We start from the raw sequence: 72089 nt of genomic DNA on the forward strand, positions 1-72089 counted from the left end.
AAGTTACAGTTCTTTTTCAACCTGTGGGTCCCCAGGTGTTTTTACCTACAACTCCCAAAAATCCCAGCCAGATTACCAGCTGTTAGAATTTCTGGGAGTTGAAGGCCAAAACATCTGGGGACCCATAGGTTGAGAAGCACTTTTTCATGTCAGAAGTAACTTGCAAGTCACTTCTGGTGTGAGAGAATTGGCTGTCTGCAAGGATGTTGGGCAAAGGACAACCAGATGTTTGATGTTTTATCATCCTTGTGGGAGGCTTCTCTCATGCCCCTGCATGGGAAACTGGCGCTGACAGAGGAAGCTCAACCTATTCTCCCCAGATTTGAACCGCTGACCTGTCAGTCATAAGTTTTGTCGGCACAAGTGGTTAACTCTTTGTACCACCAGGGGCTCCTGTTGAGAACCACCGGTTTAGCGGGCTCAGGCTCTACTGGTTTGTTTTTTGACATATTATCATGCTGCAGACAAGTTATTTTTCATTTATTGGGATGGCCAGAAATATACTGTAAGATATGCTACTTTTAAAATCCCTGAATGCTTCTTCCTGAGATGAAAGAAGTGCACTAACCTGTTAATTGGAAACCTGTATAAGGATTTTTTTAAAGGATTCAGGTGTGCAGCGTAATATTTCACTACAGCACAATCTTGTACATATGTACTTGGAACAAAGCCCCACTGAGAAAAATTGAACTTACATGTTTAGGATGGCAGCCATGGTCATGATGTGAAGCTTTTGCCAAATGTGGCTTACTCCTACTGACTTCTATCGACCAACATGAATTCCTTTTAAATTCTATTTATTTTAATCAGATGCACACCTACTTCCTTTACTCTCTTCTTTTGAATCGATATAATGTGAAAACTCTCACCTCTAATGACTTGTGCTCACAGTACTTTCCCCAACTAACTCAAAACTATCTAGTCCAGCAGTTCTCAACCTGGGGGTTGTGACCCCTGGAGGAGTCAAATGACCATCTCACAGGGGTCGCCTAAGACCATTGGAAAACACATATTTACAATGTCTTAGGATCCTCCTTTGGCAGAGAAGGCTGAAGATCTCAAATTTACAGGAATTCTTACTCAAAATTACAATTATGAAGCAGCAACATGAGGAACTATATTGAAGGGTCGTGGCATTCAGAAGGTCGAGAATCACTGATCTAGTCATTTAAAATGCATAGTCTGAGTTCTGCTCATAATTGCCACAAAATCAAATACCCCCCCCCCCCCACACACACACACACAATGGAACAATTTCTTTTCTGTCTTTCAAACTCGACAATGTCGTATGTTGAGACACATGTGCTTTAGTTCTTTGTTTTTGGAGTTTCGGCATTAATTTCAGAAGACAGAACCAAACATTTCTTTAAAAAACATGTAGATTTAAAATATGTATTCATGGTTTGGAAACATTGTATAGAAGAATCTCAAGACTGACACTTCCACACAGATCCAGAGTCAAAGGATGGCAAGGGACGGGGGAAGAAAAAGGGAGAAAAAAACCAGAATGCTAATTAATGAATCATGAATGCTTAAATCTATAAGAGGAGTTACTTCCATATTGCCCAGTCCAGAACCATTAGAACTGGCAAATTATTACAAGTAGAAACTGTCTTGTTCAAATAGGAGAATTGTAAACCTGCTTCTTTTTAATACACATGTTTGACGCAAGTGATTCTTGTTAACTTTCATGCTAGGGAAATGATTGGTGGCAGGTAGGAAAGGTTAACATTAAAATATAGACTCATCACACTAGAGGATGGAGCCACTTTAAATCCAGTTTCTGCCTCCTGCAGAATTCTGGGATTTATAGTTTAGTGAGGCCCAGGACTTGTCTGGCTGAGCAGTTTAAAGGCGCCTCCCTAAATTACAAGTTCCAGAATTCTGCAGGAGGCAGAAACTGGATTTAAAGTGGATCCATGCTCTAGTGTGATGAGGTCCTAAACCTCTGCTTCCTATGTATATTTATCCCCCTCCCTTCTTCTTCTCCCTCTCTCCCCCCCTTTAGAGAACTAAATGTGAACCTAAGATAGTAAATATAACAGTGGTGAGGGAAAGAGAGAAATGACAGATGTTAAAAACTAAACATTTTTGTGGGGAGTATGGCCTTATGAACAGCATGTTCTCACTTGCTGCTGGCACATGGAGAAGTCTCTTCCCCCCTTGCATGATCTGGCTGTATTGGTCCCTTGGTCAATGGGCTGCACCACAGCCACTCCTGACCTACTAGAAAACATTGATAAGTAATCCTTCCCATCATCACCACTATCACCACTACAAGCCACAGATTGCAAGAACTACAAACGTAAAAGTTTGGAATCGTGGCCTCCCCAATTCTCCCTGTCCTGGGGTTGAGCCTAATCTAAGCCTCCCTATCACCATCCCCAACCCTACCCCACCCTATCCTAGTGTGGATTCCCCTTTACATTTTGCTGCCTCGGTCATCCCTCCCTCCAAGTGCAAGGTATCAAGCTTAGATGGTCAAGTCATCTGACCTGGCCCTGCTGCTGCTCGACTTACTAGCTCTGCTCAAGCGACGTGAGTCTATGAGCAGAGGGGGGTCATGCATCTCCACCAGGGTGCACGTGGCTGACATGGGCCGCTCGTCTTCTTCACCTTCTCCCTCCCACTTGCTGCCGCTTCCCCCACTCAAGCTGGTGCTCACACTGCTGCTGTTGGCGGCAGCAACCGGTGACAAAGAAGGCGGAGGTGGAGGATGTTCACAGCTTTCCTCTTGTTCTGGATGGGATCGTTGAAGGCTGCTGGGGGTGGAAGAAGCAAGCGAGCTGGAAACCAGCATTTTCCTCTGGTGCTCGACTGCCATGTTGGCCCAATTCTGCTTATGAGCCAGGGTGTGGCTGTTGAAGTAGGAGCTGATGACAGGGGAAGGGGTAGGGATGGAAGATGTGGTTGCTATAGGTGTTGAGACTGTGGTGTGCACAGTGGCCTTGCACATCCCTTCACCAGCTGGGGGCTCACTTGGATATCCAACCAGAGAGGTTGTAATAGAGGGTAGCTGAGGTCTAGAGGTAGCCTCAGTGTAATGCGGCAGCTCGACTTGAGGAAAAGCCAGTGGGGTGATGGTACGGGTTTCAGGCAGAATGACTGGGGCAACAGGAGGCTCTGCAGCTGGAGACAAGGCTGACAACGAAAGAGGTTTGGAGTCCTCCACTTTGGAAATAGATGCAACCGTGGTCAGATTAGGCGCTGCACGGCTGTATCTTCTTGTCATGCCCTGCTTGAACTTCTTCCATCCCAAGTGGTACATCTCAAACATATTGAGGAGCAGAGAGAGACAAGCCACAGCCAACATGAAGAGGATGAAGACAGTCTTCTCTGTGGGCCTTGAAATAAAGCAATCCACAATATTTGGGCAGGGCCAGCGGCCACAACGGTAGAGTGGCCTCAGCTGAAAGCCATACAGGAAATACTGGCCCACGATGAAGGCAACTTCAAAGAGAGTTTTGAAAATGATGTTAAAGACATAAGTGCGCAGCAGAGCCCCTGCCATCCGGATCCTGCCACGCTCATCCCGGAGTGGTGATTTCTCTTCTTTCCGTGGAGGCGGATCCCTGTTGTTGTTGTGGCTGCTAACATCACTGCCCCCTTCTCCTTTCGATTCCTTGAGGTGGCTGGTATTGGTATCCTTGCCATTTCCCCTTTGCCTAATTTCTTCTTCCTTCTCTTTTTTCTTTTCCTCCATGCGCACAATGTGAAGCACATGGCCCAGGTAGATGAGGGTTGGTGTGGAGACAAAAATGATCTGCAGCACCCAGAAACGGATATGAGAGATTGGGAAGGCTTCATCATAGCAGACATTTTCACAACCAGGTTGCTGTGTGTTGCATGTAAAGTCTGATTGTTCATCTCCCCAGACTTCCTCAGCAGCGGCCCCCAAGACCAAAATCCTGAAGATAAATAGTACTGTCAGCCAAACCTTGCCAATAACTGTGGAGTGTTCTTGCGCATTCTCTAATAGTCTCCCCAGAAAGTTCCAGTCACCCATTGTTTCAGATCTCTAACCTATAATAAGAACATTACAACAGCATTATTACAAAATATTCTGAGAAAAACCAGGTAAATAATTACTCCTTAAAATAGATCTATTTAAGTTAGCATTTATAAATAACATGTTCAGTTATTTTCTGTACTATACATTATTCACTCTGTTGTAGAACAAACTATTTGCAATAATAATACAAAACACAGGTGGAATTGTGGCACTTGTTGGTAGTCATTTGAAGACAAGAAATAATGTCTTCACATTATGAAGACAAATAATGTCTTCAGACCTCACAGCCTCTGAGGATGCTTACCATAGATACAGGTGAAACGTCAGGAGAGAATGCTTCTGGAACATGGCCATATAGCCCGCAAAACTTACAAGAACCCATGAAATAATGGCACACTTTGAAATACATTCAATCAGAGTCACCACTATCGGACAAAGCATTTTTGTGTTAAGTGTAACATCACCCTCTTGTCCATCTGCAATCTATAGAATGCAAACCAAGAAACATTTCACTGTGCTATAGTTCTACGTCTTGAAAGAGTGTCTTTTGGTAGTTTTACTGGTAGTTTTGGCTTAAAGGGGAGCCCCCGGTGGTGCAGCGGGTTAAACTACTGAGCTGCTGAGCTGCTGAACCAAAAGGTCGACGGTCCAAATCTGGGAAGTGGGGTGAGCTCCTGCTGTTAGACCTAGCTTCTATCAACCTATCAGTTTAAAAACATGCAAATGTGGGTATAGTGTTCCCTCGCTATTTTGTGGTTCGCTTTTAGCAGATTCAATGTTTTGTGGGTTTTTGAAAATATTAATTAAAAATATTAAATACGTACAGTGGAGGCCAGGGAGGCCAGTGATCCTGGAAGTGTGGCGGCCTGAGGCATGGCAGGGAAGGCCTGCCTCCCTGGGGTCCACAGACCCTGGAAGTGCGGCAGCCTGAGTTGCAGTGGGGAAGGCCTGCCTCCCTGGCCTGCTGCTGCCTGCATGGCTCTGGAGGCTCTGCAGAGGCTAGGGAGGCAGGCAGATGCCCTTGGGATGACCAGGAGGTGGGTAAGGAAGCGCGGGTAAGAAAATAATATATAAAATATATAAAATAATGTATAAATATTAAAATAAATATGGCGTCCCTACTTCGTGGATTTTCACTTATCGCTGGTGGTCCTGGAATGGAGGGAACACTGTAGATCAATAGGTACCACTCCAGTGGGAAGGCAATAGTGCTCCATGCAGTCATGCTGGCCATATGACCATTGGAGGCATCTGTGGACAACGCTGGCTCTTTGTCATCTACACTGTAGAATTAATGCAGCTTGACACATTTTAACTGTCATGGCTCAATGCTATGGGATCATGGCAGCTATCATTTTATAAGGTCTTTAGCTTTGTCTGCCAAAGAAGACTGGTGTATTACCAAACTACAGTTCCTAGGATTCCATAGTAATAATAACAACGTCAACAATAATAATACAACAATAATAATACAACTTTCAAGGCTTCCGAATCCTTGTATTAATGTTTTGAAAGTGTTATTTCCTGTTTCATTGGGTGGTCTTTATTTATATTCCTCTCTATCTCCCTGAGCAGATTACAATATACACATATATAGGCAAACATTCAACTTATTTTATACAGTAGACAACAATGGCATACAATACACAAAAAAGGCAAAGGTTTCCCTTTCCATCTCCAGCCTGTGGAAGTAGTGCTCAACTCTAATATATATATGGCTTGGTTGATCCAAAAAATGGTTCAAAACTCATTTCAGATGTATGGGGCGCTGGTGGTTCAATTCTAAAGTCAATTCCAATTTTCACAGAAAAAAATGTTCAAAACTTTTCGAAACTTTCAAGGCTTCCGAATCCTTGTGTTAATGTTTTGAAAGTGTTATTTCCTGTTTCATTGGGTGGTCTTTACTTTGAAAGTAGTTGTTTTACTCCAGAAGTGGGGGAAAGCAAGTGGTGGAAATTCCTTCCTTCTCTGGTTTAAAACTGGCTTCTCTGGCTTGAACCTAGGCCAAGGACCAGAAGCGGGGAAAAGCTGAATAATTTCCGACTCACTTCATGAGTCGTAGCAAAAATGGCGGAAAAAGCTTCGGAAGGGCAAAGAGACTTCCGGTTTTCTTAAAAACTTCAAAATTGCTTCAAAAAGGTAATTTTTCCGACTTTATTCCAAATTACAAAGATTCCGACGGTACCTAACCATGCCATATATATATATATATATAAACTATGATATAATATTGACCCATGACATTATATATATATAAGGCTTGGTTGATCCAAAAGAGTGGTGTCAAACTGCATTAATTCTACAGTGGCAGTGTACCTTTACACCAGTATCCATCAGGAAATCCATTTTACCTTGATCACAACTCCCAGTGTATGGGATAGGTTAGTCTGGGAAACAACACTGTGCCGAAGGCTACCAAACTAAGTTTGTAACTAAATCGCATGTGAAGTTGGGTCTAATCATTCTAAATCTAGTATGCTGTCCATTTTGCTTGAATAATATTTCCTTGTAAGAATGTTGTAATTCGCAACGCTTATGTTGCTGCTGTTCTGTATGTGATGAGGGTAACTACAGGGAGAATAAATGCAAATATTGCTCAATCTGATTTGAGTGATTGGTAATAAAACTGGTGATAAATTTATTTATTTATTTACTTACTTACTTTATTTATATACCGCTTTTCTCAGCCCTCAGGCAACTCAAAGCGGTAAATTATTTCAATTGATGTAAATGTGTACATTGCCTGTCTTCAGTTATGATAATGCAAAGCTAAAGGTTTCCCCTGACATTAAGTTTAGTTGTGTCCAACTCTTGTGGTGGGGTGTTCACTTTCATTTCTAAGCCAAAGAGTCATAGAATCATAGAATCATAGAATCAAGAGTTGGAAGAGACCTCATGGGCCATCCAGTCCAACCCCCTGCCAAGAAGCAGGAATATTGCATTCAAATCACCCCTGACAGATGGCTATCCAGCCTCTGTTTAAAAGCTTCCAAAAAAGGAGCCTCCACCACGCTCCGGGGAAGAGAGTTCCACTGCTGAACGGCTCTCACAGTCAGCATGGTCCATAGATACCTCCAAGGTCATGTGGCCAGCATGACTACATGAAGTGCCGTGACCTTCCTGCAGAAGCGGTATCTACTGATCTACTCACATTGGCATGTTTTTGAACTGCTAGCTTGGCAGAAGCTGGGGCTAACAGCAAGAGCTCTCCCCGCTCCCTGGATTTGAACTGCTCACCTTTTGGTCAGCAAGTTCAGCACCTCAGTGGTTTAACCCGCTGCACCACCGGGGGCAGAAAACAAATCATGGAATAAATCTACCTGCTGTGGTCAAGATCTGGCTTTAGAGTAGATGAATATTATCAATGCATTATATTAGACAAAAGCTAATAGGCAAAACACTCTTACTAAATGTAAAGCCTTTTATTTTGGCTTCTCTGTGCTCCTCCCTCCAAAAATGTCTACAAGGCAAGCCAGAGCAGAAATTGGGGTGATCCAAGTAGGCACTTTTCAACTTTAACAATTTCTAATAGAGACTGGCTTTGGTTGATAATGAATAACTACTTAATCAGGGGAAGAAGACCTGAGTGGGTGGGAGTGGCATCCAAGGGGTCTTTTGCCTGTCAAGGAAGCCCCAGGGATTGAACAAAGACGTCCAAGCATTTTCCTGTCTATTGTAGAATTGATGCAGTCTGATACCACTTTCACTGCCATGACTCAATGCTATGGGATTCTGGGAGTTGTACTTTTCGGCAGAGAAGGTGAAATACCTTGTACAACTACAATTCCCATGATTTTATAGCATCGAGTCATGGTAATTAAAGTGGAGCCGACTGAACTGCATTCATGTCACCTAAGCATTCTTTCCCAAATCCCATCTATGAAGAGGCTTGAACTGATGGATCATCCATCACTCCTTCCTTTTATCTATTATGCTTGAGAGAACATATCGAGGAACATCCTCTTTGTATTATCCAAGGCTTTCATGGCTAGAATCACTGGGTTGTTGTAGGTTTTTTGGGCTATATGGCCATTTTCTAGAAGCATTCTCTTCTGATGTTTCGCCTCCATCTATGGCAAGCACCCTCAGAGGTTGTGACCTCACAACCTCTGAGGATGCTTGCCATGGATGCAGGTGAAAAGAAAGGGAAAAGGGAGAGGCCTGAGCCTGTTAGGAATTGTGGAAGGGGAAGTCCAAAAAACCTGGAGGGCCCATTTCTGTCCTTCTCTATTCTACAGTGTAGAATTAATGTAGTTTGTCACCCCTTTAACTGCCCTAGTTCAATGCTGTGGAATTTTTTGGTAAGACCCCAACGCTCTTTGGCAGAGAAGGCTCAGAACCTTGTAAAACCCCAGATTCCATCAGTTTTAGCCTCCATGGCTCAATATTATGTTTATTTATATATTATGTTTATTTATATATTGAACCACGGAGGCTAAAACTGATGTTATCCTGCATTATTTTTATCCTTTACAATTTTAGCTTGTAAGTCACCTAGAGCATCATGGATGGAGGGCGATGAATAAGTAATTAAATGATGTTGTTGATGATGATGATTATTATTATTATTTTGCAGTGGAGCTGCACCCTAACAGGCATGTATTATTATTATTATTATTATTATTATTATTATTATTATTATGTTTTATCTCTCCCAAAGGAGACTCAAAGCGGCTTAAAATAAAAATATTAGCATACCATTGAAAATATATTATTATTATTATTATTATTATTATTATTATTATTAAGGAGACTCAAAGTAGCTGACATTGAAAGCATTTCAATTCCAATTTAAAATCTCTCTCTCTATATATGGCATACATAGACTACCATAGACTTAGAAGGGGCCCCCAAAGGACATCCAGTCCAGCCCTGCTCTTAACTAGGAGTCGTTTGTAAGTTGAGTGTTCGTAATTCAGGGATGGCCTCTATCTCTGTGTGTGCGCACGCACACGTATGTGTATATATCTATATATCTATATCTATATATATCTCTCTCTATCTCTATCCCCCCCCTCTCTCTATGTATACACACACACACACACACACAAATGAGATAGATATAGTATCATAGATTTGAAAGGGTCCCCCAAAGGCCATCCAGTCCAACCCTGTGCTTAACTAGGAGTCGTTTGTAAGTTGAGTGTTTGTAACTCATGGATGGCCTCTATCTGTGTGTGTGTGCATGCAGGTATGTGTATATATCTATATCTATATCTATATATGTCTATCTATCTATCCCTATTTCCTCTCTCTCTCTCTCTCTCTCTATATATATATATATATGAATGAGATAGATATGGTATTATAGATTTGGAAGGGACCCCCAAAGGCCATCCAGTCCAACCCTGTTCTTAACTAGGAGTCGTTTGTAAATTGAGTGTTTGCAACTCAGGGATGTCCTCTGTATGTGTGTGTGTGCACATATGTGTATGTATCTATATCTATCTATATTTATATATCTATATTCCCCCTCTCTATATATATCTATATGAATGAGATAGATATAGTGTCATAGATTTGGAAGGGACTCCCAAAGGCCATCCAGTCCAGCTCCGTTCTTAACTAGGAGTCGCTTGTAAGTTGAGTGTTTGTAACTCAGGGATTTCTCTCTCTCTCTCTCTCTCTCTCTATATATATATATATATATATGAATGAGACAGATGTAGTGTCATAGATTTGGAAGGGACCCCCAAAGGCCACCCAGTCCAGCCCGGTTCTTCACTAGCAGTATTAATCTGAAGGGGTCATTAAAACTTTCCATTTCCCTCGTTCCCTTTCAAATCCCAAACTCAGATGTGATATGCTTTGGGTCCCCTGGAGACCGCGGTTGGTGTGCCTATCAGCTTGGGCACCCTCAGGATAGTCACACTCTCTCAGCCTCAGAGGAAGGCAACGGCAAACCTCTTCGGGGAGAGAAATCCTTGCAAGAAAGCTCTTGCCGAAATCGGGAATGCCTTGAAGGCACGCCGCGGCATCCAAGAAAGAGCACAAAAGACGTACAAGTTGCCCAAATATAGAGCAAAGTTCCGGAGGGAATGGCTTGGAAGTGATCCTAGGGTTGTAGAATCAATTCGCTTCAATTGCCACGACCGGGAATTGTCGTTGGAGAGGAGTTCTCTCTCTGCCAAGTGATCCTGGTGCCTCAACACATTTCAACTCCCCCCCAGGATTCCCCAGCACTGAGGTCAAAATGGATTTCCTAAACGGTGACGGGAAAATCTAACCTGGTTTTGTGCTTTCATCAATTCGGGTTATTTTCGACTTTTTTGCTCCCTTCTCATGGAGTTTTCTTGGCTATGGAAGCCAGAGGAGGCTGATGGTTGGGTGACTCGCCCACCAGTGGGGAGGGACTGGGATTAGGCTGGTTTCCAGAATCAGAGGGTGCATCTACAAGCTGAAATATGTCTAGAGGAGAGCGACTCAAATGATCTGGAGAACAATCCCTATGAGGAGCGGCTTAAAGAGCTGGACATGTTTGGCCTTCAGAAGAGAAGGCTGATATAATGAGGGCCATGTATAAATATGTGAGGGGAAGTCATAGGGAGGAGGGAGCAAGCTTGTTTTCTGCTGCCCTGGAGACTAGGACGCAATGAAGCAATGGCTTCTAACTACAGGAAAGGACCTCACTACCTCAGAGGATGCTTGCCATAGATGAAGACGAAACGTCAGGAGAGAATGCCTCTAAAAGATAGCCATATAGCCCGAAAAAACTTACAACAATACAGAAAAGGAGATTCCATCTGAACATTAGGAAGAACTTCCTGACTGTGAGAGCTGTTCAGAAGTGGAACTCTCTGCCCCGGAGTGTGGTGGAGGCTCCTTCTTGGGAGGCTTTTAAACAGAGGCTAGATGGCCATCTGTCGGGGGTGCTTTGAACGCGATTTACCTGCTTCTTGGCAGGGGGTTGGACTGGGTGGCCCATGAGGTCCCTTCAAACTTTACGATTCTATGTCGAATTAACGAAGCTTGACACCGCTTTCCCCGCTACCGACTCCTGGGATTTGTAGTGTGGTGAGGCACCAGTGCTCTTGAGGGCATCAGTGCTCTTGAGCAGAGAAGTATAAAGACGTTATGAAATTCCCATTGAACTGCAAACACACGTTTGCAATTCAAAGCGGCTTTATGTTTCTTTTATGATGATTTTTTTCCGTCAGGAGCGACTTGAGAAACTACAAGTCGCTTCTGGTGTGAGAGAATTGGCCGCCTGCAAGGACGTCACCCTGGGCACATTGCCCGGATGTTTTGATGTTTTACCATCCTTGTGGGAGGCTTCTCTCATGGGGGAGCTGGTGCTGACAGAGGGAGCTCATCCGAGCTCTTTCTGGATTCGAAACTGCGACTTGTCAGTCTTCAGTCCTGCTGGCACACGGGTTTATTAACCCATTGCGCCATAACACAGATTCAACTGGTTTTACATTAGGTATGGGCCAGCTTGGGCCTTCAAGGTGTTTTGGACTTCAACTCCCACCATTCCTAACAGCCTCAGACCCTTTCCTTTCCCCTCTCAGCCACTGAAGTGGGTGATGATGATGATGATAACGATACTGGCAATTCATACACTTTTCTAGTTTAAGAGAAACAATAAATAGAGGCCACTGAAGACCTTGAAAAAGTCTTCTCTCTCTCATATATTGCCCTGCGCTTTCCTCCCTGGAGAGTCACACTCTCTCGGCCTCAAAGGAGGGCAAAGGAGTCCCCCACTCCCCGCATAACATGATGAGGAAACTACGAGTTAGAAAGAAACCCAAGGCAAACAACAACTTCTGAAAAGACATAGCCCGCTACAGTCTCATCACACTAGAGGAAAAACATCCACTTAAAATCCGGTTTGTGCCTCCTGCAGAATTAGAATAATAGAGTTGGAAGAGACCTCATGGCCCATCCAGTCCAACCCCTTTCTGCCAAGAAGCAGGAAAATTGCATTTAAAGCATCCCCGACAGATGGCCATCCAGCCTCTGTTTAAAAGCAGGAAAAGAGACTTAAAGATGGGCTCAAAGCCAATCTTAAAAACTCTGGCATAGACACTGAGAACTGGGAAGCCCTGGCCCTTGAGCACTCCAGCTGGAAGTCAAATGTGACCAACAGTGGTGCAGAATTTGAAGAGACAGAAATGGAGGGCGAAAGAGAGAAACGTGCCAAGAGGAAGGCACGTCAAGCCAACCCAGACAATCCTACTCGGACAAGGAGGGATCGCCTAAGGAGAAAAGCCTCTAATGAAGGAGCCTCCACCACACTCCAGGGCAGAGAGTTCCACTGCTGAACAGCTCTCACAGTTAGGAAGTTCTTCCTAATGTTCAGGTAGAATTTCCTTTCTTGTAGTTTGAAGCCATTGTTCTGCATCCTAGTCCCCAGGGCAACAGAAAACAAGCTTGCTTCCTCCTCCCTATGACTTCTTCTCACATACTTATCCATGGGTATCATGTCTCCTCTTAGCATTCTCTCTTTTAGATTAAACATTTAAGCCGCTCCTCATAGGACTTGTTCTCCAGACCCTCGATCATTTTAGTCACCCTCCTCTGGACATATTCCAGATTGTCAACATCGCCCTTCAATTGTGATGCCCAGAACTGGACACAGCGTTTTTCCAGGAGTGGTCTAACCAGGGCAGGATAGAGCATGGGGAGCATGACTTCCCTGGATCTAGACACTAGACTCCTATTGATACATATACATATACATATACATATAACACACACACATATATATGTATCAATAGGAGTCTTGTGTATATATAAAGTAAAGGTTGTCCCCTGACATTAAGTCCAGTCATGTCTGACTCTGGGGTGTGGTGCTCATCTCCATTTCTAAGCCGAAGAGCCAGCGTTGTCCATAGACACCTCCAAGGTCATGTGGCCGGTATGACTGCATGGAGCGCCGTTACCTTCCCGCCGGAGCGGTGCCTATTGATCTACTCACATTTGCATGTTTTCGAACTACTAGGTTGGCAGAAGCTGGGGCTGACAGCGGAAGCTCACGCCGCTCCCCGGAGTTGAACCTGCGACCTTTGGGTCAACAAGCTCAGCAGCTCAGCGCTTTAACCCATTGCCCCACCGGAGGCTCCTATATATATATAGGACCTCCCCATGCCTATATATATATATATATATATATATATATATATATATATTGGAGCTCCCTCTGTCAGCTCCAGCTCCCCATGTGTGTGTGAATTTATATATATCCTCCCACAAGAATGGGAATATATATTCACACACACACATATATTCCCATGGGGAGCTGGAGCTGACAGAGGGAGCTCATCCGCGCTCTCCTCCGGATTTGAACCTCCGACCTGTTCAGTGCACCACCGGGGGCTCCACATAACACAGACTGTATGGTTTTACAGTAGGCATGGGCCAGCTTGGGCTTTCCAGGTGTTTTTGGACTCCAACTCCCACCATTCCCAACAGCCTCAGGCCCTTTCCTTTCCTCCCTCAGCCGCTTAAGCGGGAAAGGAAGGGGCCCGAGGCTGTTAGGAATGGTAGGGCTTGGAGTCCAAAACCCCAATTTGGCAAATTAGACAAAAAAGAGATGACAGTTACCAGCAAGTTCCCCAAAGTGTCAGGAAGAAGACTCCACTTGGCAGGTCTTCCCTCCCAGTTCCCTGAGGTCAGGAAAGGGATGGAGACTGGCATATACTGGGCAGAGACCTGGCATCTCGCAAAGGACAGAAACCAAAGCCAAGGCGGGCTGCTCCAAGGCGCCGGTAGGCGCCTTGGAGCAGCCCGCCTTGGCTTTGGTTTCGACGGCTCGACGTCGGGCGAAGCAAAAGTTCCCTCTGCGACTAGCTTTCCTCTTGATTTGAGCTTTCCCGCGACTAGCTTTCCCCCTGCAAGGCTCAAGGAGGTCTCCCTTTCCCCTCCCGCCCCCTCCTCCCTTGCCCAAAGGGCCGCTTACCCCGAAGCTCCGTCCGCCTCCTCCAGCCAAGCTCAGCCGCTCAGCACCGTCCTTCGTGGCGCATGGGAAGAAGGAGAAGAAGGGCCACGCGAGGGCAAGGCAAGGGTGTCCCCTCACACCAGAAAATACTACTACTACTACTACTACTACTACTCCTACTACTACTAAACGATGGTGTCAATACAAATAAAAACAAACAAACACATACAAAAAAAAGAATAACCCCCAAAACCACCCCCAATCTAATGCCTAGTGGGGAAGTTTCCCAGGACTTAGCGCCCGACTCCTGGCCAGAGGGCGAGAGACAGAGCGCGGGGTCTCCCCCACGGCCATGGCTGCTGTCAGCTCGGATGAGCATGCATGGCTGCACCCGACGGGCCAGCGCCGGGGGACGGGCCGGGGGAGGAGGCAGCCAGGCAGGGAGGGAGGGAGGGAGCAGGCCCTGCCCAAAGGCTCCTCCTGGACCAGGGGGTTCTCAGCCCTCCCAATGCCGCCACCCCTTAACACAGTCCCTCATGTTGTGGTGATCCCCAACCATAACATTATTTTTGTTGCTATTTCATAACTGGCCACATCACCTTGGAGGTGTCTACGGACAATGCCGGCTCTTTGGCTTAGAAATGGAGATGAGCCCCAACCCCCAGAGTCGGACACGACTGGACTTAATGTCAGGGAAAAACCTTTACCTTTACTATTTCATAACTGTGATTTTGCTACTATTATGAATCCTAATGTAAATATCTGATATGCAGGGTGTATTTTCATTCACTGGACCAAATTTGACACAAATACCCATTATGCCCAAATTTGAACACTGGTGGGGTTGAGGGGAGGATGTTGATTTTGTCATTTGGAAGTTGTAGTTGCTGGGATTTATAGTTTACCTACAATCAAAGAGCATTCTGAACTCCACCAACAGTGAAGTTGAACCAAACTTGGCACACAGAACTCCCATGACCAAGAGAAAACACTGGAAGGGTTTGGTGGGCACTGACCTTGAGTTTTGGAGTTGTTTGATGTTGTTCATTCGTTCAGTTGCTTCCAACTCGACTCTTTGTGACTTCATGGACCAGTCCATGCCAGAGCTCCCTGTTGGCCGTCACCACCCCCAGCTCCTTCAAGATCAGTCCAGTCACTTCAAGGATGCTATCCATCCATCTTGCCCTTGGTCGGCCCCTCTTCTTTTTTCCTTCCATTTTCCCCAGCATCATTGTCATTCTCTAAGCTTTCCTGTCTCTTCATGATGTGGCCAAAGTACTTCAACTTTGTCTCTAGTATCCTTCCCTCCAGTGAGCAGTCACGTTTTATTTCCTGAAGTATGGACTGGCTGGATCTTCTAGCAGTCCAAGGCACTCTCAGCACTTTCCTCCAGGACCACAGTTCAAAAGCATCTATCTTCCTTCGCTCAGCCTTCCCTAAGGTCCAGCTCTCACATCCACAGGTGACTATGGGGAATACCATTGGACTGAAGGTCACAGGTTCGAATCCTGGGAGAGGATGGATGAGCTCCCTCTATCAGCTCCAGCTCCTCATGCGGGGACATGAGAGAAGCCTCCCACAAAGATGGCAAAACATCCGGGCGTCCCCTGGGCAACGTCCTTGCAGATGGCCAATTCTCTCACACCAGAAGCGACTTGCAGTTTCTCAAGTCGCTCCTGACACAACCCCCCCCCCCAAAAAAAACCCTATGTGGATCTTTGTTGCCAGTGTGATGTCTCTACTCTTCACTATTTTATCAAGATTGGTCATTGACTATGGAGCACTGTGGACTCAAACAATGATGGATCTGGACCATCTTGAGGTCCTTGTGGACAACAAGTTAAATATAAGCCAACAATGTGATTCAGTGGCAAAAAATGCCAATGGGATTTTGGCCTGAATCAATAGGAGTCTAGTGTCTAGATCCAGGGAAGTCATGCTAGCCCTTTATTCTGCCTTGCTCGGACCACACCTGGAATATTGTGTCCAATTCTGGGCACCACAATTGAAAAGAGATATTGACAAGCTGGAAAGTGTCCAGAGGAGGGCGACTAGATCAGGGGTCTGGAGAACAATCCCTATGAGGAGCATCTTAAAGAGCTGGGCATATTTAGCCTGAAGAAGAAAAGGCCAAGAGGAGACATGATTGTCATGTATAAATATGTGAGAGGAAGTCATAGGGAGGAGGGAGCAAGCTTGTTTTTTGCTTCCTTGGAGACTAGGACACGGAATAATGGCTTCAAACTACAAGAAAGGAGATTCCATCTGAACATTGGGAAGAACTTTCTAACTGTGAGAGCTGTTCAGCAGTGGAACTCTCTGGCCCGGAGTGTGGTAGAGGCTCCTTCTTTGGAAGCTTTTAAGTAGAGGATGGATGGCCATCTGTCAGGAGTGCTTTGAATGCAATTTTCCTGCTTTTTGGCAGGGGGTTGGACTGGATGGCCCATGAGGTCTCTTCCAACTCTATGATTCTATTCTATGAAAGGGTGACTTTTATTTCCTTTTATTTCCGCAAGCAGGACATGAGTCCAATGCTTCACAGAAGGAAAACATTAAGACCTAAAGGTAAAAGATGCTCTGGGAAACATACTTTCTGAACACTTGCTGCAATACAATAAAAAGAGGTCAGCACTTAACTAATTTCGTCTTTGAGAAGTGATACAGAGGATGCTTGCCATAGATGCAGGCGAAACGTCAGGAGAAAATCCCTCTAGAACATGGCCATATAGCCTGGAAAAACCTACAACAACCCAGTGATTCCTGCCATGAAAGCCTTCGACAATACATTGATACAGATTTTAACTTACAACTGTGCCCTATGGGATCTAGGGTGAATATTTTTAATGCTTTGGAACAAAAGTGCCTACATCTTATTTTACAACTCTCTTTTCAGTCCCCTTCCTTGTAGATTAAGTACAAGAGAATATGAATGTACTGAGTTCTGCGTTAACATGGCAGCAGCCTATCTCACTTATCACTCACTGCTTTTACACGTAGAAAGTAATGGCTCAAGGACAGAATTGGTTTCTTGCACTGCAACTAAAGACTGTGTGACTGAGCTATTGTCCTTTGTTTTTTTTTCTTTGATGATACTGTAAGTTTTACTGTGAGAACTAAGCTAATCTTGATCTGTAGTTGCCGTTAGCACATCATCATGTGAACTTATAAACTTGTGGCAACCAATCAATAGACTGTTCCTCGTGATTCATGAAAAAGATGGTCAGTCTGCAGTCTTGGTATGATGAGGGGTAACTTCTTCATCAAAGACCAGGCTGGACTATAATTTTTCTGTGCTAACTTGTGATATCGAGCATAATATAATATATTATAATAATATATAATAATATAAATAATAGAATATGTATATTATAATTATATTTATGATATAAATATAAATATATTATATTTAATATAATATATTAAATTATATTTTAAATATATATTTATATATTAAATATATAATTTAAAATACTATAATAAATTTACTATAATATACTATATAATATATTATAGTATACTATAATATATATTATAATATACTATATAATATATAGTAAATAATATATTTACTATAATATAATATACTATACTATAATATACTATATTAAATTATCACCCATTTTATGAATGTCCGGAGGTATGGAGGGGTCCAACAGCAGCTACCAGTGCCCAGGAGAGTCCAAGCAACAATCTTTCCCTCACTACCTCTGAGGATGCTTGCCATAGATGCAGGCGAAACGTCAGGAGAGAATGCCTCTAGAACATGGCCATATAACCCGAAAAAACCGTCAACAACCCAGTGATTCCGGCCATGAAAACCTTCGACTATCTATCCCTTTTTATTAATTACAAAGTTATCCTTTCAATAAATGTACACTCTGTTGCATTACCCTCTATATTTGATTATTTGCAATTGCTTTGGCTTCTGTGTCTTTCTCTTCCTCTTTCGCCTCTTGCAGCCGGCCCTGGTAACCACCTGGCCCTCCACAGCTCTCATGGCCCTCGGACCGAGGCTCCCTCCTTTTTTTCCACCCCCAAATGTGTCCCCCTTCTCCCCAACTAACCCTGAGTTACCTTCACCCCTGTGGATACCCTGGCCTCCATATGCTGCCCCCCCCCCCTCAGAATCCATGGACTCCTCTTGTGTGTGTAATGTAATAACTGTCAGTAAGTTTCTGGTCCCAATTCAAGGTGAAGGTTATTACCTACAAAGCCCTAAATGGTTCGGGTCCAGGCTATCCTCGCAATCGCATCTTCCTCTATGAACCGGTATGAGCGCTAAGATCTGCTAGGGAGACCCTTCTCTCGCTCCCACCTCCATCTCAAGCATGGGGATGAGAGCTCTGGAACTCTCTCCCTAGGGAGATTAGATTAGCACCTACCTTGACCATTTTCTGTAAAAACCCAAAGACTTGGATGTTCCAATGTGCTTTTGATTAATCCAGTCAACTAGATGATAGCCCCCCCCCCCCCCCGCCCCCACCCCAGCTATAATTTAATACTGGGTCCTTGCACTTTACTATTATCTCTCCCCATGCAGTGTATTCTACTAATTGATGTGACCCCTCTAGCCCTTATCAGGCCTCTGGTCCTTGCATCTTACTATCAGCCCCATTCTAGTAGTATCACACAAGCCCTTGCCTTGCCCTTTAGTTTTGAACATGCTTGCTGTGCTTGGTCACTGATTCTTGATTATGATGGTTATATTTTTATGATGTTTTACATGTATTTTATTGTTTTATTGATCCATGTTTTAATTGTGTTTGACTGGACTTGGTTTCCGCCCCGAGTCTCTTCGGGGAGATGGTGGCAGGATACAAAAAGAAAGTTGTTGTTGTTGCTGTTATTATTATTATTATTATTATTATTATTATTATTATTATTATTAGAAACACAACAAAATGAGTCCACAGCAGATAAGATCACCATGCTGGTTGTTGTATTGGATCACATGTTGGACACTTCCAAGTGTCTAGGACTATGTGATGTATCGGCGAATAATGTGTGCAAATCCCAGTAGGGTGGCCTTTTGCAGCTGGCAGATGGTAATTTTTGTCAGCACCAATTATGTTTACGTGCAGGCCAAGGTCTTTAGGCACTGCACTCAGTGTGCCGATCACCACTGGGACCACCTTTACTGGCTTGTGCCAGAGTCTTTGCAGTTCGATCTTGAAATCCTCATATTGGTTCAGCTTTTCCAGTTGTTTCTCTTCAATCCTGCAGTCACCTGGGATTGCAACACTGGCCATCCATACTTGGTTTTTTAACACGATTGCGAGGGAAAATCTTTTGTTGAGAGGTGTTGAGAGATTTTCCCAGGCTCAGGCAGGCCTTCAAATGCTAATGAAACATTCACACCTAGCTCCAGCAGAGAAGAGCTCTTTGCCCCACCCCAGCCATTCCACAGATATATAAACCCATTGTCCTATTTCCAACAGACCTCACTACCCCTGAGGATGCTTGCCATAGATGCAGGCGAAACGTCAGGAGAAATGCCTCTAGAACATGGCCCTATAGCCCGAAAAAACCCACAAGAACCTAGTGATTCCAGCCATGAAAGCCTTCGACAATACATTGTGAGTACGATTGAGATTGAGATTGAGGGTTGAGGTTAAGGTTAAAATCATCCTCTCGTCTTAGAAACTGGAGCTGAGCTAAGATAGAGGAAGACCTGCTCTTTCTAAAGGACAGTAGCTCAGTGCTGGGGCAGGGAATATCTCCGGATTTCTCTGCCATTGAGAGAGGCTCCATTACTTCATCTCCAAAGCGAATCTTGAGCTTAGATAGGGGAAGACCTGCTCTTTATTGAAAGATAACAGCTCAGGGTTAGGGTAAAAGATTTTTCTACTGTTGGGGAAAAGTTTACTTGGTAACTGAAGGAAAAAGGAAAGAAAGAACATCTATATGCTCAGTTCTTGTGGGTTTTTTTGGGCTATATGGCCATGTTCTAGAGGCATTTCTCCTGACGTTTCGCCTGCATCTATGGCAAGCTTCCTCAGAGGTGAGGACCTCACCTCTGAGGAAGCTTGCCATAGATGCAGGCGAAACATCAGGAGAAATGCCTCTAGAACATGGCCATATAGCCCGAAAAAACCCACAAGAACTGAGTGATTCCGGCCATGAAAGCCTTCGACAATACATTGAACATCTATATGGTTTCCCAAATTGACTGTTTGTGTTTGTAACTTCATCAAGCTGTGCCAAGTCTGTCAAAGACTTCGAAAAATAAATGTTCTGTTGATGTCCAAACCTGGACTGGCCTCAGTTGCTGTGAATTTTGAGCTTCTAAGAAAGGTACCTGTGGTTTGCCCAGATAAAGAGAGAAGCACATCTTAGTTCTAACTTTATAGTGTCTGGGTGTGACGGCACACATAGGCCCATTGAAAAAGAACCCACCTCTCCTGAGTGTGTCAGTCTTCTAAGCTTCACAGTATGTAAGTATTAAATATATTTTAAATAGTACCTGCAGGGCACAACAGTCTGATCAAAGGCATAGAACAACAACAACACTGATTGCTATAAAATGTCCCAGAGATTTTTTTTGTTATAACAGTTTAAGGGCCCTTCCACACAGCTCTATATCCCAGAATATCAAGGCAGGAAATCTGTGTGGGTCTCAGATTACTCAGTTCAAAGCAGATATTGTGGAATTTTCTGCCTTGATATTCTGGGATATAGAGCTGTGTGGAAGGGTCCTAATATAAGCCATGCTCCTGGAATGTGTGAGATATTTATAATTATCATCTACTGCCAATAAACCACTAATATAAAAGTGAGCCTGTGTTTCCAGTGCAAAAAGGACCATACTTGATATGTTAAACATTGTTGAAATCCAATAGTACTTAGTTTGATACCCCAAATTATCATTTGTTAACATTTTAATTTAGTTGTGCCTCATGTCACTAACTGACCAACTGACAGATATAGTTGGACATTAATTGACACAAGATATAAATTATTTATGGTACGATCCTGTGCCTATTGACATAACATAAGCTTATATTTAATAGGGTGTGCTCTTCAGTAATGAATTTTGCATTATAGTCTTGCATAAACTACTATATGTTTGGGTGTAATATAGCTCATAAATCTGATAAACAGCAGGTGGCAGTGTGGCTATTTGACACACCAAAATCTGATCAAAACCAGAAGTTAATTGGTGGAGGGAAGGGAATAGTTTCCTCATCTTTAAGAGTATAATTTTGAAACCTGCATGTATTGAATCGTTTAAATTATAACAAGACTTATTTTGAAAATAAATAAGTTTTTGTAGCTATCTGAGCTTGAGAGACTTTAAAAAATCCCCAGAAGTAACCCTAAAAGATAGCTTGGAGATAAGAAGGCTAAGAGGGGACTGGATAGTCAAATTTAAATATTTGTTTTCTACAGAGTGATGGATTCAAACTTCAAGGAAAGACATTCCATCTAAACATTTTTTGGGGGGGGGGGGAATCCTGGCAATAAGAACTGATCAAGAGTGGGATGTGTGTGATATTGAGCAAGCATTTGGGGGTCTTTGCCTTGAAGACAGAGACCAGCCAGACCCACCAAAGAGGGTCCGTTTTAACCCTGGTGAGAAAGAAGCTCCAAAAAGAATTTCCCCCAATTTTCCCAAATAAATCTCATCAAAGCCGAAGAAAATGCCACCGTGTTGTTTTGTTTCGTTCCAGCTGGAGTGGATGTCAAACTGCAATCATTTGCCAAAGCCGATATGTTCAGCAAAGGGAAAAGGTACAGTTCTTATAGAAAATACAGCCTGTTAGATTCAAATTTCCTGCTCCCCCCCCCCCGCATGCTTCATTCTGATTGGATGGAGTCATCAGCTGGAGGGAGGTGCAGCGGCTTGGCCAATCAGGGAGCCAGTGCCGCTTCAGCCTCTCATCTAATGAGAAAGAAGGAGGTGATCTGAACGTGGAAAAAATGAACAGGGGGAGAATTCTGAGTGGATTAAGTGGTGAATAATTTGCATAATTGCTGGCAATAGCTTTCCATTGAGCTTTCAAGCTCACTCCTTATCGTTTTGGGTATCTGGAGAATGACTGAGAGTCAGTTCCTTTGTTTTTCCTTGGGTCCAAAATATGGGATTTGTAGATGCTATCTCGAGTCAGTATTGGCCAAGGGGATGTGACACAATGGAAGGAGACTGAGGTGATCAAATGCCTTTTGTGATGAATGATTGAATGTCCCTGGAACCCACTCTTCAGATGAGCTAACCTTTGGTTTCTCTGAGGTCTGATGAAGTGGGGTCATCAGTTTATCAGTTATGCAAAGTGTTTTGGTGAGTTCTTTTGTTTAGGGATTTTCTGGCCCAGGAGGTGAGAGGAAGTCTCCTGGGGCCCATGAGTTGCTGGGTTCACGAAAAGGTGACATTTCATATTTTATATTGACATACAAGGGGATCATAGGGGATACATTCATATAGAGGGGAAAAGAAATCTTATCAGCCCATCCCACCCACGAGAGACTATTAAAAGTTCATAAATCATAGTGAGAGTCCATGGGGTTTGAGGAGAAAAAGGTTTCAAAAAAGTTAAAAATGTTTGCTAAAAGTGGGCAAAAGTCCAATAAAAGGTCTGAAAAGTTCATGAAATTCAGGGGAAATGTTTCTCTGAGTTCATTGGGTTCATACTGGATCATTGCAAGAGCTGAGGGTCGGGGTCCATTCATCTGGGAGAAGAAAACTATAAATCCCATCTTGTCAAGGGGCCAGGATGGCCTGTTTGCTCCCTGGGGGTCCCAAAGGGGTGACCACAGCAGGTTCCCCAGGTCAACAGGCTTCTGGACATCAACGAGACGGTGGCAGGAACAACGTTGCAGCAGGGAGCCATGGATCTCAACCAGCTGTTCTCCATATGAAGTTTTGGGGTACAAAAGGTTATTCCCGGAACGGAGGGGTCCACAATGCAAAAAGCAAGATAGCAGTTAGTCTTAAAATTAGTCTAGGAAAACAATGGTAAGAAGCCCCATGGGTCCGCGTATCCACGATTCAAAGGAGTGCAGTTTCGGCTTCCCCAGGATGCGACATTGATCTGCAGCTCGAGAGAGGAAAAGTTCATGCTGGAGAGAGTTAGAGGCAGTAAAGGGACACAATGTATCACGATAGAGAGAAAAGGTTACAATTAAATGATGCTTTATTGGGGAATTTGTTACAATGTTAGAGTGAGGGCAGGCATGTAGCGGGGGGGGGGGGGGCTTGTGGGGCTTCAGCCCCCCCCCCCTGAAATTCTCATGGTGGTCCGTAAGAAGGCCTTACTGGTATATTATTTAAACTGTTATGTTTATTCATATAATGATCTGATCACCATGCTCAATATATTCCATATGCATGGGGGTATTGGGGTAACAATACAAAAGGTTTGCTAGGGTAGACCCTCTTTCACTCAGCCCCCCACCCCACCCCGAATCAAACTCAGCCCCTCCTGAATCAAAATCCTGGCTGCAGGCCTGGGTGAGGGAAAGAAAGCAAGGCGAAGCAAGGCAAAAGGAGGCTTCTAGTTAAAGCTGCTGCTGTGGCCACATTCCCAGCGATGCTGGCCCAATCGGGCAACCAGGAACTGTGGAACTCTCTGCTGCAGGTCAGATCAGCTTAAAGGCAGGGGGCTCTCCATTGCCCACCCTCATGTTTATCTTCTAGATCAGTGGTTCCCAACCTGTACTCCGTGGACCACCAGTGGTCTGCAAGAACTAAAATATGGTCTGTGGCCTCACCATTACTACACCGTTGCAACGAGAGAGACTGGTCTCGCAAAACCCTCTTATAGTGCCGAGATTTATTAAATATGGTTTTCTGTGGGTGAGCAGATGATGACTACTGGATGGTATATGTTCTGGATCAGAAACTAGAGCTGATGTGGTCTATCCAATGCAATTTTCTGAATCAGCACCCCAAATAACCAACCCGAATCTAAAGTTGACCAAAACCTGATTCGTAACCCTTTTGGTACTAATGTTGGAGAGCAATCCCTGGTCAAAGTGGTCCCTGGTCAAAAAAAAGGCTGGGAACCACTGTTCTAGATGGCCACTTGGGAATGCCTTGATTGTGTTTTCCTGCAGGGCAGGAGTTTGAACTGAATGGCCTTTATGATCTCTTCCAACTCTATGATTTTATGAATTCAATATTTAATAGCTCAATATTTTTCCGGGTCCAACCAACACAATTATTAACTAGGATAACTTTTTGCTGAAAGATTATCAAGGTCAACTGGATCCTGAAGATCTGTAAAATAAGCTTCAGGGTTAATCCGTTATAAAAAGAGTATATGGTAATTATGATGTAAGGCTTTCACTTGAGGGAATAATTAAAACAATTTTAGTTTGAACACGTTAAATGCCTGTTACCCTCAGACCAACAGCATTTCCAGGTAGGATTACATCAACAGCAATTCACAACAGTTAACAGCTGCAAAATGTTTGGTATTCACTTGCACAGGATAATTATTTTAATACTAATATTTATTTTGCAATGTATTATCCAGAGCATCTTTGTCAGTGCAACACAACATACCTAGTGATAAGCAAGCTTCCTTAGGCTTTGCGGGTTAGTGAAGTTAACTCTTCAATTTCTTCTAAAAGTTTATTATTTTCTGAATCACTTCCTTGAGATACGTGTTTGTGTGGGAAGGGGATAATGTGTAGACTGATGTGTGACTACTATAGCTAGTTGGTTGATGCACCAGCACAATTTGAGAAGGTGAAAGACCTTGTAAAACTACGTCTCCAATGATTCCATAGCTTCAGCCGTGACAGTTAAAGGAGTGTCAAACTACATTGAGTCTACAGTGCAGATGCACCCACAGCTGTACTAGTGAGTGTCTTTTATTCCAGAGCCAGGAATTTCCCAGTATCACCTACCGGCTGTTAGGAATTGTGGGAGTTGAAGTCCAAAACACCCAGAGGGTTGAAGTTTGCCCATGCCTAGATTAAACATTGGTTTAAACAGAGCATTACAAATTAGTTTTCACCATCAGCCTTTCCAGTCAAACAACCACAACTTCAGGTGTAGCAAATTTGATTAGGTTATGGATATTTTTTAAGTGACACTAATACTATTCAAACATTTTGCAATCCTGGAGTTTCTGTCATTGAATGGCAGAATGTTTTCTTGGCAGTCAAAGATACAATCATACACATTACAAGTAGAAACACGAGAACATCAAAGTTCCTGTTCGTCACAGTTGGATTAAGAGTGTTCTCACAGAGACAGAGTTACTTGTTTTAGTTAATCCTGATTTACACTTGCATGTTTTCTTCAGCCTGCTCATAAAAGCACTAGGATTACTTGCTCCCAAATGATATCTCATCGCTGAGCCTAGAACCTGAGGTCTCGGAGTGGCTGGGAGAGCTTTTGCACAATTAAAACTTGTGCGCCAGCTGCGCCTGTACCTTGGGAAGTCTGACTTGGACACAGTGGTCCACACTCTGGTTACATCCTGTATAGACTACTGCAACGCTCTCTACGTGGGGTTGCCTCTGAAGACTGCCCGGAAGCTGCAACTAGTCCAATGTGTGGCAGTCAGGTTACTGACAGAAGCGGGGTACAGGGAGCGCACAACTCCCTTGTTGCGTCAGCTCCACTGGCTGCCAATTAGCTTCTGAGCACAATTCAAAGTGCTGGTTTTAACCTACAAAACCCTAAACGGTTCCGGCCCAGTTTACCTGTCCGAACGTATTCTCCCCTATGAACCATCAAGGTTGTTAAGATCTTCTGGAGGGGCCCTGCTCTCGGTCCCACTGCATTTGCAATCGTGTCTGGTGGGGACGAGAGCCAGGGCCTTCTCGGCGGTGGCCCCTCAGCTGTGGAACTCTCTCCTGATGGAGATCAGATCTGCCCCTTCCCTCCTGACCTTCAGAAAACTAGTGAAATCCTGGCTCTGGAATGAAGCATTCCCAGAATAATTGGTTGAGTCCAGCAGTAACCTAATAGTTATTGACCACATTTGCGGATTGAGTTGAACTTGATTCTATCTTGGCAATTTGGCTTATATGTATTTATTCTGTCTCTATTTTAACTTATTATGATTTTATGATGTTTTAGATGTATTTGTGCGTTGAATTTCTGCTGTTAGCCGGTCTGAGTCCCTCCACCGAGATAGAGAAGATCAGGATATAAAAGTTTTAAATAAATAAATAGTTTCTAGCACAATATTTCCCATAGCAGATTATGTCCAACTCTACTTTTCCTTTGAACTTAAAAAAATTCTAGCCATGGATGGTTTTTTGCTGTTGTTTTGTCAGGAGTGACTTGAGAAACTGCAAGTTGCTTCTGGTGTGAGAGAATTGGCCGTCTGCAAGGATGTTGCCCAGGGGACGCCTGGATGATTTGATGTTTTTTATCGTCCTTGTGGGAGGCTTCTCTCACGTTCCCACATGAGAAGCTGGAGTTGATAGAGTGAGCTCATCCGCCTCTCCCCGGATTTGAATCTGCAACCTGTCGGTCTTCAGTCCTGCCGGCACAGGGGTTTAACCCACTACGCCACATGGATGGTGGAACCTGTGAATACAAAGGACTGCAGCCTTCATCAGCGAATGGTAAATAATGCTGGCAAGTACAGTTCCAGCTGAAGGGGCAGATGATTCCTAGCTGTATTCTAGAACAAATGTCAAACAAAATACTATGACCATTTGAAAACACATCATATAAATTTATTCTAGAAAATGAAAATCCTGCTGACCATTTTCTATAGCGAATTCACAATTAGACACATGGACGTTTAATTACTGGGCAGTGCTTTCACCGTCTTAGATTTCCTCACACAAGACTTGAGTATCAGATAAGCCAGTTCAAGTATATTCAGCAGCAAGCAGATGCCTGAAACCGCCAGCATGAATATGGTAAATACAGTTTTCTCAGTGGGTCGGGAAACAAAACAGTCCACTGTGTTTGGACAAGGATAATCACTACATTTGACTAAGTGAGGAAATTTATAGCTTCCATATAAGACATAGAAAATATATGTGAAGATAGTTTCAAAGATGATTCGGAAGATGATGCTGCTGATGTGTGTCCACCAGAAGGCACCCTCAATGTGAAATCTCTGCTTTTTCAGATCTTCAAAATCCACTTTATCTCCAGGCTTGTATTCCCGTTTCTTCTCACGCTTTCTGTAAGCAACATGCATCACAACCAAAAGTGCAGGAGTGGAGACAAAGATCAGCTGGAGAGCCCAAAGTCGAATGTGTGAGACAGGGAAAAACGTATCGTAGCAGACATTTTTGCATCCTGGTTGTAGAGTGTTGCAAGTAAAATCTTGCTGTTCATCTCCCCAGACTGTTTCTGCAGCAACCACAAGAATCATAATTCGGAAAATGAAGAGGACGGTTAGCCAGATTTTTCCAATGCTGGTGGAGTGTCTATTTACCCCTCCCAAGACGTCTTTGAGAGATTTCCAGTCCATAGCGGTGTGTGTCCTTTAGCCTAGTAAGACAAAAAGAATGGGTCAAATGAGAAATGGTTTCATTCCATAACACATTTTATGAACTGGGAAGTCCTGCAATTGGAAGGACTAACACAAAATTTAATTTCTTCTGCTCCCTATCCTTTTTGGGAAACAGTAAAGGTAAAGGTTTCCCCTTGACATTAAGTTTAGTTGTGTCCGACTTTGGGGTGTGGTGCTCATTTCCATTTCTAAGCCAAAGAGCCTGTATTGTCCATAGACACCTCCAAGGTCATGTGGCCGGCATGACTGCCTGGAGAGCCGTTACCTTCGCACCAGAGTGGTACCTATTGATCTACTCACATTTGCATGTTTTCAAACTGCTAGGTTGGCAGAAGCTCGGCCTAACAGTGGGAGCTCACCCCGCTCCCTTGATTCAAACCGCTAACCTTTCGGTCAGTAAGTTCAGTTCACTGTGCCTCTGGAGGCAAACAACTGCACATATTTGTAAATGTTATGGTCAGAATCCTGGATCATATACAGGAAAGGTAGGCGGCCAGATTGTTAACTGGATCAAGTGACATGGAGCAGTCAACCCGCCTGTTTAAACAGCTCTGCTGGCTGCCAATAAGTTCTCGGTCCCAATTCAAGGTGTAGGTAATTACTTACAAAGCTCTAAATGGTTCAGGACCAGCCTATCTTCATGACCGTATCTTCCCCTACGAGCCTACATGGTCTCTAAGATCTTCTGGGGAGACTCTTCTCTAACTCCCCTCCCCATCTCAGGCACGGTTGGTTGGGACGAGAGAAAGGGCATTCTCGATGGTGGCCCCTTGTCTCTGGAATTCCCTCCCCAGGCAGATCAGGTTAGCACCCTCCCTATCCACATTTCGTAAAGAACTAAAGACATGGATGTTCCATTGTGCATTCGATTGATGATCCCTTTGACAGATGGTCCCTAACCATGGCCTAAAATCAAGTTTGATTACTGTATTCTTGTTAAAATGATCCTATTACAACTGCTCTATATACCTATACTGCGATATGTTCTATCCATCTTTTTGACCAGCCTATTCTCCAACTTGTTTGTACACCAGCCCCCCCCCCCAATGAGACTAGAAGTATTTCTAGTTGTTGCTTATGATGTCTGTTTTATTATTATTGCTTATGATGTTGGTTGTACACTGATTTAATTTTTATTTGCCTTGTTTTAACTGTATGCTTTTTGGGCTTGGCCCCATGTAAGCCGCCCCGAGTCCCTTTGGGGAGATGGAGGCGGGGTAGAAGAATAAAGTTCTTCTACCAAGTAAAGTATACATCATCCGCTGTCCGATTTTAGGCTGAATGGAGCTCTTTCTCTCCATATAGCTGATGCCAGAAAAATTCAGGGAGGAGGTTATTTTGGCAATAATGTCAAAACTGAGACTAAGGAACTAGTGTGGTGTAGCAGTTTCAAGTGTTTATGATTCTCAAGATCAGGGTTTGAATCCCCATACAATCATGGAAACCCATGATTGAATACAGTTTCAAACCGGTACTGAGGAAAGTGGTTTTGCTGTGCAGATTATTACAATTTAAGGGAGATGTTGACAAGCTGGAATGTGTCCAGAGGAGAGTGACTAAAATGATCAAGGGTCTGGTGAACAAGCCCTATGAGGAGCCATTTAAAGAGCTGGGCATGTTTAGCCTGCTGAAGAGAAGGCAGAGAGGAGACATGATGATGGCCATGTATAAATATGTGAGGGGAAGTCATAGGGAGAAGGGAGCAAGCTTGTTTTCTGCTTCCCTGGAGACTAGGATGCAGAACAATGTCTTCAAAATACAGGAAAGGAGATTCCACCTGAACATTAGGAAGAACTTCCTGACTTTGAGAGCTGTTCAGCAGTGGAACTCTCTGCCCCGGAGTGTGGTGGAAGCTCCTTCTTTGGAGGCTTTTAAGTGGAGGCTGGATGGCCATCTGTTGGGGGTGCTTTGAATGATATTTTTCTGCGTCTTCGCAGGGGGTTAGACTGGATGGCTCGCAAGGTCTCTTCCAACTCTATGATTCTATAGGAAATTCTGGAACCAGTTTGAGGTCCAGGTGGTATTTGCACAAACCAGAGAACATTGATACACATTACAGGCTTTCTTCCACATACTTTTGTGGAAGTTTGTTGTGTGGTCACCATTGTAATTTAAAGCTGGCTTTGAACTATATTAAATGGTTAGTGTCAATGGGAATACAGATCCAGAGGAAAGCAAAGGCAAACCACCTCTGATGGAATCTTGCCAAGGAAACCTTGCAATACGAGTCAGAAATGACTTTAAGAATTCTGTGATTTTATTTATTCAAAACACCCAGTAAAGGTAAAAGTTTCCCCTTGACATTAAATCTGTGTCAGACTCTGGGGGGTGGTGTTCATCTCTATTTCTAAGCCAAAGAGCTGGCATTGTCCGTAGACGCCTCCAAGGTCATGTGGCCGGCATGAGTGCATGGAGTGAAGTTACCTGCCTGCCAAGGCTGTACCTGTCTATCTACTTACATTTACATGTTTTCAAACTGCTAGGTTGACAGAAGCTGGGGCTAACAACAGGCGCTCACCCCGTCCACTGATTTGAATTGCCGACCTTCCAGTCAGCAAGTTCTGCAGCTTAGCAGTTTAACCCGCTGCGCCTTTTTAAAAGACCCAAGTGGCATTAAAATGCTTTAATAATAGGAGGCACGGACAAACAAGATTTCTGTCTTGAAGTTTTTTTCAACATAGTTTGTGCAGAATATGTTGAGTTAGGAATTTTGTACCACAGAAGTACTAATATTAGTTCCATCACATTATTCTGTTTTACTTCAAATGATCATTTGAGAAAGTGTGTTATTACTGATATTAAAGTCTTCTTAGACTAGTATCAAGTTTAAAACTCTGGGAATGTCATTTCTTCTCTTAGCCCAGTGGTTCTCAACCTGTGGGTCCCCAGATGTTTTTGGCCTACAACTCCCAGAAATCCAGTTTACCAGTTGTTAGGATTTCTGGGAGTTGAAGGCCAAAAACATCTGGGGACCCCAGGTTGAGAACCACTTAGCCCTTTTCCTTAAGTTAACACCTGCTCCTTACAGAATGATTTGCAATGTATGTATGTGCAACATCGTTACAGAATTTGTTGCCTTTGTAACTTGCCACTTTATCATCTTTAAAAAACACAGAAAGTTACTTTGCAGATCGGGACATGTTGCTCAGCATTTGCACGAACAACTCACTAATAGAAATGAGCATAGCTGGATGTACTCAAATTGATATCCATTGCCTCATAGAATCATAGAATAATAGAGCTGGATGAGACCACATGGGCCATCCAGTTCAACCCCCTGCCTTGAAGGAAAAGCACAATCAAAGACCTCACAACCTCTGAGGATTCTTGCCAAAGATGCAGGCAAAACGTCAGGAGAGAATGCTTCTAGAACATGGCCACATAGCCCAAAAAACCTACAAAACCCAGTGATTCCATCCATGAAAACCTTCAACAATATAATCAAAGTATCTCTGACAGGTGGGCATCCAGCCTCTGTTTAAATGTTTCCAAGGAAGAAGCTCCCACCATTCTCCAAGGCAGAGAGTTCCACTGTTGAACAGCTTCTACAGTCAGGAAGTTCTTCCTAATGTTTTCTGTCATTTGAACCCATTGCTCCTAGTCCTAGTCTCCAGGGCAGCAGAACACAACCCTGCAACCTCTTCCTTATGACACCCTTTCACGTATTTAAACATGGCTATTATATCCACTCAACCTTCTCTTCTGCAGGCTAAACATACCCAGTTCTTTAAGACACTCCTCATAGGAATTCATGGTCTCCAGACCTTTGATTATTTTAGTCGTCCTGCTCTGGACACCTTCCAGCTTATCAATATCCCTTTTGAATGATGATACCCAGAATTAGACACAGTATTCTAGGTGAGGTCTAATCACAGCTGAATAGGGAGGCACCATGACTTCTCTCGATCTAGACACTATACTCCTTTGGATGTAGTCCAAAATCCTGTTGGCTTTTTTAGCTGCTGCATCACACTGTTGGCTCATGTTCAACTTATTATCCACAAAAACTTCAAGATCTTTCTCACATGGACTGTTGTCAAGCCAGGCATCATCCATCCTGTTTCTTTGCATTTAATTTTTTCTGCCTAAGTGCAGTATCTTACATTTGCCTCTTTTAAGTTCTGATCTATACATACAAACATATCATGCTGGTGATAATACGACAAGAAAACAATGCCCTTCAGTATAACCCGAAACAGGAAAAGCCAGGCTAACTTATAAGACAGTCAGATTTCCAACATGTTACAGCATGAACCCTTGGTATGGAAGCTTTAATTAAACTTGCTAACCCTGAGGGTTAAGTGAGATGATGTCACAGATTTATATTAATTTAATAAGCACAAAGGAGCTGCAGGATCAAACGAAAGGTGTTCTTGGAAAGATACCTTATATACTTGAGTATAAGCCGACCTGAATATAAGCTGAGGAACCTAAGTTTATCATATTGACTTGAGTATAAGCCGAGCGTGGGAAATGCTGTACTACTAGTAAATTCCAAATATTACATTTATTTATTTATCGTGTCATCCGCAACCAGAACATTGTATTACATTTCTAACAGAACAAAACAAACAGATTTAAAAAAACCCACAAATTTTGCAAACTTGGTAGCTGATTAAATGTCCTTTGACCAGTATCTGGTCACTTGGAGTGCCTCTGGTGTTGCCGCAAGAAGGTCCTCCATCGTCCATGTGGCAGGGCTCAGGTTGCATTGCAGCAGGTGGTCAGTGGTTTGCTCTTTTCCACACTCGCATGTCGTGGATTCAACTTTGTAGCCCCATTTCTTAAGATTGGCTCTGCATCTCGTGGTGCCAGAGAGCAGTCTGTTCAACGCCTTCCAAGTCGCCCAGTCTTCTGTGTGCCCAGGGGGGAGTCTCTCATCTGGTATCCCCCACGGATTGAGGTGCTGGGTTTGAGCCTGCCACTTTTGGACTCTCGCTTGCTGAGGTGTTCCAGCGAGTGTCTCTGTAGATCTAAGAAAACTATTTCTTGATTTAAGTCGTTGACGTGCTGGCTGATACCCAAACAAGGGATGAGCTGGGGATGTCACTGCCTTGGTCCTTTCACTATTGGTTGCTACTTCCCGGCGGATGTCAGGTGGTGCAATACCGGCTAAGCAGTGTAATTTCTCCAGTTGTGTAGGGCGCAGACACCCTGTGATAATTCGGCATGTCTTATTAAGAGCCACATCCACTGTTTTAGTGTGGTGAGATGTGTTCCACACTGGGCATGCATACTCAGCAGCAGAGTAGCATAGCGCAAGGGCAGATGTCTTCACTGTATCTGGTTGTGATCCCCAGGTTGTGCCAGTCAGCTTTCGTATGATATTGTTTCATTACCCACTAGAAACAATATCATACGAAAGCTGACTGGCACAACCTGGTTTGCTCTTCTCCACACTTGCATGTCATGGATTCAACTTTGTAGCCCCAAAATTACATTAATTACATTACATTAATTACATTATAAAAATTACATTAATTAAAAAATTACATTAATTGAAGCATCAGGAGGTTAAATGTTTTTGAATATTTAATATTTTGAATATTAAAACTGTAATTTAGGATAAGACTGTCCAACTCTGATTACCTATATACTCAAGTATATAGGGCCTCCAGTGGCGCAGCAGGTTAAACCACTGAACTGCTGAACTTGCTGACCACAAGGTCAGCGGTTCGAATCCAGGGAGCAGGGTGAGCTTCCACTGTTAGGCCCAGCTTCTGCCAACCTAGAAGTCCAAAAACATGCAAATGTAAGTAGATCAATAGGTACCTCTTCTGCGGGAGGATAATGGCGCTCCATGCATATGACCTTGGAGGTGTCTATGGACAATGCTGGCTCTTTGGTTTAGAAATGGAGATGAGCACCACCCCCCAGAGTCGGACATGACTAGACTTAATGTTAGGGGAAACCTTTACCTTTACCTCAAATGTTTTAAAACAGTTGTATTGATTTTCCTTTCTCATCTAAAATTTTGGAAGGCTTTAGGTACAGAGTTAAAGGTCTATTATTATTATTATTATTATTATTATTATTATTATTATTTGAAACACAACAAGATGAGTCCACAGAATACACTCTACTGGCTCCTGTATTGGATCACATGTCGGACACTTCCCAAGTGTCTAGGACTGTGTGATGTATCAGCGAATAATGCGTGCAGATCCCAGTAAGGTGGCCTTTTGCAGCTGGCAGATGGTAATCTTGTCAGCGCCGATTGTGTTTAAGTATCTTTAGGTACTGCACTCAGTGGGCAAAATCAACTATATTGCAAATGCTTACTTTGCATAATGGGTTGAGCCACCCCTGCATGCAGGTGAAGGAGAGCGTGTGAGGCTGGGGGGAGGTTCATGCCAATAGGTCCTTCAAGGCTTGGGGGTTCTGTGTGAGAAGTTTGGCCCAACTCTATCATTGGTGGGGTTCAGAATGCTCTTTGATGGTGGGTGAACTATAAATGCCAGCAACTACAACTTACAAATGTCTATTTTCCCCAAGCTCCACCAGTGTTCACATTTGTGCATATTGAATATTTGTGCCAAGTTTGGTCCAGATCCATCATTGTTTGAGTCCACAGGGCTCTCTGGATGTAGGTGAACTACAACTCCAAAACTCAAGGTCAATGCCCACCAAACCCTTCCAGTATTTTCTGTTGGTTATGGGAGTTCTGTGTGTCAAATTTGGTTCAACTCCATCATTGGTGGAGTTCAGAATGCTCTTTGATTGTTGGTGAACTATAAATCCCAGCAACTACAACTCCCAAGTGATAAAATCAATTCCCCCCAATGCCACCAGTATTCAAATATTGGATACTTGTACCAAATTTGGTCCAGTAAATGAAAATACATCCTGCACATCAGATATTTGGAGCCCCCGGTGGCGCAGTGAGTTAAAGCGCTGAGCTGCTGAGCTTGTTGACTTGAAAGGTCGCAGGTTCGAATCTGGGGAGCAGCATGTCAGCCCCAGCTTCTGCCAACCTAGCAATTCGAAAACATGCAAATGTGAGTAGATCAATAGGTACTGCTCGGCGGGAAGGTAATGGTGCTCCATGCAGTCATGCCGGTCACATGACCTTGGAGGTGTCTACTCTTCAGCTTAGAAATGGAGATGAGCACTACACCCTAGAGTTGAACACAACTGGACTTAATATCAGCGGAAAACCTTTACCTACCTTTACCTTATATCAGATATTTACGTTACAATTCATAACAGTAGCAAAATTGTAGTTATAAAGTAGCAACAAAAGTAATGTTATGGTTGAGGGTCACCACAACATGAGGAACTGTATTAAGGGGTTGTGGTATCAGGAAAGTTGAGAACCACTGCTTTAGGGTACAACACATTTCCCTTTCCTTATTATCAGCAGCAAGAACTGAAATGGCAGTACTGAAAAAACACCAGAAACTCACATACAGAACCTTCTTAATTGCTGGGCCCTTTCCTTGTCGGGGGTCCTTCCACACAGCCCTATATCTCATAATATCAAGGCAGAAAATCCCACAATATCTGCTTTGAACTGTGTTATCTGAGTCCACACTGCCATATATCCCAGTTCAAAGCAGATATTGTGGGATTTTCTGCCTTGATATTCTGGGATATAGGGCTGTGTGGAAGGGCACACACCTATCTTCCCATCTTCAGAACCTTTTACTCTTAACCTTCTCCTCCTCCCCTTTGGAGTATGGGGCGCACACACTTGGAGTGGCATTCTCTGGACCCTTGTCATGCTATCCCTGTCCACCCATCCATGGCCCTCATTCCGGGAGAGCCTCCCCACCCCCTGTCTCACCTCGGTGGGGGGAACAAACCGGGCTGCCTTCTTTTCCGACGGCTCCCTTTCCCCGGCGAGGCGAGCGAGCCCTTAGTCCCAGCTTGACTTGGCAGCTTCCTTCGCAGCCTGCCTTGCCTTGCCTGGCCTTGCCTAAAAGGGAAGCTCCTCCTTGTTCCCCAGAAGCAGGTGATTGGAGACACCCCCACAAAGGAGAGAGATGTGGATGATGCCACCTAAACTGTCCTGGCTCAAGGCTATGGAAGCAACGAGAAGACTATGGCTGCCTCTGGCAATTCTTCACATGGAGGAAGAAGTGAAATAAAAACCTTTATTTTGAAGAAATGCTCTGAGGTTATTTCTTTGAAGAAAATATTTTATGATGAGGAATTCATCTTCTTTTAATTAAGTTAGGGCAGTGGTTCTCAACTTTGCTAATGCCGTGACCCCTTAATGCAGTTCCCTATGTTGTGGTGACCCCCAACCATAATATTGTTTTCGTTGCTACTTGATACCTGTCATTTTACTACTGTTATAAATCGTAATGTAAATATCCGATATGCAGGATGCATTTTCATTCACTGCACTAAATTGAGCACAAATACCCAATATGCTCAAATGTGAATGCTACTGGGGTTGGGGGGAGGATTGATTTTGTCATTTGGGAGTTGTAGGTGCTGGGATTTATAGTTCAGTTATAATCAAAGAGCAATCTGAACTCTACCAGCGCTGGATTTAAACCAAACTTGACACACAGAACTCCCATGATCAACAGAACACTGGAAGGGTTTTGTGAGCATTGACCTTGAGTTTGGGAGCTGTAGTTCACCTATACCCAGAGGAGTGCTGTGGATTCATGCAATGATGGATCTGGACCAAACTTAGCACGAATACTGACTATGCCCAAATGTGAACACTAGTAGAGTTTGGGGGAAATAGACACTGACATTTTGGAGTTGTAGTTGCTGGGATGTATAGTTCACCTACAATCAAAGAGTATTCTGAACCTCACCAATGACAGAATTGGGCCAGACTTCCCACATAGAACCCCCATGACCAACAGAAAATACTGTGCTTTCTGAGGGCCTTTGGCGACCCCTCTGACACCCCCTCGCGACTCCCCTCGGGGTCCCGACCCCCAGGTTGAGAACCACTGGGTTAGGGTGACCATGACATTTTGAGTGTGTTCCATTTTTCTTTCATATTAAGGAATTAGAAACTATTTGGATAAAGTCAAATGTCTTGCTGTCTCTATTAACAGTCGAGGTTGAGCGCCTGACTGTTAATAGCTGTTAAAAAAACAGCTGTTAAAAAAAATGCCCAGGTCACTGTTGACCTAAGCAGTTTGAAAACAGCTGTGAGTAGAGGAATTAGGGACCGCTTAAAAGCGGGGAGGCTAATTTATAACACCATAATAATGCTGGAGAGCAAGGAGGAAATACTACAATCAAAAAGGCTCGACGTCATAGTTGATGAAGCGACAACTCTCCCTGTGGCCGAATCGAGCAACCTCCAAGATCTGAAATGGAAGAACTGCTTAATGGGCTTTATCTGTCTGTATGTCTTGTATGTCAAAAACGGCATTGAATGTTTGCCGTGTATATGTACATTGTGATCCACCCTGACTCCCCTTTGGGGTGAGAAGGGCAGAATATAAATACTGTAATAAATAAATAAATAAATAAATAAATAAATAAATAAGGAATTCTAAAGTCAAGGTGATGGAGTTGGTGAGACAAGATGGGTACATTGTCCTATGCAGATAGAGACATGTTATCATAGACTCCTAGAGTTGGAAGAGACCTCGTGGACCATCCAGTTCAACCCCCTGCCAAGAAGCAGGAAAATTGCATTCAAAGCACCCCCGACAGATGGCCTCTTAGCCTCTGCTTAAAAGCCTCCAAAGAAGGAGCCTCCACCACACTCTGGGACAGAGAGTTCCACTGCTGAGAACTGCTAGGACAGAGAGTTCCACTATTTGTTAGGACGTTCTTCCAAATGATCAGGTGCAATCTCCTTTCTTGTCGTTTGAAGCCATTGTTCCATGTCCTAGAATCCAGGGCAGCAGAAAACAAATTTGCTCCCTCCTCCCTATGGCTTCCCCTCACATATTGATCCATGGCCCTCATCATGTCTCCTCTCAGCCTTCTCTTCTTCAGGCTAAGCATGCCCAGCTCCTTAAGCCACTCCACATAGGGCTTGTTCTCCAGACCCTTGATCATTTTAGTTGCCCTCCTCTGGACACATTCCATCTGGTCAACATCTCCCTTCAATTGAGTCCCCTTCAGGTTGAGAGGGGCGGTATAAAAATACTGCAAATAAATAAATTGTGGTGCCCAGAACTGAACACAGTATTCCAGGTGTGGTCTGACCAAGGCGGAATAGAGGGTTAGCATGACTTCCCTGGATCTAGACACTATACTCCTATTTATACAGGCCAAAACCCCATTGGCTTTTTAAGCTGCTGCATCACATTGTTGGCTCATGTTTAACTTGTTGTCCATGAAGACTCCGATATATTTTTCACACGTACTGCTCTCGAGCCAGGCATCATCCCCCATTCGGTATCTTTGAATTAATTTTTTTCTGCTTAAGTGGAGTATCTTGCATTCGTCCCTGTTGAACTTCATTTGTCAGTTTTGGCCCATTTCTCTAATCTGTTCAGATCATTTTGAATTCTGCTCCTGTCTTGGAGAGTATTGGCTATCCCTCCCAATTTGGTGTCATCTGCAAACTTGATGATCCTGCCTTCTAACCCGTCATCTAAGTTATTAATAAAGATGTTGAACAGGACTGGGCCCAGGACGGAGCCCTGCTTATGGCACTCCACTCACCACATTTTTCCAGGGTGAAGAGGAAGCATTGGTGAGCACCCTCTGGGTTTGTTCACTTAGCCAATTACAGATCCAGCTACCATCATTTTCCCTAGCCCACATTTGACTAGTAAGTGGAAACCAAGTGGAAAGACTTGTTTTGGTAACTAAAATGAGAACGAAGATATTTTAATATATAAACTTGGTGTGAAGCATGAAAGTAAGGTTTACATTGGCTATAACATATAACTCATTTCTTTATTTTTTTAAAAATGTAATAAATGTGCCACTAAGAACCTTGGCACGACACTGTCCTAAACCTGAAGTCTGTAGGCACATTACAGGTTGCAATATTACTTTTGGTTGAAAACTCAGTAAATTAGAAGAGCACCGGATATTCAATTTCTAAAGTGCAGAATTTCAGGATTAGGTCTGCCTAGAACAGGCATGGGCAAACTTGGGCCTTCAAGATGGTTTGGACTTCAACTCCCACAATTCCTAACAGCTGGTAGCTGTTAGGAATTGTGGGAGGTGAAGTCCAAAACATCTTGAGGTTATTAAATGCTAATCAAGGTGACCAACAGCAACATTCACACCTACCTCCAACAGACAAGAGTTCTTTCTCCCACCCTGGACATTATTCCACAGATACATAAACCCCATTTTCCTAGTTTCCAACAGACCTCACAACCTCTGAGGATGCCTCCCATAGATGCAGATGAAACATCAGGAGAGAATGCTTCTGGAATACTGCCTGGAAAACTCACAACAACCCAGGTCCATGTGTCCTAATCCCAACTAGTGTAGGGTTAAACAATATGTGAACATATGCAAACATTGGTTTATCATGTTCCCATTAATTAATCAGTTCTGGATTTAGGCCATAACTATTGAGGTTGTTGTGGCTCAGCTGGAGCCTCAGGTAGAAGATGATGGGATTCAGATTCATGAAGATGTTCCTGTTGTTTCTGAAGAAAATGAGGAGTTTCAGTTTCCCATGGCAAGGAATGTTTCAGATATTGTTTCTGATGTTAGTGAAACCAGCCAGGTGCAGTGGGAGGAGGATGGCTCTCAGCCTGACACTTCTCAGGTGGCTAACAAGCTATCCGACCTTGAGAGCTCTGAAGATCTAGATAGGGAGGATCGCTTACAATTCAAAGTTCACCGCAGTGCAAGGCTTGCTAACAAGAGGGAGGTTAGGGGTCAATGGAATGTGTTCATGCTGAGAAAGTATATTAAACAGGGTGTTTAAAGACGAATCTTTGTCAGTGCAACGTCTGCGTATAACCTGGTAACTTCTCTGGATTGCCTTGGCTTTTGGGCAATGTTCTTGGCTTCTTGGGACTCTGTCATGCTGTCATGGAATCTTGTTTCTACGATGCCTTTTGTATTATGCTTCATGTTGCTTGCTATTGAACTTTTGGAACTTTACCTTTGCATTTAAGACTGTTCTTTTCTTCAGTAAACTACAAAACATTCAGCCTTGGTGTGGTTGGGTGTTTTGAGCAAGGTGACTCTACTCTGAGCTGTGACAGGTTTTGCAAATATCTTACAAAAGAAATGTGCTCCTACTGCAAAACGACTCACAGTTCACAGTTCAAATTAGATCTCATAATGAGGGACATCCCTCCCCACACAAAATATTTTATGCTGATGGAAACGTGCACACCACACGCTATTTCACTTGTATTCTTAACACTTATTTCCAAATCATGGTTCTTCCTTATACTTGATTACATCTTTTCTTTTCTTGCACAATTCTGATACAATTGTACATTCCCTTTATGGGGTTGTGGTTATGATTAATCAAGCTGATCAAGCACATGTCGCTACACATTCTGTATTTTTCCATAAAATAATGCAGTCACTTAATAGATTTAGGGAAGGAGCCTATGAGTCAGTTTTCTTCGTACTCAGCACACCTGTATTGCTGTATTATGCAAATGTAATGGCTAATAAATCCCGGAAACAAAGAAAAGTTTCCTGGGTTAAACCAGTGCCAGATCCCAGCACCTCTCTATGGTTGGTTCTGCCAGTCAGAGGTCTATAGTTTAGTACAAGATTGCTGAAATCATCAAGCACTTCCCTGCCTTTTAATCCCCCACACCAAAAGTATATCTGTCCATAGTCCCAATAATAATAATAATAATAATAATAATAATAATAATAATAATCTTTATTTATGTACCGCATTATCTCCCCTAAGGGATTCAGGGCAGTTTCCATATATGCAAAATAACACAGAAAATATACAGAGTATCCAAAGCATAGGCATAAAATTATTAACACAAACATATAAATTAAAACTAGTTCCAACACCATTCTGTCATACGGAATAAGCTGCTAGGGGCCAGAGTTTGAAAGTGAGCCTAGACCGTCTGAGGGGACTGGGCCGAGACTAGTGCAGAGAAAATATAGGGCTTGGGAAATTGAGAAGGTGCAAGTGCCAGTCCTAACAATGGCCATAGTGGGGCCTGGGGCTACTCCTTTTCAGGACTGATTAATGAGTAATGAAAAGGACTGGACCACAGTGAGTACTTCGAGATGACAGGGGATCACGGAAGAGAGTGAAGTGCAAGGCCAAGTCCTAGCTAATGGCCTGGGGCCTGGGACTAGTGACTAGTAGTTTTCAAAGGCCTGGTGAAACCACTAAGTCTTCACGTTATTTTGAAAACAGGACAGTGGTGTGGCCTGTCTTATCTGTCTGAGGAGGGCGTTCCAGAGGTGGGGGGCCACCACCGAGAAGGCCCTCTTCCTCGTCCCCACCAGCCAGGCTTGAGACAATGGTGGGAGCGAGAGAAGGGCCTCGCAATAGGATCTTAGGGTTCACACCGGTTCATAGAGGGAGATGAGGTCACGGAGCTAGGCGGGGCCCGGACCGCTTAGGGCTTTATAGGTCATAACCAGCACCTTGAATATGGCTCAGCAACTTATTGGCAGCCAGTGAAGTTGTTTTAATAGGGGCATTGTGCGCTCCCTATAGTTTGCTCCAGTTAGAAGTCTGGCTGCTTAGTACAAAATTTGCAAAGGATGCTTCCAGATAAGTCATTAATTCTGTAATTTGTCTGCCTCAAACACAGGGATTATGAAGCTACTCCAGATATCATCACCTCCTGAACATGTATGTAATAAAGTTTGGAAGCCCGAGAAAAGGAAACTTTGAACTCAACTGTGGACAAAGGAGAGAGTTGGAAGCAGAAGAGTGAAACTAGGATGTTTGATAGACAACTGAGAAAGTGGAATAAGAGAAGAGTAACTTGTGGTGCATCTACACCAGTGGTTCCAAACATGTGATCCATGGACCACCAGTGGTCCCCAAGGATGAAAATATGGTCCATGGCCTCACCATTAGTAAACTATTGCCTCGAAACCATGTGGCAAAGAGAGCGACTTGTCTTGCAAAACCCTCAGGGGCAACAGGGATGTCGGGAGGGGAGAGGCTGACTATCCACAAAAGATTACTACTACCACATCAGCTCTAGATTCTTAAATATGGTTTTCTGTGGGCAAGCAGATGGTGACTACTGCATGGCATATGTTCTGTATCAGAAACTAGAGCTGATGTGGTCTATCCAATGCAATTTTCTGAATCAGCACCCCAAGCAGCCAAACTGAATCTAAAGTTGACCAAAAATTGATTCGCAACCCTTTTCGTGCTAATGTTGGAGAGTGGTTCCTGGTCAAAGTGGTCCCTGGTCAAGTGGTCCCTGGTCAAAAAAAGGTTGGGAATCACTGATCTGCACTGTATATTTCAAGCAGATTGACACCACTGAGAAGTCAACATGCTTGTCAACTTCTGAGCAATATGTATGAACAGAGAGAGCACATATCCTTATTTTCTTTTGAGATGTTTACCTCAGCACCTATGTTTTAAGAGATAAGAGGTGGCTCTTACACATTTGACTATCTTGAAAATGTGGCGATAAAAGGAAAATCTAGTCTTGCAGCATCTATCTATCAAGATTTTGCCAGTAATTGGATGACATGAGATATAAGCTATCTGTTCCTATTGCACCATCACTGATTAATTCAAATACTTACAAGATGCGGGTTGTTTTGGCAAGTTACAATATTTTCTTAACCGAGTCACTCACTGTAAAGCATTGCTTTTCTTTCGCATAGCCACTGCCACTCCTTGAATCATGCCATCTCTAGGATTATTTAGTGTGACAACTAAATCTTCAAGATATAGTGCTTTTAGTCATTTTTTTAGAATACCAAATTTCAAAGATTCTCACTCCACCTATTGTTGAAACAATTGCCAAAAAACGAGATCTCTCACAACAGGCAGCTGTATTTATTACTGACTAGCTTGGGGACCCAGTGGTGCCCAGGTTACTAGAAGAAGACATTGTTTGTTTTGGGATGTTAGGTAATATCACTGAAGTTTGGTCGAAATCCTCAATTCCTGTTTGTTGTGTGCTATAGGAAAGGGTAGGGAAGGGTTAAGGGGAGGCAGAGGGCAGCGTCATGCAAGTTCCACAGCAATGGAGAGAGAAAGGAACCCTGGGATGTGGAGGAAAAGCAGAACATCTAGGATGAAACTGTCCCCACATGAAAGCCTTCACTTGGGTGGGGGGGGGGGGCAGTATGGTGTTTGAGGAAGACCCTGGCAGGGTTTGGTCTACATGTACATGGCGCTCACTATAACTTGCAATGTCAGTGCAGGGAGGGACATGTTTGTTTCCTGCTCAGTGGAAACTATAGCTGTTTGTAGAGGTGAGAGTCTGTCTGTGTAAGTGGACACCTCCCCTACATACACACATACACATTTTCACTTTTATTACATGGATAGATAGATAGATAGATAGATAGATAGATAGATAGATAGATAGATAGATAGAAGATTAAGAGGACTTCTTAGAAAAGCATTTTCAAGCTACCTAAACCTGTTCAGTCAATAGGGAGAGGAAGGAGGAGAAAAGAAACTGGGTAGGCAATTTGGCTGATAAACATCCAGATTTCACAATGCTATAGGCCAGACTTTCTCAACCTGGATAAACTCTTGAAATAAGATTCAGGTCTCAAGGAATCCCTGAATAAAATTGTATTGACAGTTGATTTTTTAAAAAAAACCAATTTCATGGAATCCTCAGTTTCTTCCTCTGAAATAGAGCCCACAGTACCTGGGATTTGAGGGTTGTCTCCCATCCAAATACTAAGCAGTGCTGACTATGCTTAGTTCCAGTATCAGATAGAATCTGGTGCCTTAAGGGTAACATAAGGTAAATAAAAGAGGCATTAAAATCTTGATATTTAAAAAGCAGTATCTTAATAAGCAGTATTTCTTCTCTAGCTCCGCAATCAGCCAATCTCTTGTTTGTTTGTTTGTTTGTTTATCAATTCAAATGAACTGTCATGGCTTAGGTCATGTCATTCATACTACAAGTGGAAAATGGGTCTTAAAAGCTTTTGAGCTTCAGCCTGCCAGGTATTTTGGACTTCAACTCCCACAATTCCTGGCCTCAGGCCCCTTCCTTTCCCCCCTCAGCCACAACAGCAAGACTATCCCTCTGGGCAGCTAAACCAGGAACTCTCAACTGGATTGCCCCTCACGAGGGTTTTCTTCGAGGGGCAAACCAAGAATGGGCAACTTGGAAGTACTTGAACAGACTCAGAAGAAGAGTGGGCAGATCAAAAGGCAACCTGGCAAAATGGTACTACCTAGAAAAATCCTCCATCTTGTGTGACTGTGGAGTAGAACAAACAACTCTGCATCTGTATGCTTGCCCACAATGCCCTGCCTCATGTACAGAAGAAGAACTGTTAAAAGCTATAGACAACGAAGTTGCTGTATTTTGAATCTGTATTTTACTCTAGTTGGCAGTTAATATATTTAGTCAATAGTTACATCACACAATCTGTTGATAATGCTCCATGCAATTCAATATACCCTTTCCTTTGTATTTTCATTAGTAAGATTGCATATCCTCAAATACAGATGAGAATGAAGTATATACATGTGGGAGAATTTTAGAATAACTGGATTTTGTTCTAAAATTCACACCCACATTCATTTTCATAGAAATTGAAAACGAAAAAGAAACACACCCACTTTTTGATTTCTTGTGTAAAAGAAGAATTTTGAAATAAAAATCATTTCCCGCATTTTCTGCTTTCCTCACCTATATATACTGATTCTAATTTTGTATTAGCTTCAGTTTATGCATGTCTACTAGAGGGTTTCAAATAGTGTACAAATATCTCCAAATAGTGAACACATTAAATACTTTTTAAAAACCCTAAATAAACATTATTAAATATGTTTTTCTGTGGGAGAGCAGATGCCGACCACCGGATGGCATATGTTCTGTATCAGAAACTAGAGCTGATGTGTTTTATCCAATGCAATTTTCTGAATCAGCACCCCAAATCACCAAACTCAATCTAAAGTTGACCAAAAACTGATTCGTAATCCTTTTGGTATTAATGTTGGAGAGTGTTCCCTGGTCAAAGTGGTCCTGGTCAAGTGGTCCCTAGTCAAAAAAGCTTGGTAACCACTGATGTTGATGCACCATCAATCAAGTAAGCAACACCCTTGAGTTTCCAGGACTTGATGACAAAGACTCTTGGGAGGACACCAAGTTGACTTGGCAGGCAAGTAACAATAGCAATTATAACATTTAAACTCATAGGCCTTTTCTCGCTCTGCTACTTGCTGTCATTGCGGAGCAATCACTTGGCCCAGATAAATCCAAAGATTAGTCAGGCTTCTGAAGAAAAGGAAGAGCAGAGAGTTCATGTTGCAAAGGTTTCTTACCTGCTTCTCAGATGCTGTTCCCATCCTTGTCCTACTAGCTGAGGTTGCTGGGCTATGCAGTTATGACAGTGTATAGTAGATTATTCATCTTACTGTAAAAGGTTCTATTGTAACTGACTCAGCAGGAGAAATTAAATAACTGTTTGCCTTTGTTTGCACAAAAAAATTGGTAGAATGAGATTGTCCTACTATTGGGCAGAATTGAGATTGCTGCCTATGACAAGTTGGTTTTGAATGTCATGAAAAGGCAGAAAATTGGGCATTTTTTTAAAAAAAAAATATCAAGTCTATGTCTTTTATATATGAGTGATTGTCTGTAAGATGAACATTCAGGCATTTGCAGTTTTTTTGCTTTTGATGTAATTGAGATCAAACTTGGGATATGCATGTGAATCAAGAACAAATAGATTATCTTAAAGAAAAGATATTATATAACATCAAGTTGTGCTGATTGATATTTTAACACTTTGTATGTTTATAATTCAATTATAAACCAAACATACATGCAGCTGAAAAGATATACAAGCATATCTAAGTTAACAATTCATCTGAGGAAAGAAGCACATTTTTACAAAACCTTTTTACACATGCCCAGCCTTTCCCTTTTCTCACTGGAAGAGTTTTTGGCAGCATTGACATTGAGGTGATGGTGAAAGAGAGCTGGAGAAACAGAAGGTTTTATATCAGGTTTTAGATGAATGCCTAAAGTAAACAATGTAAAAAAAATTGAGCTGGGTTAGAATGTAGTTCTACAGTAGTCAGTTCTATTGGAATCGTATGTGCCTGCCTACAATAGGCAAAGTAAACAGCATCTGCGTGGATACTGAACATGCATTAAAAAAAACAGAGAAAAGGGCAAAATAGATAAGTTTACCTGACAAGCTACTGCCAATATGTTTAAAAAAAGTACAATAGAGTCTCGCTTATCCAACCCTCACTCATCCAACCTTCTGTATTATCCAACACAGTCTGCCTCTCACATGGAAAAATGTCCAGGGTGGGAGAAAGAAAGAACCCTCGTCTGTTTTGGTGCTAAATGTGTAAATACAGTAATTACCACATAATGTTACCATGTATTGAACTGATTTTTCTGTCAATTTGTTGTTTTTTTGTTGTTTTTTGTCGTGTCAGGAGAGACCTGAGAAACTGCAAGTTGCTTCTGGTGTGAGAGAATTGGCTGTCTGCAAGGACGTTGCCCAGGGACGCTCGGATGATTTGATGTTTTTATCATCCTTGTGGGAGGCTTCTCTCATGTCCCCGCATGAGGAGCTGGATCTGATAGAGGGAGATCATCCGCCTCTCCCCGGATTCGAACCTGCAACCTTCAGTCCTGCCGGCACAGGGGTTTAACCCACTGCATCACCGGGGGCTCCACTCAATTTGTTGTAAAACATGATGTTTTGGTGGTTAATTTGTAAAACCATAATGTAATTTGATGTTTAATAGGCGTTTCCTTAATCCCTCCTTATTCTCCAACATTTTTGCTTATCCAACATTCTGCCAGACTGTTTATGTTGGATAAGCAAGACTCTACTGTACATAGGTTTTGCCACCAAAATGGAAATCATAAGAAAAGTTAAGGCTGGTAAAAGAAAGAAAAATCACTCCAGGATATATCTTGGAATAATAATAATAATAATAATAATAATAATAATAATAATAAGAAGGTACTCAATGCCCGAACATAACAGTTGATACACTCATAACAACAAAAATTGAACCTACACAGCATATAAAAGCAAATTATAACTTTGAATTAAAATTAAATTTAAACGTAGCCTATTACAGTGTTCCCTCGCTACTTTATGTTTGCTTATTACAGACTCGCTGTTTCACGGGGAGCAGTGAGGGAACACTGTAAAGCTGTTCCCCGTTCCTTCCTTGTCAGACTGGCCGCCAGGCATGGGCACCCAGCCTGGTGAGGAAGGGGCCTCTGAGGCAGGAAGCATTGGAGGTGGCAAGGAGGAGGATTCTGCAACTGAAGAGGGTCTCGGTAGTAGCCTCCTCCTTCTCCTCACCACCTTCGCTGCTCCATGCTCCTTCCTCGCCAGGCTGGGTGCCAGGCTTGGACACCCAGCCTGGCGAGGAAGGGGCCTCTGAAGTGGGGAGCAGCAGAGGTGGCAAGGAGGAGGATTCCGCTGCTGAAGTGGGCCTCAGTGGTGGCCTCCTCCTCACCACCTCTGCTGGTCCACACGCCTTTCTCACCAGGCTGGGCGCCAGGCTTGGGTGCCCGGCCTGGAGAGGAAGGGGCCTCTGAAGCGGGGAGCAGCAGAGGTGGCAAGGAGGAGGAGGCCGCTGCCAAGTGGGTGGAGCATCCCTAATTTGCGGATTTTCACTTATCGCGGGTGATCCTGGAACAGAACACTTGCAATAAGTGAGGCAACACTGTATATCAAACATACAACAAAACATCAAGCAGAAGCATCAGTTTCCCAGAGCCAACAGAGTTCCTTGGGGGCATGTAAGTTGATCATTGCTCAACTTGGAAGACAGCTTGGGGCTTATCTGCACTAGCCCCTATATCCCCAATTGGCACAGAGGTCACTCCTAGACATCCAAACAGCATCCAGGGATGGCCAATTCTTAATGCAGAGTCAGCCACGTTAACTCAGTTTTACCTCATGTTAAGCAAACTTGGAATTGTTCTAAAGCTTTGGAGCAGCCCTGCACTTTGGGTGAGTGTGGACAGCAGCACGCCCAGCGTTAAACCAAAGCAATCTGCAATCCACATGGGCTGGCACTGCCATTCCCTTTTCCCTGAGTTCAGCAGCTCGTGGAAAAGGGGTGGGTCCCATGCCGCCCTCTGTTGCCGTGACACACAGCCAAAGTGCTAACATCAGCAAAGGTCCCCATGCATCCAAGGAAAATGATCGTAAGATGTCCATAGCCATCTGGCCATGGTGACAGGGATAGCAAAGGTATTCTTTTCACTGGATGGTCTGGACTCTGCTCCCCTTCAGGATGGCATGGGCAGCGTAGCAGCTCCAGGGGCCAATCCAGAGTATTCTTACTCCAGACAGGCCTTGGATTTTAGTGTAGGTGAGGCCATTGATAGTCCTTCAGAATTTGCAATGGGTTTTCATGATGTAGTTGTGAGGGTAAGTACTAAATTATGCAGTAAGGTACAATTCATCTTCTGCCAATTAGGAAAAAGCTTCCTACTGACTCCACCTGATTTGTGTCAAAATCCATATCTTGTTGCTTCAGTAAAACTCTGACGCACGCCTGGATCTTCTGTAGCACAAAAAGTCTTGCAAGTGATGCAAGCGTGGTAAGAGGAGATCATCCTTTTATGCCACTAGTGTGGGATTATAATAATGTGGGTTACAACAGAGGCATAATGTGTGCGTCACCTGAAAGAGAAGAGTCATCTGGCTATTGTTCAAGCCAAGATTTTCATTGGCTTGTATTTCCAAACGACAGCACAAGATGGCAGCAGAAGGATTTCTACTCTGGGAATTTTGTGTGTGATGCTTTTGAGTACATTACAGCTGCAAAAAAGAGGGAGTGAACTTGCATGACAACATAGCTTGGCAATCATCAGCTATTAATAGGACAAAAGCTTGTCCTAGGCATGAGTAGAAAGTATGTAAGATGCCTAAACTTAAACAATTAAGTGTTCTTGCCATACATCAAGGGAACCACTGACTGCATAGGGAAGCTGATGAGGAAACACAACATACAAACTATCTACAGACCCACCAAGAAAATCCAACAATGCTACGTTCCGCAATGGACAAGAGGAATCTTCTCACCTTTGCAAGGACTCTACCATATACTATGCAGCTGTGGAGAAGTCTACATAGGGACCACCAAACGCAGCATTGCCCAAACACGAGTCAAGGAGCATGAAAGGCACTACAGACCTATTCAACCCGAGAAGTCAACCATAGCAGAGCACCTGATGAACCAACCTGGTCACAGCATATTATTTGAGAACACAGAAATGCTGGCCCATTCTAACAACCACCATGTCAGGCTACACAGAGAAGCCATTGAAACCACAAGCATGTGGACAATTTAAACAGAAAAGAAGAAACCATGAAAATGAACAAAAACTGGCTACCAGTATTAAAAATACTCTAAAATTCTAACAGTAAACAAAGAACAAAACTCAAACACAGGGGAACTCCAGACAAGAAACAAACAGGAACACCTAATCACCTCTCAACAAAGGATTTTCCCAGGTAGCAACAGGGCACACCTAAAAACTGCCAGGCTATCAAATGCTAATCAAGGTGGCCAATTGAAACATTCACACCTAACTCCAACAGACAAGAGCTCTTTCTCCCACCCTGGACCTTCCACATATATATAAACCCAATTTTCCTAGTTTTCAACAGACGTCACAACCTCTGAGGATGCCTGCTACAGATGCAGGTGAAATGTCAGGAGAGAATGCTTCTAGAACATGGTCATAAAGGCCAAAAAAACTACAACAACCCAGTGATTCCGGTCATGAAAGCCTTCGACAATCCATTCACAATTAATTAAAAATCTATGTCAGTACTATGCCAATGGCTCAAGGTAGGTAACAGGAATTACAGCCTGTCAGTATGAATATTTGCCCCAGATATATCGAGGTGTAGCATGAATGGAGCCCTGTGCATATGATAAAAGGTAAAGGTTTTCCCTGACATTAAGTCCAGTTGCGTCCAGCTCTGAGGGTGGTGCTCATTTCCATTTCTATGTTGAAGTGCCAGCATTGTCTGTAGACACCTCCAAAGTTATGTGACCAGCATGACTGCATGGAGCACAGTTACCTTCCCACAGAAACGGTACCTATTGATCTACTCACATTTGCATGTTTTCGAACTGCTAGATTGGCAGAAGCTGGGGCTAACAGCAGGAGGTCACCCCGCTCCCTGGATTCGAACCGCCAGCCTTTTGGTTAGCAAATTCAGCAGCTCAGCAGTTTAACCTGCTGCATCATCAGCAGGCCCTGGGCATATGATAAAAAAATCAACCGTCAGTTTCCATGGCCAGTGGGCCGTCATTATAGGATTTTCTCATCTAGATGACCTCCAGATGTGTTGGGCATGCCGGCTGGCAATAATGTAAGTTAGTAGACCAACATACCTGGAGAGTTTTGGGTTGAGGATGTTTCTTTGCAAGACTTGAACCTGCATTTACACTGTAGAATTAATGCAGGTTGATATCACTTTAACTGGCTTAATGCTATGGAATCATGGAGATTATAGTTTCATAAGGTCTTTAACCTTTTCTGCCAAATAGTTCCAGTGCTTCATCAAACTACAAATCATAGGATTCCACAGCATTGAGTCATGGCAATTAAAGTGGTGTCATAATGTGTTAATTCTATAGTATGGAGTCACAGTAGTGCAATGGGTTAAACCCTTGTGCCGGCTGAACTGCTGAACTGAATGTCGCTGGTTTGAATCTGTGAGACGGGGTGAGCACCTGTCTGTCAGCTCCAGCTTCCCATGAGGGGATATGAGAGAAGCTTCCCACAGGATGGTAACTCATCCGAGCGTCCCCTGGGCAATGTCCTTGCAGATGGCAATTCTCTCACACCAGGAGCGATTTGCAGTTTCTCAAGTCGCTCCTGACATGGAAAAAAATCTATAGTTTATAATGTGTCTGTAAACTAGATTATTGGGGAAAATTGACAAGGTTCACTTAGCAAGCTTGCAAAGTGTAAGTCTAATCAGTATGCTTATGTCAACTATTCAGAGGACGAAGGCTGCTCCTCCTTCCCAGATATGCAATAGCAGTTGGGCGACTTGTGGTGCAACTCCATGTTCCAGTCACTGATCAGCTCTCCAGGTACACTTGATCCAGTTACTCTTGCCTATCTGGAGAATGAAAAAAAAAAAGCTTCCACTCCCATGTTAAGACTGTTCCTTTTTCCGTGCATGACAGGTGGAATATGCCCAAGAGAATTCCCAGAACTGATGAGTGGCTGGGAGTTAGAGCTTTGCCAAGGAGCCCATCCCATGTTGCACACCTGGCCAAGGGTATCGAGGAAAGGCTCTGCTGGATACCTTCACAAAGCCCTACAAAAGTACATAAGCCACTGTGACTGGAGATAAGGGCTGTATACGTCATCAAACACATTCTAGCCATTTATTGATTGCTTATATGTCCTTCAGCCGTAAGATGTGGAGCCCTTGGTGATGCAGTGGGTTAAATCCTTGTGCCGGCAGGACTGAAGACTAACAGGTTGTAGGTTCAACAACCTACATGGATGAGCTCCCTCTGTCAGCTCTAGCTTCCATGCGGGGACATGAGAGAAGCCTCTCACAAGGATGGTAAAACAGCAAAACATCCAGGCATACCCTGGGCAATGACCTTGCAGATGGCCAATTCTCTCACACCAGAAGTGGCTTGAAATTTCTCAAGTCACTCCTGAAATGGAAAAAAAGCCATAATATTTTTTTATTCCTAAGCTTTTATTTCTTGTGACCTATCATGGTGGATGATATGATCTACTAGGAGATTCAATTAATCTCTTGTATTGGCTGCAAATATCACAGCCTTTTTTTTCCGTGTCAGAAGTGACTTGAAAAACTGCAAGTCACTTCTGGTGTGAGAGAATTTACTGTCTGCAAGGACATTGCTCAGGGGACACCCAAATGTTATACCAACCTGAGGTCGGCTTCACTTATGCCCCTGCATGGGAAGCTGGAGCTGGAGCTGACAGATGGGAGCTCACCTTGTTTTGCAGATTTGAAGCACCAACATTTAGATCAGCAGTTAAGCTGGCACAAAGGTTTAACCCATTGCACCACCACGGCTCCAATTCACGGCCTGTAATACTGTATGAAGAAAGTGTTTTTATTCCTCTTGACAGATCATATTATACAAACTGTTAGTCTCAAAGATAACCCTCACTTGGGAGTGATTTCACAAAAATATAGAATGCCAAAAGCACAGTTCATAACCAGCAGAAGCTTAGGTGAAGTGAGCAAGGATTAGTCTCCATATGTGTGTGTGTGTGTGTGTGCGTGTGTGTGAAAAAAGAAAGAAAGCATGAAAGAAAATGTTGCAGGAAGTTCAGTGTATTATTTATTTTTATTTACAGTATTTCTATCCCACCTTTCTCAGCCCAAAGGCGACTCAAGGTGGCTTACAAATTAGCAGCAATTCAATGCCACAACATTAATAAATTCCAGTAATACATTTGACATGACATAATAAAAATCCATATAAAAATCTTATAAAAACATATTATCACCAATATCGTCCAGCTAAACTCATTTTCCATTAGCATCGTCTAGCCGTCCACTCTTTCATAGTACCATATTTATCTACTGCGCTGCATTTCCAAAAGATTGTTCGATGAGCCAGGTCTTTACTTTTTCTGGAAAGGAGGGAGGGGGCCAATTTAATATCCCTGGGAGGGAGTTCCACAGCTGAGGGGCCAACACTGAGAAGGCCCTGTCTCTCGTCCCCGCCAACTGCGCCTGCGAAGAAGGCGGGATCGAGAGCAGAGCCTTCCCAGATGATCTTAAGTCCCTAGATGGTTCATAAAGAGAGATACGTTCGGATAGGTAAGTTGGGCCAGAACTGTTTAGGGCTTTATAGGCTAAAGCCTGCACTATGAATTATGCTCGGTAGCAAACTGGCAGCCAGTGAAGCTGGCGCAACAGAGGAGTTCTATGCTGCCGTCCGCTGGAGCATTTGAAGCTTCCGAACAGTCTTCAAAGGCAACCCCACCTAGAGCATGTTGCAGTAGTGTAGAACATTCAAATCCAATGTGACCGTACATTTGTCAGATGCAGCCCACTGTCAGCCTTGTTTGTCATTTGAGTGGTCTTGAACATGCTTTGGATTAGCATAGGTAGAATTCCTAAATTCTGAGACACATTATATATGCAAGCGAATCCCCAAAAGGCTACAAAATCTTGGTACAAACACAACATCTGCTTTATTGTAAGTGCCAGGCTGCAGAAATGTTCAGGAAAAAGCTGCAGAGCAATCCAATTAATTATCTTCTCCGTTCGGAGGACTGTTGGGGCAACCCCTTTACCATCATTCTCATGTTGTAGGCAAACTTGACCTGGAAAGGAAGCAAAGATTGCATCTGTTGAATGATTCTTACCTTGCAAGACCGGCTACTGCTGACTTGTGTGTAATTTTAATGGGTGTGGAAGTAATTGGCTTGAATGTTCTGACAGAAGGAGGTCTGAGATTTCCAAACATGACCTGCCATCCTGTAGTATGAAAAGCATTGCATAGCCTAGCCTTGAGGGGTTTTGTTTCGTGCCCCAGTGACCTGCTGGAAAGTCCCGCAGGGCATGTGGACACCCCTCTCCCGAAAAGTACAACCTTTCTAGAGCCTATGTGGACTTTAACACAGGCACAATCACATTTAACAAACTCGATTGCTTCGGGTTAAAGGGCTGTGTGGAACCATGCTCATATAATTCAGTTTAACTACAATGAACGGCATTCTATGAGTCTATACTGACCATATAAGGCAGTTTCAAATAACTGGGGTGCATGTTATTTTTAGAGAACAGTAGTTGCTTCACCTTGGACATTGTTCTCATGTCATCTTTTCCTGATTGCTGATTCATGAACATTCATCTTAGCCAAGGGGCAAGAGAGATCTATAAATCCTTGGATGTAGGATGGCTGCTCCTGGGTGGAGTGATTACGGTCTTGAACCTTCTCTGATATTGGATTGATACAACCCCAAATCCTTAAATATTCTGGACTGATGCGCAGCAATTATAGCATTTCTGAGATCCTGAGATATGTCTTGATTGTGGCATGATGTGTTTCCACATAACAGTCAAATTAAGACCAAATTCTGGGCCCATCCAGACAGGGCTCAAAATGCGCAGGCTCTCGCACTTTTACTGGAGGTGTCCAGTAAAAGCTAATTAATTTGAGACAAAGCAGGAAAACCCTGCTTTGTCCCAAATTAATTCGATAGCCCATTTGATCCAGGCATTTCTGAAATGGCCGGTTCTAATGGGCTATGGGCAAGTAAATTTCTTCCTAATCATCAGTTTGGGTTGCTACAAAAATAAAACAGCTTGTATGACTGATTATGCACCAAGACCCAGTTCTAATAGGCTTTGGTCCTTGTGGGGAGAGACTTCGGGGTCTGCTTCTGTAGTTTGTCCGCGCAACCCAATTCACTTCATCAGGCCCCATGAGCCTGGAGAAGTGAACCCTACCCCCCCCCCCCCACCCAGAAAGGCCTAATGCTGGCATGGTAAGTTTCTCTGTATATTTAAGGCTTTTGAGGGGAGGGTTGGGTGGCCAGATGCCATCGTGAAAGTTTTTGGGATGCATGTGGACAGCCAATGGTCAAAGCACATTTTTTCCTGGTTGTGCGGACTTAAACCCTCTCCGAAGCGGGTTTAATGTATGTCTGGATGTGCCCTCACCAAGCTTCTTATTCCTTTATAGGATAGAGTCTCTCAAACTCGCCTTGAAACGAACATAATTACTGTATTTTTGCACCTGATTCTAATTATTCCCTTTAATTGAGCTGATACAATAAAGTGTTCACTTACTTTTGCACTTATCCTGACACTTATCTACACATTTTTTACATTATAAGTTTTTTTATTTGAAAAGATACAGAACTGATTAATATATTACTGTATCATACAATCACAGTTGGAAGAGATCACATGGGCCATCTAGTCCAACCTTTTGTCATGCAGGTGAAGCCCAATCAATGCACACCGACAGCTTCTGTATATTTATAAAAGGATTGGTTTTGAACGTGATTTTATCTTGGCAATTTGGCTTATATGTATTTACTTTGTGTGTATTTTAACTTATGATGTTATTATGTTTTTAGTTGTATTTGTGTATTGGTTTTCTGTTGTTAGCTGGTCTGAGTCCCTCTACGGAGGTTGAGAAGATCGGGGTATAAAAGTTTTAAATAAATAAATAAATAAAATAAACATAAAAGCTATAAAGCTAAAAACATGGAATTTCCTGTTAGAGTTCCGAGCTCTTTCTTATCACTGTATTCACTAAAATTATTATTTAACATTCTATGCTGGATCTTAGCCCTAGTAATGAAAACGTTTAAGCTCCCGCTCCCCACTGGAATCATAGAATCATAGAGTTGGAAGAGACCTCATGGGCTATCCAGTCCAACCCCCTGCCAAGAAGCAGGGATATTGCATTCAAAGCACCCCTGACAGATGGCCATCCAGCCTCTGTTTAAAAGCTTCCAAAGAAGGAGCATCCATCACACTCCAGGGCAGAGAGTTCCACTGCTGAACAGCTCTCACAGTCAGGAAGTTCTTCCTCATGTTCAGATGAAATCTCCTTTCTTGTAGTTTGAAGCCGTTGTTCCGCGTCCTAGTCTCCAGGGAAACAGAAAACACTACTTGTTTTCTAAGTATTTAATGTGATTAACTTATTTAAACAAGCAAAGCTAACTCACTGGTACAAAATGTGTTATATCATACATGCTCACTTCTTTCCTTGCTTATGGATGTATGTGTAAGAAATAGATAAGCCAGCATTGAGAGTTTGACTATAACTCTGGGAACCAGCATTCAAATTTCTGCTTGGCCATCAGTGTTTTGTGCAGGGCTTCGGTGATAATTCTTTGCTTCTTGTCTTACTAGCAAAATAGAACAACTTGGTCAGCAAATTCAGCAGCTCAGCAGTTTAACCCACTGTGCCACCGGGGGCTCAGTTTGCAAAATAATAAGATGTGCAAGTTTTTCAATGTTCACAGGTCAGACAACTCACAGGAAATCTATTTTGCTTGCAATAAAAATCTAGTTGATAGGATGCAGGACCATGTTCACATATTGGCAGACCTGTCAGAATTCATAGAAAGGTTATAATGAACCCACAAAATTTAAAAATACAGCTGGCCTTCCACACCTATGCATGCCATCATCCCTCCCTCCCTCCCTCCCTCCCTCCCTCCCTCTCTCTCTCTCTCTCTCTCTCTATATATATATATGTATGTATCCCGGTATCCCTGTAGTAACCTACGGATGTGATAGCTGGACCTTAGGGAAGGCTGAGCGAAGGAAGATCGATGCTTTTGAGCTGTGGTGTTGGAGGAAAGTTCTGAGAGTGCCTTGGACTGCGAGAAGATCCAACCAGTCCATCCTCCAGGAAATAAAGCCCGATTGCTCACTGGAGGGAAGGATACTAGAGACAAAGTTGAAGTACTTTGGCCACATCATGAGGAGACAGCAACGCCTAGAGAAGACAATTATGCTGGGGAAAGTAGAAGGAAAAAAGAAGAGGGGCCAACCAAGGGCAAGATGGATGGATGGCATCCTTGAAGTGACTGGACTGACCTTGAAGGAGCTGGGGGTGGTGACGGCCGACAGGGAGCTCTGGTGTGGGCTGGTCCATGAGGTCACGAAGAGTCGGAGACGACTGAACGAATGAACAACAACAACATATATACACACATACACACACACAATTTCAAAGAGTAAAATTTGACATTTTATATAAGGGGCACCATTTTGCTGTGTCATTGTATATAATGGGACCAGCATTCATGACATTTGATGTTCACTGGGAGTCCTGGAACCAAACCCCAATGGATACCAAGGGCCCATTGTATCTGGAAGAGTACAGTAATTCTTTGAGATATAAACTAAGCCATCTTGCAGAAATGCAAAGACATGCTTTCCTATCAGGACTGGTCCAAGACATTTTGTTCTCTAAGGCAAAATAGTAGATAGCATCTGTCACATATCCAAGTTAGCTACATTATTTTATTGCGTGACGCAGAAGATCCCACGTACTCCTCTTCCATTTCTAGCAGAAAAATACTGCTCAGTTACGACACTTGAAATCTGCCTGAGGCGACTGCCTCACTCTAAGAAGGGGCTACAGCTGGTATCTGTTATGTTGATATATAACCATTCAAGTTTTTCGTCATTGCTACATTTCAGTATGAAAATACCTTTTAAAAATGGAAGAAATTGCATCTCTTGACAGTAAAAGAGAAAAGCCAATGGAATTTGGACCTTGTTCACTTGCCTCGTTTGAACAGCTTTGCTTCACTTATAATGTTAATACCTTAGCTGTTCCCGTTGGAGTACTCCAGCAGACCCAAGTCTTATACAAGAGATCCGTTCCAGGACCCTTTGTGTAACACATTTTTTTGCATATAATCTGGAACCCTATTTTTCTTATCTGAAATGAGTCATGACTTGGCCTTCTGGATGAAGCACTGCAGGAGGACCTCATGATGGCAAGAAAAGTCTTCTCTCCAAACCTCTTTACGTACAATTCTATGGCCAACTTCCAGCAGAGGCTCTCCATCACAATTCTATGATATTCAAAGTGATGTTTGTATAACTGAAACTGTGATCAACGAGTTTGTGTATTCAGCTCCTGCCATCTAAGTTGTTATTGAAAAGCCTTACTTGACCATGGTGATCCACGCCTTAGTTACATCCAGAATGGACGACTGTAATGCACTCTATGTGGAGCTTCCTTTGAAGGCGACTTGGAAATTGCAGTTAGTGCAAAGGTTGGCAGCTAGAGTACTAACAGGGGAGACCTTTAGGGAGCATACCATCCCCCTCCTGAAGCAGTTCCACTGGCTTCTAACAAGTTTCCAGGCCCAATTCAAAGCCTATATGCTTCGGGCCCAACCTATCTTCGAAACCGCATCTTCTTCTATAAACCAGCATGAGTATTGAGATCTGCTGAAGAGGCCTTTCTCTCAATCCCACCAACGTCTCAAATACAGTTGGTGGGGACAAGAGAGAGGGCCTTCTTGGTAGTGGCTCCCCAGGACTCGAATTCCCTGTCCAAAGAAATTAGACTTGCCCCCACTCTTCAAGCCTTTTGGATGAGTTTGAAAACATGGCTTTTCCAACATGCCTTTGAGCATGTGTAATTCTGGCCAGCCTGATGACCCGATTGTACCACTCCACACTTTGTTATTGCTGATGATTAACTTGTTCGCAGGTTTTACTGCATTTTAAGGTTTTAAAAATAATTTTTATATTTTAACTGGCATTTTACATACATTATTGCTTTTATTTTTGTACTTGTATAGTGTGTATTGTGGTTCAGATGTGGCACTATAGTGCTTCTGTGAGCTGTGCCAAGTCCCCCTAGCGAGATGGTGGTGGGGTACAAATAATGATAATAATACTAATACTAATACTAATACTAATTATTATTATTATTATTATTATTATTATTATTATTATTATTGCTATGTGTTGCTCCCAATTGATGGCAACTGTAAAATGAACTTATCATGTGGTTGTCATCCCATGATTTTGTTCAGTGGACATTTGCCCTTGCATTCCTCTGTGGCTGAGAACATATAACTCGTCCAAGGCCACCAAGTCTATTTCCATGGCTATTTGGAGATCCAAATCTTGGTGTCCCAAGAGATAGCCATCTCCCTTACAGCATGCCAGCTCTCATCATTCAAGTATTCAGTCATAAGGAGTACTACTCAAGGCTTTCAAAAATATCATTCTTTTCTGCTGGAGAGAAGACTGATCAAGCAATGGTTCAAAACTGGAGGAAGCAAGTTTTAAATAGCATTTGGAAAAATCACAAGTCATGTTTGCTTTCCTGAAGAGGTTGTATAATCTTGATTTAGCACAAGTTGTTTTTAGCATGTTTGAACTAGGCCATCTTTGAACTGACGTCATGTGCTGCAGGGCACTGTGTGAGGTACAACAGGCATTTATTTCTTTTTCGTGTCTACTTCACATGCCATTATTTTGACTTTGGCAAACTAGGAAGAGGTAATTAAAAACATTTAGCATTCTAAATGGTACTGATTTATGTTTACCTGGAAATAAATGTATTTTTTTCGAGTCAAGGGCAACTTGAGAAACTGCAAGTTGCTTCTGGTGGAAGAGAATTGGCTGTCTTCAAGGACGTTGCCCAGGGGATGCCCGGATGTTTTTGATGTTTTACTATCCTTGTGGGAGGCTTCTCTCATGTCCCCGGATGGGGAGCTGGAGCTGAAAGAGGGAGCTCAACCCACTGTCCCCAGATTTGAACTGCTGACCTGTCAGTCAGCAGTCCTGCTGGCTCAAGGGTTTAACCCATTGCACCATTGGGGGCTCCAATAAATGTTCTGATTTTAATGGAACTTGATCAAGTGTGAAAAGGGCTGCAACTTTATTATCTTCACTTGAAAATAAATAGCCATTATTTCTCCCTAAATTTGTTTGAGAAGTGAGGAGAAATGGTTAAACACATAGAGACATTCATGTTGAGGATTGGAGTCTCTTCAGACTTTTAAAAAGTATACAAACATATAACAAGTTATACTGATGACATAATACTGATATATTTCAGTTAATAAACGTAAATGTGTACCTGCAGATTTCTTCTTTAACAACAAAAAATCGTGCTAGAGGCAGAATTACTATGGAAAAACACAAGGATATGTTTCTGAACCACAAAAAGGAGGAGCAAGTCAACATGTTTCAACAAACCTTTTATCCAAAACTGACAATATGCACCTGTGAAACAGAGCAACAACGGCCAAATCCACATGAAACCTGTATCCTAGCTCCAGCAAGCATTATTCTGCCCTGATTTGACCCTGCTGAGATTGCACTGAAAGCCACACAATTCCTCCTCCCTGAAGCCACCTTGGTACAAATGAGCATTGCTCTTACATCCATGTGTTCACTGTTTTGGAATATTTTAAGTCACACAATGGTAGTGAAGGATTTTTTCTTCCTGGCATGGTATAAACCTATAAACCAATAGCTTTTTTTGCTTTCTCCAGCTATTTATTTCCTAGCATCTGTTGACTTTCTGGATGATATCATTTGAGTTGTCCTGTTATATTTTCTGATATTAAGAACAAAGAGTGTAATTCTACTGTGAATATAACTTCTTAAGTATGTTTTATCTTGCCCTTTTTTAGGGCTTCCCATAGAGCAGTGGTTCCCAAACTGTGGTCCATATGCCATACGTGGTCCGCAAAAACAAAAAAATGGTCAGTGGCCACAACATTACTACACCATTGTAACAAAAGTGATTGATCTCGCTAAAACCTCTTATAGTGCCGAAGCTTGTTAAATATGGTTTTCTGTGGTTGAGCAGATGGTGACTACTGGTTGGCATATGTTCTGCATGGGAAACTAGAGCTGATGTGGTCTATCCCATGCAATTTTCCGAATCAGCAACCCAATTAACCAAACCGAATCTAAAGTTGACCAAAAACTGATTTGCAACCCTTTTGATATTAAAGTTGGAGAGTGGTCCCTGGTCAAAGTGGTCCCTGATCAAAAAAAGTTTGGGAACCACTGCCATAGAGTTTGGTTATAGGAAACATGGAAATAGCCTTGTAGCATAGTCTCAACTATAGTTCAGATCTGACGTTTGAACTGGGATCTTGTTTCCCGATATTGTTCTTGTCAATGTACAATTGTATTTTTCAGCATCTACCAACAAGAGACACAATGTTTGTAATCTTTGCTCTAGTAAGAAAGTCAGAAATAAGCACATCAGAAATCCTTCGAAGTTATTAATTATCAAACCATTTACTTGCAGAACTTCCAAAGCTGAAAACTTAGGAGCTTTTCTGGGTTTAGGATGACAAATTAGCATAGGTGCGTTCTTAAAGATCTAATCCAGTACTGTGGCAATGTTTGATTAGATTCAATGAGTAGATCACCATATGATTTACAGTGTATCAAGGATATTTAACTCTGAAGCAACTATAAAGTATGAATCTATTCCAAATTAGATTGCTGAAACTAAAAGCTTGCAGTAGGGGGAACACAGAAATTGAGTGTGTGCATGTACACATACACTCACAGGTATGTGTGAAAGCTCAGTTTTGGTACTGCAAACAGGTCCCCGGACAAGCAGTTTTGTTTCTTATTTCATGACAGTCATTTGAAACATGGGTTTTGCCACACCACCATCGCAAATAAAGAGGCCACACACATGCTTGGGTTAACTAAGGGCAACTTCTATTATTGTTACCTAATTAGAAACGAAATCTACCTACCACCACCATAACAGAGCATAACTTCTATCCATGAACTTGGCATTGAACTCAGCATTGACCTGGCAATGAATTTGGCAATGAACTTGGTGAGGGTGAACCTGTTCCCGGAATTATGCTGTCCTTAAAGGAAGTGAAGAGGGCAGCAAACTTGCCAGGCTCTGCCCTCCCCCAAAAGTAGTCCCTGTGGACTAATTTTGGGCAGGCCTCTTGAGCAGCGGAAGTGGCAAAAAATCTCTCTCACACCAACTTTGCCAGTTTGAGATAGGCCCTTGGATTTACTTCCAAACATTCAATTGCAGTGCAAGGTATACTCTCCCAACCACTGCCACGGATCTATAGGAAGTATATCTTGGAGTTCCAACTGAAAACAAAGTACCAGGTCATTGTGCGTACTAGACATTTTCTCAGCGCAGCCTCTACTCTCCATTCTTGTTTTGCTTCTTTTAGCCTTTCCGGGGACTGTGTTGTTGAAGGCTTTCCGGGGACTCTTTCCGGGGACTCTTCCATGCTTTCTGAGGACTCTTTCGTGCTGCTCAGTTATGGCATTCAGATTCCATATTAACTGTCATGGTTCCATCCTATGGAATTTTGGATTTGAAGTCATTGATATTTGAGGGATTTAGAATTCTCTGCCAAACAGCCATTGCAATTAAAGTGAAATTAAAGTGCCACATTCATGTAGTGCAGTGGTTCCTGACTGTGAGAGCTGTTCAGCAGTAGAACTCTCTGCCTCACAGTGTGGTGGAGGCTCCTTCTTTGGAGGCTTTTAAATAGAGGCTGGATGGACATCTGTCGGGGGTGCTTTGAATGCAATTTTCCTGCTTCTTGGCAGGGGGTTGGACTGGATGGCCTATGAGGTCCCTTCCAACTCTATGATTCTCAATCTATGAGTCCCCAGATGTTTTGGCCTTCCACTCCCAGAAATCCTAACAGCTGGTAAACTGGCTGGGATTTCTGGGAGTTGCAGGCCAAAACACCTGGGGACCCACAGGTTGAGGACCACTGGTTAGTGCGAAAGAGTCTGAAGTCATCTGTATTAGGTTCAAGAGAGCTTGTTCTCCCAAAACAGAAACTCAAACACCAAGCACACACTTAAGTTTTCTACCTCACAGATGGGCTTAGGACACACCAGAATACATTGCTCACATAGCATTCACATCTTGCTACTTCGTTAGTTCCATCTTTATTTTATTCTATTTGTCTAAATGTTGTCACCATGCTATAGCATTCGTATTATGTTTACTGCAGTGAAAAAAGAAAAAAAATGACTAGAATTAGGTTCTTGTGGGTTTTTTCGGGCTATAGGGCCATGTTCTAAATGCCTCTAGAACATGGCCCTATAGCCCGAAAAAACCCACAAGAACCTAGTGATTCCAGCCACGAAAGCCTTCAATAATACAATGACTAGAATTGTTTTGCCTCCTGATCCAGTGCTGGATTTGCATAGATGTCTTACCTGGCTGATTCTGCCCACGTTTGCTTTTTTTCATCATTGGGCCAGTCATTGTTAGGGCTTTTTTTTCTGCTTACAGCACAAGAAAGTTACTGCCCTGAGTTGCCCTCGGGCTGAGAATGGCGGTATATAAATATTGTAAAAAATAAATAAATAGTTCCCCTCAGTTCTTGCATTAAAATAAAAGAGCCAGCTTCATAATGACACTTGTAGGTGATTTGCAATTCCAAGATAAACCAGTTTTTTCTGGAGTACTTAAGTGGAATGGAATGTACAAGGTCAGAATTAAAGCTGACTAAAATGTGGAATTATATACATACTAATATAGGAAGGGGCCTTATTAATTCCGTGGAGCTTTAAGTAAACAACAACGGAAATGCCTGTAGTGATCACCTAGGCTTAATTCATAGAATCATCATGTTAGAAGAGAGGCCAAGGGCCATCTACTCCAATTCCCTGCCATATAGGAACACACAATGGAAACCTTACCATACAGAGAGCCATTTAAGACATGTGAATACATAAATGCCTTACAGTGATCAAATATTGCCCTTTTTTTTTTTTACAAAGGCAAGATTAAACATATTTCCCTCTGAGCTGCTAAGAGGCAGATTGTCTGCAACTACTTACTGCCAAAGACTATGTCCCTGTGAAGGAAATGAAGTTGAAACAATAGAACACATTTTATTGAAGTGCCACTATTATTACACATAGCCAATTTTTATATCCAATTTTGTCCCACATGACCAGCCTTCCCTTGCAGGGGATTGTTAGATATCTTTTAGAGGACAAGTGCCACAGGATGACCCTCTTAGTGGCAAAATTCCTCACAGTGGCAACAAGAAACTATCCGATGTTAGTTTCTTTCTCAGCCTTGCTGCCACTGTGAGGAATTTTGCCACTATGACGGTCACCCTGTGGCACTTGTCCCCTAAAAGATATCTAACAATCCCCTGCAAGTGAAAGCTGGTTATGTGGAACATAATTGGATATAAAAATTGGCTATGTTGCACTTCAATCAAATGTGTTCTATTGTTTATACTTCATTTCCTTCACAGGGGCATAATCTTTGGCAGTAAGTAGTTGAATAGCTCATACTATCGGTAAGGTGGAATCACTTTCCTGCAACTTGAATCCACTGCTCTATGTCCTAGGATCTCTTCGCACTAATCCCCACTCCATTTTGGGTCCAGGACAGAACTGTGTAGTTACCCACTGGTTCCTTCTCTCCAGGATGAAAGAGAGCCATTGGGTTCAGCCAGTCAACCAATTCCCAATCCACTTAACAGTTGAATTGTCTAGTCCACAGTTTGCTAGCTTCTTTGTGAGAATATTGTGGGGGACATGAACTGAAATCAAGAAATTTTACTTATAGAGGTAGTTTCAATCCCCTTGAAGACACTTTGTGGGGGAGCGGAGGCAGTTCTGAGTGACAAGATCAGGAGGAGAAAGTGCATCATGGGCCAGTGTAACATTTAATTTTTTTTCATATCAGGAGTGACTTGAGAAACTGAAAGTTGCTCCTGGTGTGAGATAGTTGGCCATCTGCCAGATGTTTTACCATCATGTGGGAGGCTTTTCTCATGTCCCTGCATGGGAAGCTGGGGCTGACAGATGGGAGCTCACCTCATCTCATGGATTCGAAACGCAGACCTCCAGGTCTGCAGTCAGCAGTTCAGCCGGCACAAGGGTTTGACCCATGACACCACTGGGGGCTCCATTAGATTGAGGAGTTGAAATAAACAAGAAGCTAAATATATAATTTTGTCTCTTTGATGTCACAGAAGTACAGTGAAAATGTGTTCTTTTAATAACTGACAATTACATATATGTGTAGACAAACATGTAAAAATCACAGGCATTTTTCTTTTATTTAGAACACTTTATATTAAACTTCTATTCATACTAGTTGAAAGAAAAACATTTCACATTATTTTCACCCAACTACTCTTTTTTGTCTCACTATTGTAATTTTCAATCTAGAGGAGTTTTTTTTTAAAAAAAAGAAAAACAAATCTGAGACCTTAAACAGAAAATGAAATGAATGTATCTATTTTATTCAAAAACGAATAAAGCACTAGTGTATTGTAGTACATCAAAATTTTATAACTGGCAGTATACAGAATATTCATAGAATTATTTACAGCATGTAGATAAATTTGCTTGAAAATCATCCGTGCCTACATTATTAGAATAAAGGTATTGCCATTCATGCTTGTTTTAAAGAAAATAATAATGTTAATAAAAAAAGATGGCACTACTCATTCATCCATTAAAATCTCAGACTTTATAAAAATACTTTCATTTAGTTGCAAGATTACAATTAAAATAGCTACCTTTGTAATAAAGTGTCTTGCAATACTAACAGTATTTAACATGGAAGGCAGCTTTCCCCTTGCCTTTAATTTTAGGATCAGTGTTGATATAAAGGCACTAACACAGGCATGGACTACCTTCGGCCCTCCAGGTGTTTTGGACTTCAACTCCCACAATTCCTAATAGTATTGTTGGAGGCTTTCATGGCTGGAATTACTGGGTTGTTGTGAGTTTTCCAGGCTGTATGGCCATGTTCCAGGAGCATTCTCTCCTGACGTTTCACCTGCATCTATGGCACGCATCCTCAGAGGTTATGATGTCTGTTAAAAACTAGGACATTTATTTATTTATTTAAATTTATTTATTTACGGTATTTCTATCCTGCCTTTCTCAGCCCAAAGGCGACTCAAAGCGGCTTACAGATTGGCAACAATTTGATGCCACAACAGTCATAAAATACAGGAAAGGGGGATTCATATATTTGTGGAATCAAGAAATAGTTTTCTAAGATCTACAGAAATACTCGCAGGAACACCTAAGCAAGCAAGAGTCCAAAAGTGGCAGGCTAAAAATCCAGAATGGCTGATACCGAATGAGAGATTCCCCCCCTGGGCACACAGAAGATTGGGTGACTTGGAAGGCACTGAACAGGCTACAATCTGGCACCACGAGATGCAGAGTCAACCTTAAGCGGCTGAGGGGGGGAAAGAAAGGGACTGAGGCTGTTAGGAATTGTGGGAGTTGGAGTCCAAAACACCTGGAGGGCCCAAGTTTGCCCATGGCTGCAATTAACAAGTATCACTCTCTAACAAATCACAGCTGACTTGGTAAAGACATAGATTTTTCTGTAATCCTTATTAATCTTAATATGCTGTTATAGACCTTTAAAAACATGCCTAATTGCACCACGTAGTAATACTCAAGTTTACCTGCTCAATGTATTGCTTAGTTATATAATCAATTGCTTTTATTCCTCAGCAAATGCATACTAGGCTTGTGGTCATTTTAGCTGGTAGGAAATCCTGTTACTGTGTTCTGGCAACTATCTGAAATCAGCTCGTTCATTTCGTTTTGTTTACTTTCCTCTTTGGTCTCGTGGTTGGTGTGGTTCTTTGGGGTTCTTGCCCTTCTAGACCTCCTAACGCAAAACTTCAGCAGCAAGTAAGAGAACTCGGTGACATTGAGCAGAATGCAAATGCCGGACACTGCAATCATAAAAATGGTGAAGACCGTTTTTTCAGTGGGTCGGGAAACAAAACAGTCCACTATGTTGGGACAAGGCCAAATGCTGCATTTCAGCAGGCGAGGCATATGATACCCCTGGTACATATAGTAAAAGATATACATGAAGGAGGCTTCGAAGATAAGCCTGAACAAGATACTGGTAGTGTATGTCCACCATAAGGGTCCCTCAATATGAAACCTCTGTCTCTTGATTTCTTCGATGTTCTTATATTCACAGTTTTTGTCTCCTCTTTGGAGCTTCTTTTTCTTCTCGTGCCTTCTGTACGCAACGTGCATTGCCACCAAAAGGGCAGGAGTAGAGACAAAGATGAGTTGGAGGGCCCAAAGTCGGATGTGGGAAATGGGGAAGAAATAATCATAGCAGACATTTCTGCATCCCGGTTGCAGAGTGTTGCAGACGAAATCATCTTGCTCGTCGCCCCAGACTTCTTCCGCGGCAACCACAAGGATCATAATACGGAAGATGAACAACACCGTCAGCCATATCTTCCCAATACTAGTCGAATGTTTGTTTACCCCTCCTAAAACAGCCTGCAGTGTTCCCCAGTCCATGTTATCGTCTGAATCTTTGGACCTAATATGAAAAAAAAAGAATACATATTAACATCATCTATGATTCTATGATCTATGATCATCCTTTATTGTAATCATGCTATAAAACCATGTTAATCCTGCAACAGCAAAAAGTTATTCAAAATATTACTACAAAAGGTATGAGCTGAAGGACCACTGAAATAAGCAAGACACTGTTATTACAATTGGAGTATACATGTTTACACTTTCACACAGAGTAATTTTAATTCAATGTGTTGTCGAAGGCTTTCACTACCAGAATCACTGGATTGCTGTGAGTTATCTGGGCTGTATAGCCATGTTCCAGAAGCATTCTCTCCTGATGTTTCATGCACATCCATGGCAGGCATTTGAGATATATTGGAAACCTCCCCTGTAGTTTGAAGCCATTGCATCCTAGTCTCCAGAGCAGCAAAAATCAAGCTTGTTCCCTCCTCCTTATGACTTTCCTCACATATTTATACATGGCTATCATGTCTCCTCTCAGTCTTTTCTTCTGCAGGCTAAACATGCCTAGCTCTTTAAGTCGCTCCTCATAGGGCTTGTTCTCCAGACCCTTGATCATTTTAGTCGCCCTCCTCTGGACACATTCCAACTTGTCAATATCTCTCTTGAATTACGGTGCCCAGAATTGGACACAGTGTGATTCTAGATGTGGTCTGATCAAAACAGAATATAGGGGAAGCATTACATCCCTGGACCTAGACACTAGACTCCTATTGATGCAGGCCAGAATCCCATTGGCTTTTTTTTTTTTTACTGCTGCATCACATTGTCGGCTCATGTTTAACTTGTTGTCCATGAGGACTCCAAGATCTTTTTCACACGTACTGCTGTCGAGAATGAGTCCCCCATTATTTATCTTTGCATTTCATTTTTTCTGCCTAAGTGAAGTATCTTGCATTTCACCCTGTTGAACTTCATTTTCTTAGTTTTCGCCCATCTCTCTAATCAGTTCATTTTGAATTCTGCTCCTGTCCTCTGGAGTATTGGCTATCCCTCCCAATTTGGTGTCATCCGCAAACTTGATGATCATGCCTTCTAAGCCTTCATCCAAGTCATTAAGAAAGATGTTGAACAGGACCGGGCCCAGGACGGAAACCCTGCGGCACTCCGCTCATCACTACTTTCCAGGATGAAGAGGAAGCACTGGTGAGCACCCTCTGGGTTCGTTCACTTAACCAATTACAGATCCACCTAACCGTAGTTTTGCCTAGCCCACATTGGACTACAGTAGAGTCTCGCTTATCCAACATAAACGGGCTGGCAGAATTTTTTTTTGAAAGTGAAAATGTTGGATAATAAGGATGGATTAAGGAAAAACCTATTAAATGTCAAATTACGTTACAATTTTACAAAATAAGCACCAAAGCATCACGTTTTACAACAAATTGACAGAAAAAGCAGTTCAATACATGGTAATGTTATGTAGTAATTACTGCATTTATGAATTTAGAACCAAAACACCACAATGTATTGAAACAGCTGTGGATCTGGGTGAGAAGCAGACTGTGTTGGATAATACAGAACACTGGATGAGTGAAGGTTGGATAAGCGAGACTCTACTGTAGTTTGTTTGCCAGAAGGTCAAACAATTAAACTCTTAAATCAAAGTACTGGCCAATAAGAAGGCTGGCATCCTTTTGGGAAGTTATGTCATTGTAAGCCATTGTAAACCAACTTAATATCATATCAGGCTGAATTACACCACTGTCAGTGGTTATATTCTTAAGAGGGATAAGGAGACACAGATATGTCATTGGAACCACTGTGAAAGCAGAGATAGCAGTGTGGACACTGCTCAAGATGACCTATTGTGGAAAGTATTATTTTGCGCAATGGGAGCTCCCACTGTGAAATAGGACATCTTGCATGGCACACCATTGTGCATCATTGCAATTGACTAGCATGGTAGCATATTGTGTTAGTGACATCCTTCCGTTATCATATCATTACTGTCTCCTCTAAGACATTAGAGACTCCTTCCATACAAATCTATTATTGCCCTGTGGGCTTTTGTTTCTTCTGAGGGAGTTTCTTCTGGTTTTTTTTACTTGCTATCTTGAGAACTTCCGAAGAAAGAGAGGTCTATGATAGTTATAGGTGACTAGTCACTTTATAAGCCAGTAAAGTAGAAATTTCACCTGTTTTTACTGGGCTGAGGTGGCATGTTTGAGTTTGGATTAAGATAAAGAATTTTTCACAAATGTTACCCTAGAAGAAACTGCATTAAAGCAACAAATAGCTAACTTTCATCCAGTTCTGGTGAATGATTTCCATGTTATGAGTCATGGGATCAATCCTGCAAGCGTAAGCAATTGCAAAGACACAGAGAAAGTAACAAAAGCAAAAATCAGCAAGACCTCAAAAATCATTACACTGTATGGCTTAAACAGATCTGAATGTTAATGCCATGGACAGAGAATCTGTGGACCTCCACATTTTGCTGGTTTATAGCCTCCATCATCCCTGAAAGGTGGGAATGACATGAGTTAGCATGTAGAGTGGTATGGACAGTGGCATTAACGGGGTTGAGGTTTCTCAGTGAAGTGACATATGGTGTCACCTACAGGCCCCTTTCCACCAGGGAGCCAATATTACAGGGGTCCCGGTCTACAATTGTTAAGACCCACCCGTCATGCTTCCCAACTACTCACTAGGCTCTACATCAGTCGTTCCGAACCTGTGGTCTGTGGACCACCAGTGGTCCCCAAGAACTAAAATATGGCCCCCAATCTCAGCGTTACTACACCGTTGCAACGACAGTGACAGCTCTCGCAAAACCCTCTTTTACTTTTGAGGCAAAAGAGCAGCAGCAGAAGAAGGGACAAATCAGGTGGAGTATGTTTTTGAGAAAGACCATGCTAGGAGCTCCAGGAATGGACACAAAGAGGAGAAAGGAAAAGCCATGTGGCATTCATGGTGGTCATGCATATGCATATCCATCCAGTCCACTTTAGGGGCTCACCTCACCACCACCTTAGTAGGCCAGCAGCACTCGGAGCAGTGTCAGTCCCCCCCACTAGAGCCCCCGGTGGCGCAGGGGGTTAAACCCCTGTGCCGGCAGGACTGAAGACCAACAGGTTGCAGGTTCGAATCCGGGGAGAGGCGGATGAGCTCCCTCTATCAGTTCCAGCTCCTCATGCGGGGACATGAGAGAAGCCTCCCACAAAGATGATAAAACATCAAAACATCCTGCCGTCTCCTGGGCAATGTCCTTCCAGACGGCCAATTCTCTCACACCAGAAGCGACTTACAATTTCTCAAGTCACTCCTGACATGATAAAAAAAAGTCCCCCCACTCATTCATTAGCCATTCAACTGCATGGCTCAGACTGATGGTAGCCCTCTCCCCATCCTGGGGATCCCAACATCTTTTCCATTTCCAGCTCTGAGGCTCAACCCTTGAGGATACCTAGGTCAGCCATGCTCTTGGACACCACCACTATTGTCTCTTGCTGTATGGGGCAGAGTTACTGGAATCTCTGCAGGGAAAGGGGGAAAGAGATAAAAAATGGGGAGGAGTAGTCATCCCAAACAAAACTATGTGGACTCTATGGGGTAGGAAGAGAAGGGGCATTGCCCCCTTTGATAATATCACCTAGCACAATCTGCACTCCACACACTCCATTTGTTGTTTTTTTAAAAAATTAATAAATTTTATTTCGAAAAGATAATACACCAACCATATATGTTGCAAAAATGTACACATACACAAACAAACACACATACACAAACAACCCTCCATACAGTTACCCCTCCACCCACCCCCAGTGCTACCCACACACTCCATTTGTGACACCCCTGGCTCTGGATTTCTCAACTCTGATAAGTTTAGTTGATTTGTGCACAACAATTTCGTCGTTTAAACTTACTTTTGGTTTAGAACTAGATTGGTATTATCTGAAAAACAGGATGAAAATAACTTTGATCCCTTCTATTGTCATCAACCTAACTTTCTGTAACCCTGACTCAGGCTCTGAGTGCTGGGCAGGAAACAAGCCTAGACACTCACAACAAACCTGTCTGTCACACCCTTTTAGTCAAGAAAGCACCCAAAATATTTTCTGCTCTATTAGCTGAAGATAATTTAGTACTGCCGTTTTAAGTTAGAAGCTGCCCAACATAGTCAAGATTCTTAGGTAATTCGTACTACTTAAAGGATTGGTAAAGAAGAAAGGTTTCAAAGTCATACTTTCTCTCTGTACAAATACTCAACTTCTCTGTTAAAATTAGAAGAACTGCCAGTTTTCATCCTTAGTCAAGTTATAATGATTTCTCTATTACTTGATAATAGCAGTGAGTGGCTTCTTTTTAAATCAACATTTCTCAACCTAGTGGTAGGGTCCTATGGGGGGGGGGGGGGTTGTGTGTGTGTGTGTGTGTGGTGGGGGGTCAGAGGGGTCACCAAAGACTATCAGAAAACACAATATTTTCTGATGGTCATGGGGGTTCCAGTTCTATTGTTGGTGGGATTCAGAATGCTCTTTGATTGTAGGTGAACTATAAATCCCTGCAACTACAACTCCCAAATGTCAAGTTCTATTTTCCTAAAACCCCATCAATGTTCACTTTTGGGCATATTGAGTATTTGTGCCAAGTTTGGTCCAGATCCAGTTTGAGTCCACAGTGCTCTCTGGATGTAGGTGAACTACAACTACAACAGTATAGGTGAACTACACTGGTGTAGATGGAACAAGAGCAGGTTTCAGCTTTGCCTTAAGCCACTTGATGTCATACATCAAGGTTTGATCAATATTTTAGTAAACAGAAAATGTGAAAGGATGTGTGTTTCTACACAGTGGACAGGTGCCAATTGTGGTCACCAAGCATAATCCACTGTGTGTCTTTCAATCTCTATCAATGTTACTCAGCAGGAAGTTACACTAATAATACAAAGGCAGCCAGTTAGCCTCTACAACAGGTGGAGTGTCCTTCCACAATCTATTATACTGATACAAAATGAAAGCAATTTTCAGTCTCAGTTTTACAAAGCAGGCATGCTTGTATATAATGCGAAATCAATAATAATTTGTAACTAATGGTTTCTTTATGGCATAACTAACACAATTCCAACAGTTATATCACTATAGTCTAGAGATCAGGTAGGGATTCCTGGCACACTTGTATATGTTCCATAAAAATAAGAGGAAAACCCTGATGAGTCAAAGGCTGTTGTGATGAGTTGCATCACATGCTACATAAGCAATCTTCATCTTACATGCACATCCATACTGTAATGTTTTTCCTTAAATGTACACCCATGACTTTTTCCATGAGTGCATTTTTTTTTTAATTTAGCCCCAGCAGGCAATGTCTGAGTGCCATTCAGAAATCTTTCAACACAAGTCTCACAAGTTAGCCATCTATACACATAATAAAAGTGAAAATGTGTATGTGTATATGTGGTGGAGGCATCCACACAGTCTCGCCTCCACAAAAAGCTATAGCTCTCACTGAGCAGGAGACACCCATGTCCCTTTCTCCACTGACATTGCTGGTTATAGTGAGTGCTATGAACATGTAGCCCAAATCCTGCCAATGTCCTCTGCAAACATCATCCTGCCCCCACCCAAGCGAAGGCTTTCATGTGGGACAAATTAATCCTAGATGTTCTGTTTTTACTCCACACCCCAGGGTTTCTTTCTCTCTCCATTGCTGTGGAATTTGCATAACCCCACCCACGGCCTCTCCCTTAACCCTTTCCTACACTTTCCTATGGCACACAACAAACAGAGGTATTGCTCAGGAACTGAACAAGAGGTCTGGGGAGAATTCACTATGATTAACAGGACTTGTACTTGACCTACATTCAGATGGATCTGGACCAAACTTGCCACGGATGATGGGACTTGCAGTACCTTCACTGATACTGTGACCCTCACCAACAATGGAGTGGGAT

At 42.8% G+C, this 72089-nt stretch overlaps 3 protein-coding genes across 3 annotated transcripts in view; all 3 read right to left on the reverse strand.

Annotated features, from left to right (window-relative positions):
* Positions 1-2473: 2473 nt before the first annotated feature.
* Positions 2474-4006, reverse strand: GJA3 (gap junction protein alpha 3). Its single transcript, XM_060766948.2, has one exon. It carries the CDS (start codon positions 4004-4006, stop codon positions 2474-2476), a length of 1533 nt encoding a protein of 510 aa, XP_060622931.2.
* A 19938-nt stretch (positions 4007-23944) lies between these two features.
* LOC132770062 (gap junction beta-6 protein-like) lies at positions 23945-35249 on the reverse strand. Its single transcript, XM_060766947.2, has 2 exons — positions 35115-35249; positions 23945-27306 (listed from the first exon to the last, which is right to left on the reverse strand). Exon 2 carries the CDS (start codon positions 27284-27286, stop codon positions 26603-26605), a length of 684 nt encoding a protein of 227 aa, XP_060622930.2. The 5' UTR covers positions 27287-27306; positions 35115-35249; the 3' UTR covers positions 23945-26602.
* Positions 35250-64089: 28840 nt separating this feature from the next.
* LOC132772156 (gap junction beta-6 protein-like) overlaps positions 64090-72089 on the reverse strand; it is a 26730-nt gene continuing 18730 nt past the window's right edge. The window contains exon 2 of the mRNA XM_060770962.2: positions 64090-66188. Within this exon, the coding sequence (XP_060626945.2) occupies positions 65375-66166 (792 nt within the window). The 5' untranslated portion in view covers positions 66167-66188 and the 3' untranslated portion in view covers positions 64090-65374. The remainder of the gene's footprint in view (positions 66189-72089) is intronic.

Source organism: Anolis sagrei, chromosome 3 (genome assembly GCF_037176765.1).
Source record: "Anolis sagrei isolate rAnoSag1 chromosome 3, rAnoSag1.mat, whole genome shotgun sequence".
Taxonomy (NCBI): Eukaryota; Metazoa; Chordata; class Lepidosauria; order Squamata; family Dactyloidae; genus Anolis; species Anolis sagrei.

Excerpts from the sequence above, each read along its gene's own strand:
- GJA3 (XM_060766948.2), bottom strand. The coding sequence starts at position 4,006 with ATGGGTGACTGGAACTTTCTGGGGAGACTATTAGAGAATGCGCAAGAA.
- LOC132770062 (XM_060766947.2), bottom strand. The coding sequence starts at position 27,286 with ATGGACTGGAAATCTCTCAAAGACGTCTTGGGAGGGGTAAATAGACAC.